This window comes from Lontra canadensis, unplaced genomic scaffold, assembly GCF_010015895.1.
Source record: "Lontra canadensis isolate GAN:19392208 unplaced genomic scaffold, GSC_riverotter_1.0 scaffold19, whole genome shotgun sequence".
In the NCBI taxonomy this organism is placed as follows: domain Eukaryota; kingdom Metazoa; phylum Chordata; class Mammalia; order Carnivora; family Mustelidae; genus Lontra; species Lontra canadensis.
This window is the reverse complement of record NW_022631013.1, coordinates 10,791,423-10,862,183: the sequence shown is the minus strand read 5'-3', so window position 1 is coordinate 10,862,183 and position 70,761 is coordinate 10,791,423. Positions and strand designations below refer to the sequence as shown.

The 70,761-nt window shown below is 43.8% G+C and overlaps 2 protein-coding genes and 2 pseudogenes across 4 annotated transcripts; 1 reads left to right on the top strand and 3 right to left on the bottom strand.

Moving 5' to 3' along the window:
* Positions 1–879: 879 nt before the first annotated feature.
* Positions 880–10,111, bottom strand: DNAJB5 (DnaJ heat shock protein family (Hsp40) member B5). 2 transcript variants are annotated; one of them, XM_032860451.1, is made up of 5 exons: positions 9,991–10,111; positions 8,999–9,143; positions 6,411–6,655; positions 2,432–3,033; positions 880–2,300 (listed from the first exon to the last, which is right to left on the bottom strand). In XM_032860451.1, exons 2-5 carry the CDS (start codon positions 9,064–9,066, stop codon positions 2,067–2,069), a joined length of 1,149 nt encoding a protein of 382 aa, XP_032716342.1. In that variant the 5' UTR covers positions 9,067–9,143; positions 9,991–10,111; the 3' UTR covers positions 880–2,066. The 2 variants fall into 2 exon arrangements, with proteins under 2 accessions (XP_032716342.1, XP_032716343.1); XM_032860452.1 differs by lacking the exon at positions 9,991–10,111 and having other exon boundaries at positions 8,999–9,193.
* Positions 10,112–15,042: 4,931 nt separating this feature from the next.
* LOC116869593 lies at positions 15,043–15,140 on the top strand (annotated as a pseudogene).
* Positions 15,141–21,315: 6,175 nt separating this feature from the next.
* Positions 21,316–45,901, bottom strand: PHF24 (PHD finger protein 24). 2 transcript variants are annotated; one of them, XM_032860454.1, is made up of 8 exons: positions 45,677–45,901; positions 30,374–30,755; positions 29,526–29,711; positions 23,456–23,534; positions 22,919–23,124; positions 22,413–22,573; positions 22,019–22,114; positions 21,316–21,698 (listed from the first exon to the last, which is right to left on the bottom strand). In XM_032860454.1, exons 2-8 carry the CDS (start codon positions 30,749–30,751, stop codon positions 21,602–21,604), a joined length of 1,203 nt encoding a protein of 400 aa, XP_032716345.1. In that variant the 5' UTR covers positions 30,752–30,755; positions 45,677–45,901; the 3' UTR covers positions 21,316–21,601. The 2 variants fall into 2 exon arrangements, with proteins under 2 accessions (XP_032716345.1, XP_032716344.1); XM_032860453.1 differs by lacking the exon at positions 45,677–45,901 and adding an exon at positions 45,011–45,189.
* A 15,408-nt stretch (positions 45,902–61,309) lies between these two features.
* On the bottom strand, positions 61,310–62,313 carry LOC116869563 (annotated as a pseudogene).
* Between the last annotated feature and the right edge of the window lie 8,448 nt (positions 62,314–70,761).

Here is a 70,761-nt window from a genome sequence, read left to right as displayed (position 1 = left end):
TAAAGCTTAGTTTGTGTTAGCCTCTGCATGGAGCCTGGGCCCTGGTGAAGGCAGAGGTGTCTTCATGGCACTGTGAAGCTTAGGAGGGCATGGTTCTTGTAGGCTTGATCTTGAAGAAGAATCCGGGGCTCAGGCATGGAAGAAAGTCAGCATCAGGAGGAAGTCCAGGCCCAGGCCTATCCTGCAGGTGGCCATTCCTACGACTATGGGTCCCCTCCTTACCCAGATCCAAGGAGACTGACAAGTGCATTGGACAGGCCATATGCAGCCCCTGAGGATCAGAGTTGTCTCAGCAGGGATAAGTAGTTCAGAAACAAGGACAAACATCCCCAGAAAATTGTAAGATTTAAGGATCAGCAACAGTGTTCATGCCTTCTAGGGAGCCTGCATCCCCAGCCAGGCCCTGCCAGCATGGGCCAGAGACAGCAGCCAGCTACCTCTAGTCGCTTTTTCCACTGCCCCAGGCTCTGTCTATGGGGATGATTCTCTTCTAGTTGCCAGAAAGTCCTCCTTTATCCCCTTGTAGGAGGAACATTTTTCTCAAAGAAAATGCCAGTCCATGTAGAGAAAATATATTAGTTCTCATGCTAGCACATCCTTCAAAGAGGATAGTCTGTATTTCTCATAACCAAGGATATTTATTCTTTCTAAATAGATTTGTTTCTTCTAATAGTTGAGTGGTGTCTTCTGTTTTTGCTGTGTTTGGGGTATAGGTTTTAGAAATCCCAGGAGCCTAGGCTTAGAGGAAGGAAGGGGTCCACTTCAGCTTATATTGTGGGACTTCCAGGATTTATTTGCAGTGACCAGGGCCCTGGAGGGAAGTTGAGTGGTACTTCACATCTGCCCCCATCCCAGGTTCATTGTTCCTGCTCAGATGCCTTATTTTTAAAATACTTTATTTTTTTTCATAATACTGTCATTACAAAAAAATACAAAAAAACTACTATAAAAACATTCAGGGGCTTGTCAAAGTGAGAAAACCTAAAGACCCCACCCCAGGACCTGGCTGAAGCCATCTTCCCCTAGCTTCTTCACTATTTGACCTTTATACAACTGTGGGAGTGGGGTGGGTAACAGACATCAAAGGGCTGGAAATTCTCCCACGCAGCCTCCATGAACGGTAAGAAATAAGTAGCTTCACATATCACAAAAGTGGGATTTGGAAGTTTGGGGGTGGCTAGGCCCTGAGTTCAGAGGTGTGGGGAGAAACCTGTGACCCTGAATCTCTTGGTGGGGAATAGCTGCCACCTGACCCCAAAGCCCTTTCCCTTCCTGATGAAGGCTGGGGGATGGACCTTGCCCCCTACCTCTTAGCCTTAATACAGCAGGCCCTCTTCCCCTCCCCCCACCTTGCACACTCCTGAGAGCAGCAAGGAGGACAGAACTTTCAGCTCTGTGGGATCTGGGCAGGGAAGCTCTCAGGGAGGCTGCCAAGGGCCCTCCTGTTCACCTTCCTGCCCCAAATGAAAAGTGTCTCGTGCTCAGTGGCCCAGTTCATGGGTTATGGACCTTCTCTTCTTATCTCGACTCCGGAGAGGCACAGATAGCTCTAGGTGAGTGCTTTGTGTGAGTGAATATGTATGCATTAACCTTAGACACTGTGGACTTAGGGGTGGGATGGGGGTGGGGAAGGCAGTGCCCTTTCTATCTTCTTTATTCCCCAGTAGGAGGAAGCTGAAGAGAAGGGAGAGGAGAGGTATTAGCAAAGCTGAGAGGGGAAAGAGGACATGCTATTTACAGGCATGGACAGGAATCTCTGTATCTTCAAGTAGCACTCAGGTCACTCTCCAGCCACTGGCGTGGTTACTGGATTCAAAACAAGTGACATGAAAATTGACCCCTGGCCTGGGCTAGCTCTCCCCACCTCCCACCCACTTCCCCAAGGCAGCCCAGTTCTGAAAAGGGTCAGGGACAGGAACATTTTCCTGAAATCCAGTGGCTTTTTTTTTTTTTTCCATTTTAGAAAAAGTTGCCCGTGTCCGGTGGACACCAAGCTGGGTGCACACTGGGTGGGGTGACTGTAGGGGGTATTGCTGTGGTAGACTCTGGGCTGGCTGGGGCAGAGCCTAAGAACAGGGTAGGTGCTGCTTAAGGATCTGTCGTGTCTGTGGTGTTAATCTGTCTGGGAAGCGAACTTTGAACTCGACAATGAGGTCTCCTCGCTGGGTGGGCACTTTGGGGAAGGGAAGGCCCTCCCCACGGAGTCTCTTCACGGTGCCTGGCTTGATGACATCATTGCAGGGTAATGGGATCACCCGGCCATCGATAGTGGGAATGTTCACAGTGCAGCCACACAGCGCCTGGGGAAAATGAGGCAGAGTGAGGAAAAGGTGGCACAGAGTGGGAAGGGAGGAAAAGATTGAAGTGAGGAAAGAATGTGCCCATTTTCCCTCCCCTCCCCAACACACACACAACCTGACCCAAGCCCTACCTCCTTGAGGCTAATCAGGGCACTGTAGAGCACGTTGGTGCCATCTCGGCGGAAGTGTGCATGGGGCTTGTCTTTGAGCACAAAGACAATGTCAGCAGGGATGTTGTCAGGTGTGGCATCACCCTCTTTGGGAAAGGTGATCTTGGTGCCTTCCTTCCAGCCACGCTTGATGACAATGTGTAGGATCTTGTCCTCGGTGCGCACAGTTCGCCCATCAGGGTTGAGGCGCCGCCTTGTGATCTTCATGCGCTTGGTGGAGCCATGGTAGATCTCTTCCAGGGACACCCGCAGCTCATGCACCACAGGTGGGTCTTGCACCTTGCGCCGAGGGTACAGTGGTTCTGGGGCTCGCCTTGGACCCCTACTCAGCCCATTGAAGCCAAAGCGGCCAAAGGCACCAAATGGATCCTCATCTTCATCCACATCCATGTCCTCTGGGTCAAAGCCACCAAATGGTCTAGTGGACCGGCTGCTGGCAAAGAAGATATCGAAGGGGTTGGAGCCACCAAAGAAGGAGGCAAAGGTGGCATGGGGATCCCCATGAAAGGTGTAGTGAAAGGAGCCACTGGAGCCACCTGATGAACCACCGCCGGTCTTCAGGCCTGGAGGGAGGAGAAGTTAGGCATAGTGTGGCTGGTCCTGGCTCCACCCCAATCTCCGCCCCCTGCCCTCTAGCTCCTAGTTCATGGGCCTAGAGAAAGAAGCCCCCTTCAACTCGCATAGAGAGGACTGGCATAACAGAGTAAGAAAAGTCTCTGATAAGATTAATTTCTATTCTTAATTATATGTTTAATAATAAAGCACATCATGAGGTTCAAAGAAGCTGAGTTACCTAACAGGTAGAAAAGCCAAGGCTAGAAGACTTGGGAGGATAGGACTTCCAGTCATGTAATCTCTTCCATGTCCCCATGACCCAAAGATATCTCACGAAGCCTTGAGTGGCTGGCCTGGGATCACATTACAGTCATACCTGACTCCCAAATCTTTGTTTATCTCCTAAGACACACAGAGTGAGAGGCAACTGGACAGGATTTAACTGTATAGGAAGCTAGTAAGTGACCTGTCCCAAATAATGTGGGGATACCATCCAGGAGGAAGCCCACGCTCATTTTGCTTCTAGTGTTGTTCTTCTTCTTCCTGACTCCTACCCAAATGGGAAATCAGGAGGGCCCCAAAAAGCAGGAAAGCTCATTAGCTTGGAGATGAGGAGCTACTTCTTTTTCTTTGTCTCTTTTTAAAAAATATTTTATTTATATCAGAGAGAGAGAAAGAGAGAGCAAGAGAGAGACAGCGTGCCTATGAGCTGGGGGTAGGGGGGGTGGGAGGGGCAGAGGGAGAGGGACAAGCAGCTTCCCTGCTGAATAGGGACCCCTATGGTGGAGTGGGGGGGGAACTGGACACAGGGCCTGCACACAAAGGGGCTGGATGAGGGGGCAGGACTGGGGGGCTTGATTCCAGGACCCCTGAGATCATGACCGGACCCAAAGTCAGATGCTTAACTGACTGACCCACCCAGGTGCCCCAAGGAGCTGTTTCTCTAGAAAAAGTTTTCAGATGTTTTGCTTCCACACTCAAAGCTCATGGTATTGTACAACTCCAGGGGTGCTGTTCACACACTGGACAGACACAGAATACAAATGGGAATAGTGCTTCTTGGACTTCTACAACACCAAGCCCCACACCCTATACCTGATGTCAGAGCAGCCAAAATGCACGAATGTGCTGGCACGTTGTGGGTAGTGGCCCTAGCTGCTCTCTCACAGTCAGGTCCTGCCTAAGGAACTCAGATTGCTGGAGGCAGCCTTCACGGGGGGATGGTAGTGGTGGTGATGGGGTGGGGTGTGGGGAGGAGTGAGGGAGGGGGTTAACACTGCAAAAGGATCTACAATGTATAGACTCAGGTGGGGCACAGGCTAGGGGAAGGGACTCTTCTCTTTGAGGCTTTTTATCTCAAATTTCAATTGGCAGTGGAAGTCTAAGCCTAAAATAATTAGCCTCTTATTTCCTGGGACCACAAGGACAGACTTAGGTTTCATTAGAGAGGCCAAGTGGCAGGCAGTTCAGAGATTTGTGGCAGCTGTCTCTTCATCCCTCCCCTGAGACTCGGGGTCTGTTCTTTGCTTATACTGAGGGTCTGATTATCAGGTAAGTTCAAGAAGCTTGCCAGAGCCCAGTTACAGAGAGAGGTTGGACTGGTAACAGCAGGAGGGGAAACTTCTCTGTAGGGATCCCTGTTGCAGTGGCAGTGACCACCCCCTTTTCCAAGCTGGGAACAACTTGTCCCCAGCCAGGGTTGTGCAGAGTGTCTCTGTGCACACTTCTGCTGGCTGGCTCTTGGGGCAGGGGCAGGGCCAACAAATATAACCCACATTTTCAAGGCTGGTTCTCCTTCCCTGGGCCCTGGGTTTCTCCTTAAGGTTGTGCTGCATTCTTTGGAGACCACCTGGGCTGTAGATCGACAGCAGAACGCAGTGTCTGGGCCTAGGGGCTGAGCTTTGCCCTTCACTCAGGCTTGGTCATGCAGGCAGGGTGAAGTTTCTGGGTAGCTCTTCTGCTAACAAAGGTGAGGCCAAGTGGAGAAAAGAGTGCAATTCCTAGGGGCGCCTGGGTGGCTCAGAGGGTTAAGCCTCTGCCTACAGCTCAGGTAATGGTCCCAGGGTCCTGGGATCAAGCCCCGCATCGGGCTCTCTGCTCAGTAAGGAGCCTGCTTCTCCTTCTCTCTGCCTGCTACTCTGCCTATTTGTGATCTATCTCTCTGTCAAATAAATAAATAAAATCTTAAAAAAAAAAAAAAAAGAGTGCAATTCCTAGACAGGTCACACGGTGGCATGGTGTGTACACTGCTTCCCTCTTCCCCCTCCACCCCCTCCACCCCAGAGAGAAAAATGTCTTAGCTGAGAGAACACTGGGGATTCCAGCAGATGTCTGTGAATCTGGGAGCTAGCAAGTCTAGTAGGTGAGCGGGTTAAAACTGAAGGAACTAGTGGCATGGAGAATGAGGATGGGGTTGGGAGAACTGGGGTGCAGAGAGGCTAGCATGGGACACAAAGCGAGGAGGAGAAGAAAAGAACACTTTTGAGCACACTCTGTAGCAGGTACAGTACATATCATTAGCCCATCTAGTTTTGAAGCTGGAGTGGGGAGAGTGAAGAGGAGAAAGTGGAAGGAAGGTAGATGCTATTGGGCAGGAAGGACAGTTCCTCTTGGGAAGGAGAGTCTTCAGCTGTGGCAACGTCTCTTAATATAGCCTAACAGGTGCCTGTGGCTGGCGGGTGGCAGGCGGCCCTGAGGGGCAGGCCCAGAATTAGCAGCTACCTCATGCCTGTGGGATGTACTGGGAGGGGCCGCCCTCTCAGAGGCTTTATTTGGGCCTTTCCTGCCACCCTGTGCAAGGCCATCAGCTACTTCAGGGAGGGTGGCAAGATGCCAGCAGCAGTTCCCCTTCCATCCTTGGATCCCTGCCACTTCCTCAGGGAGGCAAAGCTCCCCCTCCATTATGCTGGCTTGAAGTGGGCAAGGAAGGGGAAGATCATCTCTCCATATCAGAGCTCCAGTGGTTAATTCCCAGGCTGCTTAAGGGCCAAACTTTGATGCTGATGAATGTAAATGCTCTGTCCTCAGACCGCCAAACCACACACACTCCTTCTCCCTAACATTCCCTATCAGCCAATGAAGTGGCTGGGACTTCAGACTGGACTAATAAGGCCGGGAGGGAAAAATGGGAGGGGGAAGGCCTCTGCTCCTGACTCCAGAAGTCTCTAAGGCCTGAATTTGAGGAGAGAGAGGAGCAGAGAGAAGTGGGGAGAACTATGGTAAGCCAAGGCGGGGTAGTGGGTGGTCTCTCCTCCAGGTGTCAGTGCTGAGTACACTTGCCTCCCTCACCCCCTCCTCAGCTTCCAGTTGCCTATGAGAACTGGGTCACCCAGCACCCCAGACAAGGACAGGGGTCCAGTATCAGACTGGAGCACTGCCCTCTTACCTTCCTCCCCATACTGGTCATACAGGCCCCGTTTCTTGGGGTCACTCAGCACATCATAGGCCTCTGCAATCTCCTTAAACTTCTCCTCAGCATTGGGTTCTTTGTTCTTGTCTGGGTGGTACTTCAAGGCCATCTTCCGGTAGGCTTTCTTGATCTCATCCTCGTTGGCTCCCGATGGGATCCCAAGAATCTTGTAATAATCCTTTCCCATCACAGCCACTGGACCGGCACTTGTCTCCTTGTTTCTGAAAGAAACCCAGGGGCAGTCCTTGAAGCCCCTCTTCCCTCCTGACCTAGCCCTGTTCCTGATGATCCTATAATCTCTAAGTGACTCACTGTGTGACTTTCAGCAGGTCATGCCTGTTCTGTAGGCCTCTGTCTCCCCATCAGTGAAATGAAAGGTTTGGACTAGATGATCTCTTCCAGCTCTGACATTCTAGGATTCTGTGATTCTTTCGTCAGCTCCTGGATTTTCCCGGCAAGAAGCTGGAGGCTGTGGCCTACTAGGGGCTAGGCTAAGGCCCAAGTCCTTGGGCCAGACTGAGGACCCCTGAGAGGTCCTGCTGCATGAGGTGGCACCATGGACTGACAGGCCCACACACAGAAGCTGGCAAAGATCAGTGTGCTGGGTGAGGTCACCTGAGCGTTGTGGTCTTTTACACCACTCCTCAGGCATGGTGCCCGGGCTAAGGGCAGCTGGGGCAGTGGCCCAGGACTAGGGACAGGCCCGATCTTTAGCCAGCTGTCCTGGCCAGCCAAGCTGAGTCAGGGTGTGGGTGCCTGGAGTCCTCTCCACTAGTGAAGACCCCAAGTCTCCTTGTCCCTGCTCCCCAGATGATGCTAAGCCTCACGTGTGATTCAGATCAGAGGATGACTCATAGCCTTTGGAAACTGGTGTTTCTAACTCCCTTATTAGCAGGGGGATGACACTGTCCTTCTTCCAACCAGGGCAACAGTTCCCTTTACTCATTTCCCAGTGTCTACACACAAAATGTATGTGAAGACATGTCTTTGCCATCTAAGCACTAGTGTTAGTGAACAAAAGCATCCTGGGCATAGGGCCTTTCTTAACCTTAGTTGTCAGAACAGTTAGGCACTAATCACTATTTCCTTAATACCCTCCCTTCCCTACCAGTCCCTCCTTCTCATCTGCCCAGTGGTTCAGGATCTGGCCCAGGGCCAAGTTCACACTCCTCTGATAGTTCCTTCTAAGCTGGATCCAGGGGCATTTGTTTTGTGAGGGAGAAACATAGGGCCCTTATTCTTTGCCCTAATCCCCCTTCATCACTGACTACATGGTGGATAGGAAGGGAAGGGGACTATTCTGTAGCTGGGGAGATGGCCAGAAGACATTCTCTAGGCCTTCAGCGGCTTGGCCAACCCCTACCAAAGCCCAGAAAATCAGTCTTTCTAGCAATGTCCTGGGCTGGCAGCCATAGCTGAGGCCTGGTTTTCTGCCTCTGACTGCTTCAGTGAGGTATACAGGGTTTCCTGGCAGGAGTGAGGGGTGTAATGGGTAAGGGTAGGCCTTAAGGCCCCAGGAAGGCAGGGACAATGGCCCTAGCTCCTGCCCCCACAGGGCCTGTTGCAGGTGGCTGAGTTGACTCATGGTTCTGGGAGTCACCTCACTCTGACGAAGAAAAGGCTCCATAAAGGCGGGTACTCCCCCTTATCCCCCTACCAGCATGTCACGCCTGGTGGGGGAAGCTGGGGTTGGAAGAGTGAGAGAAGAGCATTTGGGGGTGGGCAGCCATTTTCGGAAGCAGCGGTAAAAGCCGTCTGAAAGGGAACTGGGGGTGGTCTGCCATCTCTGCCTCAGCCCACACCTTCTCCCCATCACCCCAGGACTGGGAAATAACCTTAGTACACCAAGAGGGTGCCCCCAGAGAGCCACAGCAGCTTCTAGGCAGAGGGCAAGTGGAACAGCTTGCCAATGCTCCCACCCTCCTCTTGCTGTCCCGGTATTACCTCCTTATCAGGCCAGCTTCCTTCCTGGCACTCACCTGATAAGCATTCTAGACCTACAATTCTCTTGTCTCCACAGACACAGGCAAGCTTTTTCAGGAATTGCCTTTTTCCTCCTCCTTTCCTCCCTCTCTCCCTCCCTCCCCATACCCACAAGCCACGTGTTGGAATGACAAAGGAACCCCATGGCATGGCACTGCCTTGGATGGAGAAGAATGAAGAGGATGTTCATGTAGAGGCAGGAGTGAAAAATGAGAAATAGCAAGAAGGCCTGTATAGGGAGGGGAATGGTTGATACAGAAGATGAATTACTGGTGAAGGGGACAAGGGATGACAAATGGAAACGACGGAGGGGGAAAATGGGTTACCAATGGGTTGAGAGAGAGATGTAGAGAGTTGAAATACTGGAGAAGATGTCTGTGGAAAAATGGATGGATGCCCAAAAGGTTTGGTATAGATGAATGACAAGGGGTGCAGCTCATTCAAATGTAAGGGTGAGGTAGGAGGGGAGTTCTTACATGTAATGGATGGGATGAGGATGATATGGTTGGCAATGAAGGGGGATATGATGTGGAGAATTTGAAGTGGTAGGGATATGAGTGCCCTTCTCCAGAGGGACTTACCGGAACTTTACAAACCCATTCAGCGTCCACGCTCGAAGTTTTAAGGGCTCCAGCTGAATTTTAAACATCAAGCTGGCTAAGAAGTCTTCTCCCCAGAAGTGTGGGAAGCTCCGGAAAGCTCCTCGGGCCTGTAGTGGGGGTGCTGCTGGGGATGGGCAGGAGAGCACTGTGCGCTTAAACATGCCCAGCCCAGCCCCTCACCTCTGATCGCTCCACAGGAGCCTGCTTGGAAAGCTGCAGCTCTGGAAGCCACCTCCTCAGGTTCTCAGAGGCACTTGCCCAGCAAGTCCTGTCCGGTGCAGCAGGAGCTAGACCTGATCCCCAGGTGTGGAGAGTGAAGGAATAGGGTCCAGCAGCCACCTGCTCTCAGGTGCAGCAATGTCTGTATGAATGGCTGTATGGCAGTGTGACAGTAAGGCTGGCAGTGGCAAGCGTGTGCTTGCTAGTGGCAGCCTGTGTACCTGTGGCAGGTGTGATTGTGAGTGCCTGAGAGGCAGTGAGTTCCTCTCGCCTCTCTCCAGGGAGGATCCGACCCCAATCCCCGAGAACCTACTCAATGAAGTCACTGACCCGGAGTCTCCTCCCTCGCAGATGGGCGGGGCGGGGCGGGGCAGAGCCGAGCTCGCCTGGGACAAAAGGCGCGGCGAGGAGAGGAGGGGAAGGGAGGGGAAGGGGCTCGGGCGGGGGAGGGTGGTCGGTGATGTCACCGGCGCTGACAGGCTGGGCTGGCTCAGAAACGCCTCCGCCGGCGGAACCCAATCCGACCCGGCCCGACCCTCCCCCCAGCTCAGACGCTGGCTACCCCCTGTTAGAGGGTCGCAGACATCGAGCACTTGCAGACCCCAGTCCCCGCACCACCACGGCAGAAGAAACGATGGGCCTTCAGTGTCCCAGCGCCCCCCCCCCCGTTTCCCCCACCCCCTACACCAGGACCCCTGGCTCCGCGACGCCCCCGCTCCCGGGACCCCTGAGTCCTGGCTCGGTGCCCTCACCAGTGAGGAGCTGCGGGCGCCACCGAGGTCCGTCAGACAGCCGCTTCCCCCTCCCCTGGCTCCGGCTCCGCCGCCTCCACTTGGGACAGGAGTCGCCTGCCCGCCGGCCGCAGACAGCGGGCCGGGGAACCCGCCCCCACGGCTCCGCCTCCGCGCCGCCCATTGCGCGGCCTGGCCGTCACTCAACCCAGCCTCCGCTGTAATTGGACAGCCTTCAACGAGTGCCTTCGTGATAGCCGCCCATTCTCCGCCCCTGTCACCCGGCCACACGCGCACACATTCCGGGCAGTGATTGGTGTCCGTCTGATTGGTGCACTCTGGGATCAGTCAACCACACCTCTTCGCTAGCTCGTCGTGTCATTGGTGAAAGGGACAGAGGGCGGCAACTCTAGGCGCCCTTTGATTTTATTGGTTGGTCTATCGGGCTCAGACCCGAGACTGGGGGCAACTATATTAGTCCAATCTCGGCTTTGAGAAGGTGGGACGTACTGGCCACCGCTCGAATCCCGGGAGAACCTTCTGGAACCAGTGTAACGTCAAAGGCAGCCTTAAAGGAAAACTGTCTACCAGTTGGCGGTGATTTCTGGGCATTCTTTCCTTTCTTGATTTAGGAGAGAACAGTGCGCTTTGCGAGGTGTAGTCTCGAGCGGGGTCAAAAGGTCACCCCTTCTTACCTGTCTTCCATCGAGGCTCTGAACTGACCTCGACCAGACCTGATTCAGCTTTACCTTATCTTGACCCAGAATTGACCTGAGGTGACCTAACAAAACAGACCCCGATAGACATGCAGAATTTAAGCACCCTTCCGCTTCCTCCTTTGTAATTTACACTGGTAGTTGTTTCCAGGTTTAGCGCCTCCTCATTCCCTTTGTGAGTCCCCTATTCATCCTCTGTATAATCCTCTCATCCCAGCTCCCTTGTGAGCAGCCCCTCCTCAGCAACCCCCACAATTCTCATTAACGTTCTCTCTATAATTTTTCATCCTACTTCCCCTTTGAGTTCCCAAATGTTAGCCCACCCTTTCTTTCCCCTCTTCTTGGCTGGATATTATCTTCTGCCTCCCCCCGCCCCCCTCTGCATCTTCCGTTTCATCCTATTCTTAATTCTTTATCTACTTGTATGATCTGTTCTATCCTAACTCTCCCCTTTAACCCTTCATCTCAGCTCCACATGATTTCTTTAACGCACTCAGAATCTCCCATCTCAATCCCAACCCCCTCTCTCTCCCCCATTAAATCTCAGCCCTAGTGTCCCCGGTGTTCAGAGCAGGCAGGGCTGCGGAGGCGGTAGCCAGCGGAAGCCGACGCTTGAACAGACACGGTGCCTGGCGCCCACGTCACTGTCTCCCAGGACCATCTGTGCTACAGGGAGCGGGGGTGGGGAGGGGGTTATCCGGGGGTGAGGAAGGGGAAGGAGTTCTTGGGAGGTTTGAGGACAAAGGAAGGGCCAGGGCAGAAGCTCTTACCTCCCTTTCTTTGCCATTTCCCAGAAATAGTTTGGACACTCATGAGTTCGTGCAATCTGGATAGAGGTGGAAACGGAGGCTTGAAGAACATCAGTACCTGGGCCACAGAGCAGAGCAGGAGAGAGATCTAGGGGGTTCCAAGGTCAGGTCTGCATATTCTCCATTATCTGCTTTATTTCCAGTACTCACCATGGTGATCCCAGATGTAAAGGGGTGTAAGCTGTGACATAAGGAAAGGAACTGGGGTAGAGGATAGAGAAAAGGTGGAATGAGGGAAATGAGAGGAGGGAGGGTAGATGGTGTGAGGGGGATGGGAAGAGGAGGGGAGAAGAGATAGGGTGGAAGGTAAGGAGGGGCCCTGAGAAGGGAAGGAGAAGTGGGAAACAAAGACTAGAAGGGAGGGGAGATGGGATGATGAAGGAATGGAATAGGTGTGACATGGAGATGGGCAAGGTAGGATGAGGGGGCTCAGGACAGATACTGGCTACTTCAATCTGGGGGATCTCACTCTGCCCCCTCCAGACTCAATGGGGGCCCGGGCTGTGGGTGGCTCTACTTCTTCCTTTTCCAGTTCTGTCTATTTTGCCTCCTCCAGCTTTGCCTGTGCCAACATGGAGGCAGAGTTTAGTCATTGGCCGTTACCTGGTCCCTGCTAATGCTATATTGTCGGCTTAGACCTTTGGGGGTGCAGGGCCTTGCCTTCAGGTGCTGGTAGCATGGATTCCATTGTCTGCTGGGTTTTTATTTTCACCCTGGGTCCTATTGCCCTGGGTATCAGGTGTGCATTAGGAACCAGGGTGCACAATGTGGCATAGGTGTAAGAATGTAGGCTCTGTTGACCTTGTGAGATTGCTTGCCACATCTGTGCCTCATTTCTTTCTTTGTATCATGGGTATAGAAAAGAGCAGTACCTCATAGGGTTGTTGTGAGGGTTAATTAAGGTTAACATATGCAATACATGTAGTTCTGAGCTTGGTATGTAGTTATTGCTCAGCAGAGTTAACTGTTACTCTGTATGTTCCAGGTATCTGGATGTGTGAGTGCATCTGTTTGATGTTCAAGTCTGATTGAGACTTATTTGTACTGTTGTATCTGTAGTGTGATTTGTAAGTGAAAGTGTATCTGTGTATATCTGTGTAATATTTTTGTGAGATAATATGCCTGTTTCTGTATTATTTGTTGTATATGTGATTTTGTGTTAATATACATGTGTGATTAAATGACCATGTAGGTCTGTGTCCATGTGATGAACCGTGTCATGCATATTGATACGCTGACTGCCAGTGCATGCATGAACCCGTGATCATGTCTGTTCTGAACACCCGCATTCTCCTCCCTTCCTATGAAGACGTCATAACCCTAGGTGTCCCTCATTTTCTCACCCTGAGGGAACCGGAACCTGGGGGCAGGGGCAGGGGTGGGTGCCAGTGAGGAGGTGTTTAGACAGGAGCACATGTTCCCTCCCAGACTGTGTATGGGAGGGGGAGCCCCCTATCTTGCACATATCCTGAAGGCTCCAGAGGAAGTGCTCCCCCCCAGCCCATTCTTAGTTCCCTGTCTTGTCGCCATGGCAGCAGTTGCCAGGGGCTCCCACGGTTGCTAAGGTCTAGGTGTGGGAGGCTGCTAGGCCCTGTTGCCAGTAGAAACAGAGAACAGGAGTTGGGGGGAAGGAAGACTACCCCCACAGCTGTGCTTTCTGTAGTGACCCGACTGGTCCTTGGACCTCTCCTGTCCCCAAACTGTACCTTTGACTTGTAAGTGGCAATAATATTGTTGTTGAGGGGGGGGGCGCCTGGGTGGCTCAGTGGTTAAAGCCTCTGCCTTCGGCTCAGGTCATGATCCCAGGGTCCTGGGATCGAGCTCCGCATCGGGCTCTCTGCTCAGTGCAGAGCCTGCTTCTCTCTCTCTCTCTCTCTCTGCCTGCCTCTCTGCCTACTTGTGTTCTCTGTCAAGTAAATAAATAAAATCTTTAAAAAAAATAAAAAAAAATATTGTTGGTGGGGGGCTTTCACAGGAAGCTGGAACTGGAATATAGGGATCGACCTTCTGAGAGGACCGTGGCTCTAGCCTGCCCTTTACCATCTTTAAAGTTGGGAGGCCCTTAGAAATTAGTGACTACTTCATTCTGTCCCCCAACCCTATACTTCTCCCCTAGCAATGTCTTTGCTTGAGTTCTCCTGTGGCTGGTACTTATTACCTGATGCTTTCACCTGGTATTGGAATGCTACATTGACCCCTGGATGCTGACTGACTTCTTCCTGAGGTCAGACTCTTAGCATCTCACCTGGATACATACTTCATGCTGACACTTGAACCCAGAATTCAGTTTCACACAGAGTACCAATTTTGACCTCACCTGAGTCACTGACCTTGGCCTTAGTCCTGGACCAGTCAGTTCCCCAAACTCAACACTAGCCTAAGCCCTTTCTAGACATGGATGAGCCTTAATCCTACTTGAGTTCAACTGCAGATTCAGTTCTGGTCCTGTTCACTGACTGGACACTGACCAGCGATCTAACTCCCTCGTTCTCAGCTGGTCTAAACCTACACTGACCCGTAGTACCTTAAGGGTTATTTCTTGCCTTGGAAGTTAGAGAATAATGCTAGAAATGACCAGCAGATGGCGTGCAACATCAGGTTCTAGAGGCAGGCTTTCCAGAGCCCATCTGGGAAGAGGGTATTAGGTGTATTGAGACCTTGGCTCTTTTCTCTCAGGTCAGGACCCAGAGCTGGAGGCACAACAGTCAGTCTATGAGGTTGAACCAAAGAAATTAAATTTCTTGGGTTTTTAAAATCTTGAATCTGCCTGCATCTCAGCTGGGCTCAGAGCTGGGCATATACCAGAAGGTGCTTCACCGTTTATAGGTATCACAAATCTCAAGAGGACTGTATACCTGGTAAGGTATCCCACCCCAAACTCAACATTTCTATCCTATACAGCTTCACTACCTTCCCTGGTATCCAGTTACCTTTTTGTCCTATTGAGCAAAAATCTGCCTCTCCTCCACCTTTGGTCTTAGCTCTGTTTTTGAGTTCACATTGACCTCATCAGTCCCATCTACATCTACATCCCTGAAGTCTGCTCCTCTCCAGGATGAGACACCTCTCAGGCCTTCATGGGTTCCTCCTCTGCCTTATTCCCTTCCAGCCCCTAAGAGTATGCTCCCTTGGCTGGGTTTCAGTTCATGGTGCCTGGGTCTGATTAGCTTTTTCCAGGAGTGCTGGTGCAGTGTACAAATGAGCCAGCCGGCCTTTCTCATCTGACTCTGAACTTCTTCCTACATAGCCTCATGTTACATCAGTTTTTTTGGTAGCTCCCTCGTACTGTTCCTCCATATCAAGTGAAGACTATAACCTCCTCTTCCTGAGCTGCTGGATCACATCTTGCCCATTTGTACAATGCTACAAGTGTACAATTGCCCAAATGTTATGATTTTGAAAGGAGTGTTATCTTTATTTTAAAAACGAAGATACTTGAAAAAAATGAAACAAACATTTTTGCAATACTTTTTGCATTTTAGAACAATCCTTGGGCCTGCAATTCTCTACATTTATGTTTACTTAAAAGGGGGATAGGAGAGACTGAAGTGCTTGCTTCAGCAGCACATATGGAACTATACAGAGAAGATTAGCATGGCTCCTGCACAGGGATGACATGCAAATTCATGAAGCGTTCTATATTTTTGGTTTTGATGAATGTTAAAATGTAATAATGTAAAGTGAGTGTATATATGAATAAATTAGTATATTACCAAAAAAGAAAAAAAAAAAAAGAGGGACTGAAGATACTCCACCGTCTCAGCTATGACTTCAGCACTGTGGACAGAGGACATTAGCGGTACCGCGACCCTACCCACCCCCCCCCCCCCCCCCACCCCCCGGCTCTGCCTGTGATTGTGGGTGGATGGAAGATGATACATGCACAGCTTTTAGATAGCGCCAGAAATCCTTGCTGCTCACTTAATGCCTTATAGTTCCTCTTACCAAACTCTCTGTCCTCACTTGACTATCAGCCCAGGAGACAGGACAAGAATTGTTTCCCAGACTTTTACAGATGAGGAAACAAGTTCAGCAAGGTCAAACTTCAACAAACACTTTGCATAGGGTGGGAGAGAGAACTCTATTCCATGTTTAGCAAATTTAGCAGCTACTTTTTCTCCTTTGAGGAATGACTTCCTCTAGAGGTAAGAGGATTGCATTTGACCCAAAGCAGGGCAGGGTGAGTGGAAGTTTGTATGTAACCGAGCTCCAGCCAGCCCTGGGAACAAATAGCAGGAGGAGGAACAATCCTAAGAGGATCTAAAGTTCATCAAGACCGCTGCACTGAGGGTAGGGAAATCTTGCTTTTCATTAGGGTCCAGAGGCCCAGTTTTTACATCTCTTTTTCTATCCTAATGCTTTGTCTTCATTGAACTTGGAGACAGAAGGGACCCTTAAGATCTCAAGCTGTCCTGAGCCTGATGGACCTCCATTTGAAAATTCCAGGGAGGAGAGATAATGGGAGCTATGTGAGTGAATGGGATGAATTGTGCAGGTTGTTAGAAATCCTGTGACAGTGGCTACAGGACTGGCTGCTTATGTGTCTGTTCCCAGGGTGGAAAGGGGATAGCTAGACTACACAGCAGCTATTTGCTTGAGGTTTGTTCTGACAGGCAGCACAATAAAGTGGTTAAGAACATGGGCACTGAAGCCAGACTACCTGGTTCCCCTGCTTCGTATGTGACTATGTAACCCTCAGAAACTCTCCGCCTCTATTCCTGACTTTTATTTGTAATACAAACCTCAGGGTTGTTTTGAAGATGATTTTATGTAAAGCACTTAGAACTGCCCAGTGCATAGTGACTGCTCAAAAGTATTAGCAATGATTTGTATTTGGGGCCCTTTTGGTTTAGAAGTACGACTATACACTGCTGATCCACACTCTAGAGATGCTTTCTTGCCTATTAGGTACTAGCTCTGCTCTTATCAGGTAAAGGAAATGAAAAGGGGATTTCACAGACCTCTAAAGGCTTCTCTTGACCTTAGTCTACCCAACTCTATCGTATATTAAAACATTGCAAAAATGGGGAGGAAATTCTCTACCAAGAAGGACCCAGAGGACCAGGAAAAAACATAGCCAGCTAGCTTCCCTACTTTGTCACCAAACAGGGATTGGGAAGAGAATTGTGCCTAAAACTGGCCCTTGGTGGTGGTGATGGTGGAATACATTACACACAGCTTAGAGGCCTTACCTCTTCCTCAGTTTCTTAGAAAATTCTGGCTTCTCTCTTCAGGGCTTTCATTTCCCTCTCTGTGTCCATGGTGGAGCCCCTGCCTCCTCCCACCCATCACTTGATTCTTGGGAAAGTCAGTACCAGGAAAACTCTAGAAAGAGCCATCACATACTGTAATCTTCCTGGAGGCCACAGCAGCTCCTTAGATTCAAGAATTGGCTAATGATAGGAAACCACTCAGAAACTCAGCAGGTGCCCCAAATAATGGGAAGCAGGAAGCCAAAATAACATCGCAATCTCTTTATTATGATTTCCACTGTGTCCAGCCTCTGGGAGCATCAGCTCCTTCAAGAGTTAAGGCTGAGCCATGGAGAGGAGCATGCAGCTGTACTGGTGGGAAGACAGGGCTTGGGGATGTTCCCCTCAGCTGAGTCAAGGTACCTTCCACAGAAAAGAATGTAGGAAGGGTATGAGGGACCAGAAGGCATTGGATCCTCCAGTTACTTAAGTGTTCTCAGAACTCCCCTCACAAGCCTATGTTTGTCTGGGAGACAGATCACAGGCCATCTCTTAAAGGAGGGTAAGCTTGAAGGCTTTTATTTCACATGGATATGGAAAGTCTTTGCTGCTTATACCTTGACATTCTCATCTGTGGTCATGCCAACCCATGCTATACAAACTGGAATGTGATTGGACTTCTTAGTCACTAGCCCAGACCAGATGTGACACACTGTCCACAATCTGGGTCATCAGGTCATGTGGCTCAGAGGGAAGGTTTTCCTTAGTGCTAGTTGGGTCTAGTAGAAATTCTGTTACTGGTTTATTTTCTTTCTAAGGTTGCCAAAAGCAGTGGCAGCAGGAAAGCAAGAGCAGGGGAAATGCCCAGTCCCACCACACTCCAGGACTGAGCTATAGGAAACAGGTATGATGCATTAATATTTTCTATTCTCCATCCAGTTCTCTGTTGTCTGAGCTGTAGCCAGGGCCCTGGAGAGAGATCCTGGGCAAATTCAAACTAAGTGGCACAGGGAAAGTAACAATTTTATTCCACTGGAAATTGAGGGAAAAGAGGGAAAAGAGGTGCTGCCTGGATGTTATTCTGACATCCAATTGTTCTGTCTTTTGGTGCCAAGTATATACCTGCCTTTATTCTGCTAGTTTGAAGGGGTCATGCTTGTAGGATCACTAGAGCCTGCTATCAGTCCTGCCTGGGTTATTCTTGGCTCTGGGGTGGTCATGGCTAGCCTGAGGCCCTAACAGACAACTTCTGCTGAGCTTCCCTTTTGTCTTTAGGGCTTCCTTGCATCACTCTTACTGAAGCCATGAGACCTGCAATGGTTGAGGTTGTGCTTCAGACAAAGAGGCGTAGGCATAATCCTGGGCTTACACCCCAGTGAGGTGCCCTCTTCCCAGGCAGTTTGATTCTGTACTTCCAATGTTAGTGATAGGAGTGGGGGAATTCCAAGATATGGCCATAAGTCCAGGGTGACCTCCCATAGGGAGCACTAGGGCTTAAAGGCATATCTGCCCTTTAGCCCCAGTCACTTGGGCTGAAGATGGGAAGAGGCAACGTGCTCATGGCTTTGGCCATTCTCAAAGAAGAAAAGCACTTGAGAGTGGGTCAGTACCTGGGAGCAAGGGAACTGCTCCATCTCTGGGATCCAAAGGAGCCACTGCCCAAAATCACAGAGCCTACCTCTGTTGAGGAAGGCTGGTCTCAGGAGAGGAAGCCACAGAGAAGACCTGAAGAGGTTATGTAGCCACAGCTAACCGCCTCCTCTTACTTTCTGTCCCTGCAGCTCCACTGTGTCATCCAGAGGCCCCTGTCTTTAAATCTGAGCATAGGGAAGAGGAGTACTGGGTGAAAAATAGGCTTAGGGCAAAGAGTCTTCAGAGGAGCAACCCTAACCTCTGTTGATAGTGGGTGGAGTGGCTGGTGTTTCTAAAAAGTGTTGATTTCAATTCTGGGCAGCCAAGAAGAAATGACTAGAACAGTTCCTCAAACCCTTAGAGTCAGACACTGATATTTTTTTCTTGGCAGAATTTCAGATAGTCACAGTGATGGAAAGGCTTCATGAAAAGGAAAGGGAATGAGCTTCACTTGGTTTATAAAAGTTTGAACATCTTCATATGTACTGCAGAGGGGCTCTATGGATTAGAACACTGCAGGGGGAGATCCTAGGCAGGGGGGTTGGGGTGGGGCTTCTCGGACTCTGGTCTTGGGGAGCAAGGGAATCTTTTCATTGGTAAAAAGGTAGATGCCTAATGGTAAAGAGGCTAGTTGCTCCTCCATGTTTTTCTGCTTCTTAGGATTCTTGTGGACTGGAGCTCTCTGCTGGGATTCCCGGGGCCCTCTGTAGCATGCCCCTACCAAGGAAATTTGCTGTCTTGGAATAGGGAGAGGAATAGTCGCAAATGGGCCTGATACTACCTTGGAAGAAATCTTGCTTTGCCAGGCCCTGAGATATAGCTGGCCTGATCTGGCCCGTGGTCTTTCACCACTCATCCATGGAAAGCTAGAAGGTGCAGCCTCAGAGAGGTAGGCATCACCTTGTCTGTGAAGGATCAGGGAACAGGAAGATCGATTTCTAGTCCCTATGCCTGATGATGAAGCAGAGAGTAAAACTGTTCAGACAAAGCCCAGAGCTTGTCTCTACTCAAAATGCCCTGTGAGATCCAGCAGCCCAAGGTCATTGGCATACAAGGTGATTTACCAGGAAAGTAAGTGAGAGCCCCTGTGCTGAATGTGCTTTCATCTTTTTCAGTGCAAAACCCCAGGTTTGGCTGCTTCAGAGGCAGTCCTTGAGCCCAAGAGTCATGTGCTTTCACTTTTTTTTTTTCATTCCGGCTAAACTGAACAATGGCCCCACTTACTGATCAGTCTTGGGAGTATGGCTAAGCAGTATTTACAAAAAGCTCTTTTTTTTTTTTTTGAAATGTTCAGGGCCATACACATGAACCCAGATTCACCATCTGTCTGCTTAATTTTAGACCTGAATAATCCAACCCCTGAAGCTTCATTATCTGTTCTATGTTAGGCAGTTTCTACAGAAGGTGCTGTTACCACAACCCTGTTATAGCTCCCCACTTTCCTCTGAGCATCTCAACACTGAGCTGTATGCTACTTCTGTTAGCACCCAATTCAGTACAAGTGCCTTGAGCAATGGAGATATGTTAGTTTTTACATGATTGAACCAAGCCCCTCTCTAGTATTTAGACTGGGAACAGAAACTGGACTCCAGGAACAGGCCTGCCCCACAACATGCAGTGACTTGAGAACTTAATGAGAACTAGGGAGCACAGCTGGGACTTAGAGGCCAGGCTTGGTGGGGAAAGACATGTAGTGAGCAGCAGGGAGAAGCAACAACTCAGGCCATATCTCAGTGAGGGGGAGAAGGATGAACCTTCTTCTGTGAGGCTTTGCTAGGACTTCCTCTGCTGAAGAGGTGAGTTTAAAAAAAAAAAAAAGAGGGGTGCCTGGGTGGGTCAGTGGGTTAAGCCTCTACCTTTGGCCTATGTCATGATCTCAGGGTCCTGGGATTGAGCCTCGTGTCAGGCTCTATGCTCAGCGGAGAGCCTGCTTCCCCCTCTCTCTTTGCCTGCCTCTCTGCCTACTTGTGATCTCTCTGTCAAATAAATAAAATCTTAAAAAAAAAAAAAAAGAAAAAAAAAGAAGGAAAGAGCTGAGATGCAAATCCTCTTCTTGAATCCAGCTTGTCAGGGTGGTTGAAAGGAGTCCTTGCTGCTCTTTCTGGGCTGTGAAGAGGCTGGCTCTTGTTCTCCATCCAATGGCATACTCTTCCAGGTCCACATCTGGGGTGAGGTGGAAAGATGGAAAATCATGAGCTTTCTCTTGTTTTCCATCCAAACCTTGTCTTCATTGGAGATCAGGCTTCAGGTATTTGGGGTAGTTGACTTGGGTGAAGCATCTAATACAGAGGGCTGTGACTTCTGCCATCATAGTTGTTCTTATTCAGGCCCTTTGGGCTCTGGGCCATGTGGTCCCATCTGTAAAACAGGGGCCAGGATGTCTCATCTTCGTTTTTGACTCTTCTGCTAAAGACTTTTGGCCTCGAAAGACCTGGCTGAGAGGTTCCTAGAATCCTGGGTTCCTGGGAGGGCTGCCTTCCCTTCTTCTAATTAGGACTCCGTAGACTAGTTGCCTTCTCTGTCACTAGGGATTAGAATTTAAATAAAGAATGGGCTGAAGTGCAGTGGTGGTTTTCAGTAATTTTCCCACCCCAACATACCCGAGGGACATAGCGCATACCTATCAGAACAGTGGCTCACCACAGAAGGGATTTTCAACAGAGGAAGAGGGAGCCTATCAGCATCTCTAGGATAGCATGTGAGTCTGATATGCCCTATTATTAAGAATCACTTGTCTGGGTGATGGACATTGGGGATGTATGCTATGGTGAGAAAATAAATTAAAAAAAAAACAACAACAATCACTTGGCCAGAGACTTGTCTATTGGAAATCAGAACTGGCCAATCGAAGAAGTGAATAGAGACCCCTCTCATCTATACCAGGAGCTTCACAAAAGGAACTTTGGTCCTTTTCAACCAAGAAGAACCAGATCTCTGAAGGCAAGGACAGTGAGGTGTGTGTGTGTGTGTGTGTGTGTGTGTGTGTGTGCGCGCGCGCATATGTGTGCAGTGGCAGGTCCAGTCTATGATGTGAGGGCGGGGGGTGGCTCCAGGAGTGGATACTGCCACAGCTCCCAGGGCTTTTCCCTGCAGCAATGCATATACTGCCTCTGTTGTGAGGGGAGCAGTGATTTCAGTTCCATAAAGCTTAGTGGCAAATTGAGATGCTGGCAGTGCTCCATCCCCACAAGTCTCAGTACCAGAGGATGTTGGGGGAAAGAGGGAAAGAGAGAAAGGAGAGGAGGGAGACCACTGTCCCCGAACTGAGCTTCTCTGCTCCATGCTATCCTGGGGGTTTCAGATGAATTGCTGCACTGTTGGGGCGAGCAGCCAAGATGTAGACAACATTCTCCTGCAAGAATGTAGGCCAGTCCACAAATCTGGAATGAAAGGAAAGAACAGGTTTGTGAGGTTGGCCGCAAAACCTGGATGCTCATGAGACCTGATCCCAGCAGCAGTATGGATTAAGCCGGGCAAAGCTCAGGGAAGCCCTGGCTTTTGGCTGACATCTGTATGGCTGGCTGTGCTTCCAAGTTGATAGCCCAGCCAGTTTACCCTATGGATCTGGGATCAAATGGACATTTTTAGAGCCTGGTTTCTGGGATAGGCACTTGCTGTTTTGGGGTAGCAGTGGGCAATGCTCACTTATGTGTATTGAAGGGTTAGAAGTGCAGACAGCCTGGTGAGGGAACCTACTCACCTGGACTCCTGCTCTGTGGGCAGCAGAGCCTTGTCCTGACTCTTGCTGCTGCTGCTAGCTGGGCTGCTGTCTGCTATGGGACCCACATGGCTGATGCTGTTGGGTACAAGGATATGTGGTTAGGAGTAGGAAAGTGAAAGGTCTGGCCCCTCCCAAACTCTGGGGAACCCATGGCTCTAGATTTGCATGTCCATGCTTTTCTGACATGAGCCACAGTAGAGGATGCTCTATGCCTTGAACAATAAGAGGCAATGTCCTATGTGTAATGCACAGGAGGATTCTCTCCTGTCTGTTGACAGAAGAAACAGAGAGGTACCTTTCATACCAAGGGCCATTTGGTGTGGAAAAAGGAGGAGGGCATGTGAGTGGTAGCAGGGATTGGTAGGGAACAGACCTGACACTGCAGGAAGGAGCCTCTGCAAGGCGTTTGCAGAACCAAGAGTGCTGGGCTCCACGGCACTCTGCCTCACTGATAGTACTCCCGTTGCCCCGGGCGAGAAAGGTGGCCCGGGCTCGTTCCCTCTCCTTGACTGTCAGAAGCCTTAACAGAGAGTTCTGGGGAAAAAGCAACAAGTTAAGATCTTGGAGGTGAAAATACTTTGTAAAATGTCAAACCATAGAGAATCCTACCTCCATTACCACCTCTGTAGCCTCCCTTTAAAGCCGCCCAGAGCCTTTCTGGTCATATTAACATTTGCAGTTGGGTCCAGTGCAAATCAATCTTCCTTGGGCAGTTTCCCCAGCTTAGGCACTGGATCATCTGTCACTGGGTGGAATGTGAGCCTTTCCTGCTGTGGTCCCTTCTAAGACAGTACCAAGTGCTCCTCCAACCTGCCCAGCATGCTTCCTAAGTCTCTGTCACCCAATATCCCATAGACATTCACCCCAGTTGGCTCTTACCTGGGGACGCAATTGCTGCAGAAGTAGGAGGGACTCATGGGACAAGAAGTCAGACCACTCTATGTGTCCTCGATGTTCAGGGTCCAGGGCTGCAAACTGGCGGGCTGCCTGTTCCTCTTGCTCCTCGCTTAGAGCCCTGTCACTGTCCCCCCGCTTTGCTGCTTGGTGGCGGTAGCGCAGGAAGTCCTCCAGTGTCAGGGAGCAATCTGTGGAAGGCAACCCATACTAACCAAGCCCATCCTTTCCTCAGCCTCTTTTTACTTCTAGGGTACCCTCTATTACTTCTAGGGTATACTCCAGAACCCCTATATCCATAGATTTTTGTCTTTTTCTCCCATAGCCAGGATAACTCAGGCTGTGGTGGGTGGGGAAGATGGGTGGGTATGTGGGTGCCCCTGCTGGCCAACAGCTTGGGAATAGGGACCTATTTACCCCTACTCTCCAAATTCTAGCATACTCCTTTTTATGGTTCACCCTAGAAAGTATGGAGGAAAATGTGCCAGCCTTTCTCCATCTGGCAGCACTGTCTGGCCTTACCGGGAATGACTTTACACTGCTGAAAGGTCTCTGTGAGGCTGTACATTTCCTCCTCAGTTAGCAGCAAGTTGAGATTATCCTGAAAAAAAGAAAAATCTGAGTCAGTGGCCATATAGACCAGTAAGAAAGGCCAAGGATCAATCAAGAAAGATGGAAATTGTATTTCAACTTGAAGGCACCTCTGGGATCATCTAATCCCAGCCTATAATCATAATCAAAGAGACTGAAGCTCTAGAAAGGGGAAAGGATTTGTTCAGAGTTGCCCAACTCTGTAGCAGAATCTTCTCCAGAAGCCAGGTATCTTGATTCTAGACCTGAGACTCTTTTACTAAATAGTAGTTTTAAAATTATTCTGAGATACCCTAGGGGATCCTTGGAAGTGCCTTAGGAAGCTGTTGCAAAGGAAAAGGAGACTAATAAGTGGGCAGGGTTGTGAATCCCCTGCTCCATCAACCACAACAGCTCCATCTTTATTCATTTTATGTATTTGGCCTCTATGTTAGACTATGCTCAAAGATTATTTCAGTTAAAAAAGAAGTTTAATTCTAACTCTGCTCCTAGTAGGCTGTGTTACTTTAAGAAATCCAGAGTGGTTTTGAAAGAGATGCCATTATGACGAAGTTCCTAAAACAAAATGAGTTTTTTGTGGTGCCATAGAAATTTTAATTCCAAAATAACAGTGATATGTTATTTTATTAATACTAATTTACAGTCTTATAGTCTTTAAGCTGTCAAAGATTCTTTCCAGTGGGTTATTTTTCTCTCTTAAAATACTAGCAAAGAAGAGAAACAGACATTTCATGAACATTCATTTGTGGATTTCATAACTCAACTCTTATTGAGCACCTGGTATATGCTGGGCACAGTGAGGTGTAATATTGTGAAATGTCCAGTGGGGCTGGAGTGTAGGGTGTGTGTGTATGTGTGTGGAGGGAAAATAGAGAGGAATGACAAAGATAAGGGAGAGCTAGGCAGAAGCCTGACTGTGAAGTGCCTCAAATACCCATTATTGAGCTTTTCAAATGGGCTTTTATTCTGAGGTCAAAAAGGAGTCACCAAATGTTTGTGTTTTAAGTAGGGTCCACACCCAGCGTGGAGCCCAATTCAGAGCTTGAACTCACAACCCCGAGATCACGACCTGAGCTGAGATCAAGAGTCGGACACTTAGCCGATTGAGCCATCTGGGTGGCTGATCGAATGGTTTTTAAGGGCATATGTAGTGCCATAGTCAGATCTTTGCTGCATGGAGAATGAATTGGAGGGGCAAAGTCTAGAGACATGGAGAAGAGTTAGTTAGCTGTTGCTATAGTACAGGTTAAGAAAAGATGAGTGTTTGGGGTGCCTGGGTGGCTCAGTGGGTTAAGCCTCTGCCTTCGGCTCAGGTTATGGTTTCAGGGTCCTGGGAATGAGCCCCGCATTGGGCTCTTTTCTTGGTGGGGAACCTGCTTCCTCCTCTCTCTCTGCCTGCCTCTCTGCCTACTTGTGATCTCTCTCTCTCTCTCTCTGTCAAATAAATAAATAAATAAATAAAATCTTAAAAAAAAAAAGAGAATGGTCGAGTTTCATTCTTCTACATATAGCTGTCCAGTTTTCCCAGCAACATTTATTGAAGAGACTGTCTTTTTTCCACTATATATTTTTTCCTGTTTTGTCAAAGATTATTTGACCATAGAGTTGAGGGTCCATATCTGGGTTCTCTACTCTGTTCCACTGGTCTATGTGTCTGTTTTTATGCCAGTACCATGCTGTCTTGGTGATCACAGCTTTGTAGTAAAGCTTGAAATCAGGTAATGTGATGCCCCCAGTTTTATTTTTGTTTTTCAACATTTCCTTAGCGATTAGAGGTCTCTTCTGATTCCATACGAATTTTTGGATTATTTGTTCCAGCTCTTTGAAAAATACCGGTGGAATTTTTATTGGAATGGCATTAAAAGTATAGATTGCTCTAGGCAGTATAGACATTTTAACATTGTTTATTATTCTGATCCAAGAGCATGGTATGGTCTTCCATCTTTTTGTGTCTTCTTCAATTTCTTTCATGAGTGTTCTGTAGTTCCTCGAGTACAGATCCTTTACCTATTTGGTTAGGTTTATTCCCAGGTATCTTATGGTTCTTGGTGCTATAGTAAATGGAATCGATTCTCTAATTTCCCTTTCTGTATTTTCATTGTTAGTGTATAAGAAAGCCACTGATTTCTGTACATTGACTTTGTATCCTGCCACATTGCTGAATTGTTGTATGAGTTCTAGTAGTTTGGGGGTGGAGTCTTTTGGGTTTTCCATATAAAGAATCATGTCATCTGCGAAGAGAGAGTTTGACTTCTTCATTGCCAATTTGGATACCTTTTATTTCTCTTTGTTGTCTGATTGCTGTTGCTAGGATACGGTGGAAAAAAGATAGTCTCTTCAATAAATGGTGCTGGGAAAACTGGACAGCTATATGTAGAAGAATGAAACTCTACCATTCTCTTACACTGTACACAAAGATAAACACAAAATGAATAAAAGACCTCAACATGAGACAGAAATCCATCAGAATCCTAGAGGAGAATATAGGCAGTAACCTCTTCAATATCAGCCACAACAACTTCTTTCAAGATAGGTCTCCAAAGGCAAAGCAAAAAAAAAAAAAAACAAAAATGAACTTTTGGGGCTTCATCAAAATCAAAACCTTCTGCACAGCAAAGGAAACAGTCAACAAAACAAAGAGGCAACATACAGAATGGGAGAAGATATTTGCAAATGACAGTACAGACAAAAGGTTGATATCCAGGATCTATAAAGATCTCCTCAAACTCAACACACACAAAACAGACAATCATATCAAAAAATGGGCAGAAGATATGAACAGACACTTCTCCAATGAAGACATACAAATGGCTATGAGACACATGAAAAAATGTTCATCATCACTAGCCATCAGGGAGATTCAAATTAAAACCACATTGAGATACCACCTTACACCACTTAGAATGGCCAAAATTAGCAAGACAGGAAACAACATGTGTTGGAGGGGATGTGGAGAAAGGGGAATCCTCTTGCACTGTTGGTGGGAAAGCAAGTTGGTGCAGCCACTTTGGAGAACAGTGTGGAGATTCGTCAAGAAATTAAAAATAGAGCTTCCCTATGATCCTGCAATTGCACTACTGGGTATTTACCCCAAAGATACAGATGTAGTGAAAAGAAGGGCCATCTGTACCCCAACGTTTATAGCAGCAATGGCCACGGTCGCCAAACTGTGTAAAGAACCAAGATGCCCTTCAACGGACGAATGGATAAGGAAGATGTGGTCCATATACACTATGGAGTATTATGCCTCCATCAGAAAGGATGAATACCCAACTTTTGTAGCAACATGGACGGGACTGGAAGAGATTATGCTGAGTGAAATAAGTCAAACAGAGTCATTATTATATGGTTTCACTTATTGGTGGAGCATAACAAATAGCATGGAGGACAAGGGGAGTTAGAGAGGAGAAGGGAGTTGAGGGAAATTGGAAGGGGAGGTGAACCATGAGAAACTATGGACTCTGAAAAACAATCTGAGGGTTTTGAAGGGGTGGGGGGTGAGAGGTTGGGGGAACCAGGTGGTGGGTATTGGAGAGGGCACGGATTGCATGGAGCACTGGGTGTGGTGCAAAAACAATGAATACTGTTACGCTGAAAATAAATTTTAAAAATTAAAAAAAAAGAAAAAAAAGAGAAAAGATGAGTGGCTAACCTAAGACATAAGGATGGAAAAGAGAGGAGATTTGAGAGGTATTAATAGGTAGATCAGTAGGACCTGTTGACTTACTGGATGTGAGGGATGAAGGATAGAAATGAGTTGGTATTGGCATCTGGAGGGCTGGTATTATTATTCAGAGAGGTAAGAAATTTAGAACAGGTTTCTGGAAGAAGAGGCATTTTGGGGCATGTTGAGTGTGAAGTACCTGTGAGGCATCAAGATGAATGTAACGCCAAGAGATAAGAAATTTAGGATTAGACATGCAGGTTTTGGAATCATTTGTGTTTAGATGGTAGCTGTAGCCACTGAAGTAGATGAAATAACCCAGGGAGAGAATGTGTGTAATGAGAAAACAAAAGTATTAACAACAGAGCCCCAAGGAAGACCAGTGTTTAGGACTGTGATAAGAAATGAACTAAGGGCACCCAGAATGGTCAGAGAAGAAGGTAGGAGAATCAGTAGAGAGCATTGAAAGCCAAGAAAAGAGAGTTGCACAACATAGAAGGTAAGGTTAACGGTGGTGATTCAACTATGATGGGACTTTACTGATTTTCTATTTTCTCTAGTTTCCTTATTTTACATAATAATTCTCATAAATACTTAAATCCCCTGCAAAAAGAGAAGGCAATAAGGGAGTGCTAAATACCTCATAGAGGTCAAGTAAGAAGATGCCTGAGAAAAGGTTACTAGACTTGACAGGTCACTGTCAGAATGACAGCAAAATGACAGACGCAGAAGCTGAATTACAGGTGGTTGAGGAGCCACAAGGAAATGATGGAGTCTTTTCAAGAAGCCTGGCTGTGAAGGGAAGAAACCTTTGTAAAAAGTCTGGCAAGTGGCAGTAATGATGGTAGGACTGTGACAGAAAGCCAGGAAGGAGTTAGGAAAGAGACACCTTCAGCAGGGTCCCCACATCAGCAGAACCCTGCAGGGCAGAGTTGCTATGAGTGAAAAGGCTGGTGTTTGGAGGGGTGGTGACTAGAGAAAATGGTGTGTAGAGCAGGGTCTACTGTGGCATACTTCAGCTGGGGAAAAGGTGTGTAAGGGGCTCAAAATAACTGTTCTATACTTGATTTTTTAGGCAAGCCGTAGATAAAGTGATATTTTTTAGAAAGTGGTACATCTTTGCTTTCTTTTAGGCAGTAGGAAGAAGAGGGGGATCTGCTAAGATGTTTCTTAGAAGACATCTGCAGGATAACAGACCAATAAAGCAAGACTTAAATTCTATTCAAATATGCTAAGAAATAGATACGAATTCTGGCTTTTGTCTTTTTTTTTAAGATTTTATTTATTTGACAGAGAGATCACAGGTAGGCTGAGAGGCAGGCAGAGAAGGTGGGGAAGCAGGCTCCTCGCTGAGCAGAGAGCCCAATGTGGGGCTCGATCTCAGGACCCTGAGATCATGACCTGAGCCGAAGGCAGAGGCTTAACCCACTGAGCCACTCAGGCGCCCCTGACTTTTGTCTTTTTAAAAGTTGGAAGGTGGGGTGCCTGGGTGCTTCAGGGGGTTAAGTGTCTGCCTTTGGCTCAGGTCATGATCTTAGGGTCCTGGGATCGAGCCCTGCATCCAGCACCTTGCTCAGTAAGGAGCCTGCCTCTCCCTCTCCCTCTGCTGCTCACCCTGCTTGTGGTTTCTCTCTGTCAAATAAACAAAATCTTAAAAAAGTTAGAAGGCATTTATATATAATTTGCAAAGTTCTGAATCAGCAAACATTTGTTATTTAATTTACATAATGATCACATTAGAGATGAAGAACAAATGCTCCTAAGAGTTAGGTGGTAAGCTAAGTGATGATCTTTGGACTAGGAAGTGTTACTGTGTTAGAACCTATTCCAATTGAAAGCAAGTTGGTTACGTTGGTTTTTCAGATGAGTACAATGAATGACAACTATAGACTACTAGAGAAAGCACTACTCTAAGCAGTATTACTTTTGAATAATTAGGTCTCATCCTAACCATTGATTCCTTTAGCTCAGTGTTTCTAAGCTAAGGGGACTCTGAGGGAACGAGTTTGCTCCCCTAGGACACACTGGGTAATATCTGGAGACATTTTTGGTTGTCACAAGTGAGGGTGGGTCTACTGACATCTAACGGGTTAGAGGCCAGGGATGCTGCTAAACATACTACATTGCACACATCCCCCACAACAAAAAATTACTCTGTCCAAAATGTCATAGTACTGAGGTAGAGAAAGCCTGACCAGGTTTGAGGATATCTCTATCTACAATTGGAAAAGTCTTTTAGGTCACTGCCTAGAAACCAGTGTTCTAAGAATGGGTCTCCAGAAAAGTGACAAGTTCCCTGCAGTGCTGTGGCCCACAGTCCCTGCTGTCCAGGCTTACACAGTAGTGGCAGCTCCAGCCAGTTTCTGTGTGGGCTGTCTCAGTCACCTCTGCCACGCTATCTCCTTGGATGTAGCCCATGCGGCGCAGACAGCCATCATGGAAAACCTTGGTACAGATCCTGCATGGGAAGAGGCTCTCAGCTGTCCAGACCTCACAGACATCACACATCTCATCGTTGACAACCTGGCAAAAAGAATAAATAAGGAGTGTATTCATTGCAGTGTAGGCAGCAAGGTCCTATGGCCACCAAACACAGTTACCCACATGGGGCTGAATATCCCTGGAGCAGCCCAGAAGAACAATTCCAACTAACGTCAGTGCTAAGGTGATAGAGCTTTCTCTCTGAAAGATAAGAACCAGCAAGCTCTTCCAACTGCTCAGGTCTCTGTGCCCATTTTTCTGAACAGGGATGCTACTAACATTTTTGGAAAAAATAATCCATTCTGAAAGACTGTCCCAGACATTGCAGGACACTGAGCATCCCTGGTTTTCTTGGCACTAAAAACCAGTAGCAACTCCCAGTGATGATGACCTTCTTGAATGCCCATAAATTTCCAAATGCCTCCTAGAGGGAACACTACTATCCCATAGCGAGATGGATGACAAGAGACCTGCTATGGTGTCATTCCTTATCACCCGTCTTCCAGTCTTTCACTAAGACCAACCCAGGATGTAACATTTTTATTCTTGCGGAAAAAATTCAAAGATTATTCCAGACTCAACTGCACCTTTTTGGAGTTTTTTCTTTTTGGGTCTCACTTTAACTATACCCAGGCCTCCCTGTCTTGCTCCCTGATCCTCAGAAGGTCTAAGACATGAGGACTGTGCCCTAACTGGATACTCACAAGTTCTCTGGGCTCCAAGCAGATATCAGGAGGCTTGTCATCATCCAGCTTCCGGGTGGGGCGGATGAAAGCTGGCGGTGTGAAACGATTACTCCTATCGAATTCCTCTGGCTCCACTCCACGCCCATCTCGGAGCCTCTCCCAGGCTGCTCGTTTGGCGCTGCTCTCTTCTTGCAGCACTGGGGTACTTGCCTCTGCTTCCTTCTCCTCCTGTACTTCCTGGACAGAGCCCTCTACAGTGCCACGGCGGGACCCTGGAAGCTCACCGGTGCGCCGGATGGAAGGCCTGTCCCGTAGTCCATCCTTGAAAGCAGACACAGCCAGGCTCACCTTCTGTACCTGCTCTACTGTCTGCCGCTTGGACATTAACACCCCCATGGCTCTGTGGACAAAAAGCAGAGGGGCCCAGATTCAGCCAATGGCGGATCATGTCAAGCCAAGCAATTTCAACCATTCACCTAAGTGGCAAGTGTTATTAAATAGTTTTTCCTGGGCACCTGGGTGGCTCAGTGGGTTGGGCCTCTGCCTTCTGCTCAGGTCAAGATCTCAGGGTCCTGGGATAGAGTCCCACATCAGGCTCTCTGCTCAGCAGGGAGCCTGCTTCCCTCTCTCTCTCTCTCTCTGCCTGCCTCTCTGCCTACTTGTGATCTCTCTCTGTCAAATAAATAAAAATTTTTTAAAAAAATTTAAATAGTTTTTCCCTCTTCTGGAACTCAGAGGCATGGTGGGATAGAAAAAGCACTTGTTAATGAGTCAGAAGACCCTGGTTCTATTTTTGACTGGCGCTGTGATTTTTGGTTTTCATACTTATAAAATGAGGGCTGTCTGCTCAGTGCACTTCACAGGGCTGTCATGAGGATAACATTAGAAAATGTGCTTATTAAGTACTTAGTAGACTGGAAAGTATTCTACAAATGTGAAATGGTATCTATTTATTTCTTGCTGTCCCAAAGCCATTAGGTCCAGGGGTTCCAGGCCTCTGGAGATGGTTGGAGACTTTAGAGCTTAAGTCTCTCCTCTGCCCCGTGAGATGACCTAAGCTTAAAGCAAGATTATAGGAATACATTTCAGACTTCTGATTGAAGAAAAGCTCCTCCAGTAAGTGCTGTGCTCACTGCATCCAGGGATAATCCACATCAAATTCTCACTTTTTCAGTCAGAGTGAATGCACTCCTACTTTTAGGGGATTCCTGGATTAGATAGGAAACTCTACCAACCTAACCACGTGGTTAGATCACAAAGACTCCTTTGCCCCCTCTAATTAGCTATGGTTCTTTGTGGGTCTGTTTGTCTTTTACAGAAAACCTGCCCATTATAAGTGCTTAAAGTGCTTCTCAGACTTTTAAGGCTTCACTAATGTTGCTCCCATATTTTCTCTTTTGATTTTCTGAGCTGTTTAATGAAAACTTCACAGGTTAAGAAGTAACATTGTCCCGCTCTTCTGCCATACCAGGGTACAATACCGGAAAGTGAGGGCATGACATGGCATACTGCAAAGCTGGTTTACTCTTTCTGAGCCTCGAGGGTCTTCTGAAGTAGAATTCGGCTGGGGAAAGCGTGTTCTAAGTAAAGTGAAACGGAGAGTCCTTTTTAGCCTTGTTCTCAATCCATTATAATTAAGACTTATTGAACAGTACTGTGTATCAGGTACTAACTACTCATCATAGGAAATAAAAGACAGGAGGACAGTCTCACCACTTAAGCTACTTAATATCAGAACTCAAAGAAGAGGGCATCTAGATGGCTCAGTTTGTTAAGTGTCTGCCTTTAGCTTGGGCCATGATCCCTGGGCTCTAGCCCAGTATTGGGCTCCCTGCTCAGTGGGGAGTCTGTCCCTCCCACTCCATCTGTCTCTCCCTTACCTCCCCACTGCTCGTGCTCTCTCTCTAATAAATAAAATATTTTTAAAAACCTCAAAGAGTGAGACAAAGTATCAGAAATGCCTAAACGAAGGTTAAGACCGCACTACTGGGAATCAAAGCAGACCATGAAGAATGGGTAGGAAGTTATCCTCTGTTTGTTTGGATGAAAGGGGGGCAGAGGATAGGAGGAGAAGTTAGGGCCACTTAGAAGACTACTATAATAGTCCAGGCAAGATGTAGAGGGTTTAAACTGAAATGATGGCAGCAGGAATAACGCTGACTGAGTCTTCCTGATACCATGGGAATAGAATTAGAGAAATTTGGGAATAAATTGGTAACTGACTGGATAAAGGTTAAAGGGAAAGAGGACAGTTTCATATTTATTTCCCAGCTTTACTAAGATATAATTGACATATAATACCATGTAAGTTTAAGATATACAATGTGATGTTTTGATATACTTATATATTGCAAAATGCTTACCATAATAAGGCTAGGTTGCTCATCCTTTACCTCACATAATTACCATTTTTTCATTGTTGTTATGGTAAGAACATTAAAGCTCTATTCTCATAGCATCTTTCAAGTATACAATGTAGTTTTATTAATTATGGTCACCCTGCTGTACCTGAGATCCTTGGAACTTATTCATTTTATATCTGAACATCTATACCTCTTGACCAGTGCCACCTCCCCATTTCCTCCTCTCCTCAGCCTTTGGCAATGGTAATTTTATTGTTTTTATGAGTCCGATGTTTTTAGATTCCATGTGTAAGTAAAGTTATATGGTATTTCATTCAGCCTTTCTCTGCCTTACTTACTGAGAGAGCAGTTTTAAATCAACTAACTAATGGAATTTAAGAAACAAAACAATCATAGGGGAAAAAAGAGAGAGGCAAACCAAGAAACAGACTCTTAACTATAGAGAACAAACTGATGGTTACCAGATGGGAGATAGGTGGTTGGCTGGGTGAAATAGATGATGGGGATTAGGGAGGGCACTTGTGATGAGCACCAGGTGATGTATGGAAATGTTGAATCACTACATTGTACACCTAAAACTAATATTACACTGTATATTAATTAACTGGAATTTAAATAAAAACTTTAAAAAAACCTAGCAGAATGGTATTGCCATTTACAGAAATTGGGAAATGAAACAGGATTTTGTACATGTTGAATTAAAGATGTCTGGGACATTCCAGTCTTATGTTATCCCCTGCTTAAAACTTTTAAATGGCTTTCTACAGCTTTCAGGATAAAGTCATTCAAATTACGCTTTTTTTTTTTTTTTTTATAACCATTGCTTGTGAGGCCCTGCTTGGTCTGGTCTCCTTTCTTACTCTGTGTTCTAACCATACTGGCTTTATTTCAGTCGTTGTTTGCCATGCTTCCTATATTTTTGGGACCCTTGAACGTTCCTTCCCTCCGTTAATACCTATTCATCTGTCAGAGCTCAACTCAAATATCACGTTCTCATGGAAGTCCAGATTGGAGTGTGCACATAACACTAGATCTGCTCTGGAACACTTATCTTTGTCATTACATATTCAGCAGGATAATTATCCAATCAATGTCAGTTTCCTCTATTAGATTGTTTTTACCCTGGTTAGTACCTATCTCCACTGCTTAACAATGTGTATGAAAAAGAATGACAATAAACATTTCCCAGGGTGCCTGGCTGGCTCAGTCAGAAGAATATAGGACTCTCAGTCTTGTGGTAGTGAGTTTAAGACCCACATTGAGTGCAGAGATTACTAAAAACATTAAACTTTAAAAAAATAAACATTTCCCAATTAATTAATAGTGGACCTTTTTTATTTTATTTTATTTTTGTTATTTTGTGTTTTTGAAGATTTCATTTATTTGATAGACAGAGATCACAAGTAGGCAGAGAGGCGGGGAGAGAGAGATATGGGGAAGCAGGCTCCCTGCTGAGCAGAGAGCCCGATGCAGAGCTCGATCCCAGGACCCTGGGATCATGACCTGAGCCGAATGCGGAGGTGTTAACCCACCGAGCCACCCAGGCAGCCCTTTTTTGATATTTTAAATAAAGTCTTTTTTAAAGAATTTACTTATTGATTTGAGAGAGAGAGTGAACAAGAGTGCATGAGTGGTGGGAACATAGGGAGAGGGACAAGCAGACCCTGGGATTCTAGAACCACGACCCAAGTCTAAGGCAGATATTTAACTGACTGAGCCACCCAGGTGAGCCTTAAATAAAGACTTAATACACATAATACCCTTTTTTTTAAAAAAAATTTATTTATTTGAGAGAGCATGAGTGAGAGAGAACATGAGCAGGGGGAGGGGCAGAGGAAGAAGCAGACTCCCTGCTGAGCAAGGAGCCTGACGTGGGGCTCAGGGCTCGCTCCTAGCACCCTGAGCCTAAGGCAGTCAAATGTTTAACTGACTGAGACACCCAGGTGCCCCTACACATAATATATGATGACAACTCTATCTTCATTCCAGAAATAACTGTCATGTTATCATAGTGGTGCAAATTTCCACACTGCCTGGAATTGTCCTGCCATCAATTGTTACCAAAGAAACAACCCATGTTTTTGAATTTAGAGAATGGTAAGAAAGTAAGTATCCCCTCTCCCCATTTGTAAAATTTGCTTATAAAATTAAAGTGCATGACAAAGGAATACTTAATTTGGTGTTTTTTGTTTTTAGAGATTTTAAGTAAACCCTACACCCAGTGTGGGGCTCAAACCCATACCTCGAGATCAGGAGTTGCACACTCCACTGACTGAGCTAGCCAGGTGCTCCAGAAATATTTACTTTGAATAAATGTCGTTTACAGGACTGTGCAAAGAAGACTGAGTAAAGATTTGTTGATCAGATTCAGGAAATTGTATTCACGTTAAGGTGCTCATGCCCAAGTAGACATTTTTTAAAAAATATTTTTTATTTATTTGAGAAAGAGAAAGAAGGAGAGAGCCCAAATAAGGGAGAGCATGAGCATGAGGGGCAGAGGGAGGGAGTGAGAGAGAATTTCAAGCAGACTTCCTGCTGAGTGTGGAGACCTGACCCGTAGGGGCTCTATCTCACAACCCTGAGATCATGACCTGAGCTGAAATCAAGAGCCTGACTTAACTGACTGAGCCACCAAGGTGTCCCCAGTGGACAATAATAAATTGTGATTTAAAAAATCCTTTTTTGGCAGTTCCCGGGTGGCTCAGTCAGTTAAGCAGCCAACTCTTGCACCCTAATGTTTATAGCAACAATGGCCACAATAGCTAAATATGGAAAGAGCCCAAATGTCTCTCAATAGATGAATGGATAAAGAAGATAAATAAAATGTAGAATATATATACAATGGTATATTACTCAGCCATAAGAAAGAATGAAATCTTGCCATTTGCAATGACATGGATAGAACTAGAGGGTACTATGCTAAGCGAAATAAGTTAGTCAGAGAAAGACAAATACCATGTGATTTAACTCATATGGAATTTAAGAAACAAAACAGATGAACATAGGGGAAGGGAAGGAAAAATAACATGAAAACAGAGAGGGAGGCAAACCATAAGAGACTCTTAACTACAGGAAACAAACTGAGGGTTTCTGGAGGGCAGGTAGGGGGGATGGGGTTATTGGGTGATGAGCATTAAGGAGGGCAACTAGATAAAATGAGCCCTGGGTGTTATATGCAACTGATGAATCACTAAATTCTACCTCTGAAACTAATAATACACTGTATGTTAACAAAGCTTAATTTAAATAAAAAAAAAAAAAGAAAAAGAAATTCATGTGACCTAGCCTGGCGGGAGTGGGCCTAGGGGTAGAGAGGAGAGTATGTGTATGTTAGAACTTTTGCTATGGAGCCAGATGATTCTTTACCTTTTTTTTTTTTTTTAAGATTTTATTTATTTATTTAAGAGAGAGAGAGCAAGCATAAGCGGGAGGGTAGGGAGAGGCAAAGGGAGAGGAAGAAGCTGACTGCCCTCTGAGCAGGAAATCCAGTACAGGGCTCGATCCCAGGATCCTGAGATCAAGACCTGAGCCAAAGGTAGACACTTAACCAACTGAACCACCCAGGTGCCCCAAAGGATCCAGAGGATTCTTAAAGAGGCTGGATCTATAATCTTCAGAAACTGTCCACATGACTCAAGAGTACCAGCTGTGCTCTATGGTTAGGTGGGAAAGCAAGCCCCCCACTTAGAGCAAGAGGAATAGGCATACCACACCAGGAGGGAGAATGTAAAACTGACACACAGCCCTTCACTATGGACCTTCTTCATGATCAATTATTTCCAGGTTTATCAGCAAGAAAGTATGGGTTGAAAAAAAAAGTCGTGAAATGCTTATTTGGAGACCTAGAATAACCATATGAAATTCACTTTTTCAAGAATGATCCACTGAAGGAAAAATCAATGATATGCATTTGGCTCTTACTGGCTTTTTCAGATAATGTAATGAGTTCTCAACAAAGGCCAAAGAGGAAGGTTACTCTGTAAGTGGACTGAGTCATTAATAGTGTATCAGCAAATTAACCACAGGCATCTCCCAATACATTGTAGTCCTGCTACAACCCATTATTCTCTGTAAGGATAATAAGAATCACTATTAAGCTATCTCAATTGTTAATGATGTCACTGCAGTGGTTTGGGGAGTTAATCTTTAAAGGAATTTCAATGAAGACTGAAGATGACATCCACCAGCAAAACAAACATAAAAAGAAATTAAAAACCACCTTCCATTCCTGACCACAGGATCCTGGAATTGTTACTACTTTTACCTAAGATGGTTCAGTTTTCTAGGCCATTTTGTGCTCATACGGGCAGAAAATGTAGAGCAGAACCTCAAAAAGAAACCATCAAATCCAAACAAGACCCCAAGTCATTGTGAATAGACATAGCTTTGATTTTGAGAGTAAACTGTGAGGACACAATAACAGTAGGCTTCAAAGAATGAGGTTGAAACCCTTAGTGCTTAATAGAGGATCAAACCTGTATACAAGACACCTTGATTAAATGCAGGTGTGCTGAAATACCCACGATGTGCCCAAGTGTTTGAGAAATTAACAAAATGAGCTCTAATTTCTAGAGGAACAAGTGGTAGTGATTAGTGACAGGTAAAAACAAATGCCTTGTGAGAAAAACCTGGCTTTTCCTGTGTGGAAAAAGACCTAGCAAGAAAAGTGAGTTAAAAGGAAATCAAGTTGGGGGCGCCTGGGTGGCTCAGTGGGTTAAAGCCTCTGCCTTCAGCTCAGGTCACAATCTCAGGGTCCTGGAATTGAGCCCCACATCAGGCTCTCTGCTCGGAGGGGAACCTGCTTCCTCCTCCCTCTCTCTCCCTCTCTCTCTGCCTACTTGTGATCTGTCAAATAAATAAATAAAATCTTAAAAAAAAAAGGAAATCAAGTTGTAAAGATCCCACAAATGATAGCTAATGATTACTTCTTTGGCTGGTGGGTGGAATTGGGTTTTTTGACTCCCTAAAAAGGATGAAAGAAGGATAAAAAGATGTTGTCTCAAGAATGATGTCACTGCCAGAGAATTTGTAGTATCTAAGTTAGGCTTGGAATAAACCTCAGGAGGGCAGAAGCAGGTGGTGGTGAATAACAGGGATAAGAAGGTAGAATAGGGCTGTGTAGCTATATGATCCGGAGAAAATGAAAAGATAACAAAAAACAAAATCTTTCTTTGGGTAAGAGAAGTCTGTCTAAATGTATTTGCCAGGGGGTGCCCGGATAGCTCAATGGGTTAAGCGTCTGCCTTCGGCTCAGGTCTTGATCTCAGGGTCCTGGGATCGAGCCCCACATTGGGTTCTCTGCTCAGCAGGGAGCCTGCTTCTGCCTCTCTCTGTCTGCCTCTCTGCCTACTTGTGATCTCTCTCTCTCTTTGTTACATAAATAAATAAAATCATTTAAAAAAATAAATGTATTTGCCAGGTAGTAAGACATATGTGGGCACCTTGGAATGTGTGTGTAAAAGACACACCCATTCTCTGCAGAGCACATGCTTAGAACACAGTGAGAATACTTATAAGGGCAGAGTGGTGGGAGTGAGAGGAGGAAGGGTTGCTCCACAGTAGGAGCTGGTGGAAAAATAAGGAAGGAAAAGGCAGCTAGGGACTCTTTTCCCAAGCTCTCTATAAAGATTTGTACCTGAGAGGTGCGCCTGGCTGGCTCTGTTGGTGGATCATGTGACTCTTGATCTCAGGGTTGTGAGTTCAAGCCCCATTTTGGGTGTACAGAGTACTTTAAAAAAAAGAAAAGATTTGTAACTGTGAGAAGCCTGGGGAGCAGCCCTGCTAATAGGCAGGAGTCTCCTCATTTCACATGTTAAATGTAAAGAACATTTACTGTACTTGCTTTTATCTGATTTCTTTTTAAAAATTTATTAATTTTGCATTCTGAAATTTACTGAATTCATTTATCAGTTCTAATAGTTTTTTGGTGGAATTTCAGGGTTTTCTATATATAGTAACATGTCATCTGCAAATAGTGAAAGTTTTACTTCTTTACCAAACTGGATGCCTTTTCTTTTTTTTTTTCTTTTAAAGATTTTACTCTTTATATGTCAGAGAGAGAGAGAGAGAGAGAGAGAGCGCGCGCGCGCGCGCATAAGCAAGGGGAGTGGCAGGCAGAGAGAGAAGCAGGATCCCTGCCAAGCAAGGAGCTCAATGCAGGACTTGAACCCAGGACTCCAGGATCATGACCTGAGCTGAGGCTGATGCTTAATCGACTGAGCCACCCAGGCATCCTGCCTTTTATTTCTTTCATCTGATTCTTCATATAGGACTGGCAGCTGTTTGAAAAGGCTCAAAAACATCTAAAAATGATTGCTTGGAGGTTATGAAGGCTTTCCTAGGTGGGAACAAGGCAAAGAAAACCTCTGAGTGGAGGGACAAGGGGAAAAAAACAGACTGGGTTGAGCAGGTAGAGAAGGGAATTTCAGGTTTTCAGTGATATCAAGAGGGAGAAAAATTTAGATGGTTCTCACTATCTTCCACAGAGCATGGATTCTATAAATCTTTGTTGAGTGAATGTTGCAGAGATGACTGGACAACATAAAAAGTTTGAGATCATGGTGTCAGTACCCTTTCTTTTCCTCAAAGTTGGCCAGAGAGACTGATCAAACTAAATCTTCAGAGTTCAGGTCTAGAAACTACAGAGTCACCACCTCATCTCATCCCATCCACTCTACTTCTCCAGAGGTGGACCCTGTATGGTATGGTAGTTCAGGGCTAGCAGGGATGAGAATGGGTAACCGAATAGTAGTTACAGGTGATTACTTTGACCACAGGGGAGAGCTACAGAATTTTGGAATTTAGCTAGTTTATACAAACACAGTAAGAAAAGAGATAATATAACCAAGGTCAATGGTCCCCTTCATTTATGCTGCATCCTGTGGCACTGTGTCCTGGCCCACAGGAGGGCTACTGCTCTAAGGGCATGTGTAGGAAGCTTGAAAATATATCTCCTCCCTCCTAGGTTTGGGCTGGAGAAATTTAGCATGAGTAGCATGGGCACATGAGGGTAAAAATTTCAAGGTGGCTGACAGCTGGTTCATAGAAGTATGTTCCAAAAAAGATAGAGAGCCTTGGGGAAAGGTATGTACTTAACAAAGAATGTAAGCAGCCACAAGGGTATGGAAAACCAGCAGAACCAGGGTCTAAGAAATGCAAAATGCATAGCACAGACTCTAAGCTTACTGTGGACATCAATATCAATCTGAAGATTATTTTAAAAAGTCATCAAAAAGAGTTTTGGTTTAGGAATGCAGTGTCTCATGACAGTGTTCTGGGGCCCTGTTCATAGTCAGCCATTCTGTGGTCTAACAGTATTGTACAGCTTTTAGTTTTCACATCTGCAGACCATAAAAGGGTCTACCTAGTATCTCCCTGTCTTCCTCCAGTCACCCTATTTATCTAGCACAGCAGCACTGGGTTCAGTTGGTCCAGGGAGACAGTCATCCCCAACTGCACAGGGCTCTTTTGGTATTTCCAAGTAGCAGAAGGGCTAAAGACTGAATAAAACTGTCCTCCTGAACTCTGCTCAAGAGAGTAAGTCATGACGGAGGTCCTGTTTTTAATATTTACTGAAAGCCAACAAAGCTCTAATATACATGAGAACAAAATTATGGCACGATCTTTAGGCTCTGGGGGCTTAGGGTGAGTCTTCATGAAAAGCTACAGTGCTGGCTTCCACAGAAGCAGAGCAACAGTTAAGAAATAGCACACTATCGGTGATTGGCTGGTGTGACTGCACTTAGCAAGCAGAGCTTTTCAGCAAGATGGAGAGGCACTCCCTGTTCTCTGCTCTGGGCCCCTGAAGCAGAGATTCAACCCAAAACAAATGGGGTTGAATGAATTATTACATATTAATTATCTTTGTTTATTGATTTTGCTAGTATTTGCTGAGTGCAACCTACTATGTGTCAGGCACAAATCAGGCATTTAATAACTTGGTAGAATGAACAAATGGAATCTCGCTCAGTCTGTGAGAATGCAGTGTATATGCATGTGTAGGGGGCATGAGTGTAGGATTTTTTAAAAAAGGTGTTGCTTGAGCTAAATTTTGAAATATGAGTGGGAGTTACCCGAGTGGCTAAGGGAAAAAAAAAAAAAGCATTCCAGGAAGAGGTAAAAGCACATGCCAAGGCATGGACTGCTATATGGGGACTCTAGCTTAGATGGTATGAAGCCAGCCGGTTGCTGGATAGAAATAGGCAAGGAAAACTGCCTTCACATTATGAATCAGCCCCCCAAATTGGTTTGAGACAGTATGCTTAAAATATTTGTTTAGAAGGGAATATGTATTTGAATTTTAGGAGGTTAAAAAAAAAACCCAGAGAATTGAATTTTCCAAGGCCAGTTAGTAGGATAGCCCTGATAAGTACCAGGGCTGACCGGTAGCACAATGCTTGGCCTTTGGACCCAACAAGAAACTCCTCTCCATAGCATAAGAGCTGCTAGGTGGTGACTGTAGTGAATCACTGGGCTTTCCCTCTGGGAGACCCATAAACTTAATTAAGAGATTCTAAAAAGAAAAAAAAAAATGGAGAGAGAGAAAGTGATCTAGGCATCCCACACACTGTTGTTTTAGTGAGAAGACCCCAGTAAGATGAAATATTTCTCACAAACAAATGGCAATCAGGTATGTAAAAGGGCTCTAAATACAACGTGTTAACCAAATATAAGACACTGTCATTATTATCATAAGAAGCTAAGAGTGTGGCTAGTTCACTGAAAGCACATGGGCAAAAGTAATTTTGACAGGGCAATGGCAGGGGGGCTAACAATGGAGCTGCCAGAGGAGGCACAGAAACAGCAGCTGCGTTTCATTGATGCCTGGGAAAAGGCATACTTACTCTACAAAGATTCCTATAGATACTCTGTAAAACTGTAATTTCCCCTCACTTTTCTTACTCTATAGTAAATGACTGGAGAAATGTGGACTGTGGGGACGACTGGGTGGCTCAGTGGGTTTAAGCCTCTGCCTTTGGCTCAGGTCATGATCTCAGGGTCCTGGGATTAAGCCCCGAATCAGGCTCTCTGCTCAGCGGGGAGCTTGCTTCCCCCTCTCTCTCTGACTGCCTCCTTGTGATCTCTCTCTCTCTCTGTCAAATAAATAAATAAAATCTTAAAAAAAAAAGAAGAAATGCAGACTGATTCTATGTGAACTCCTCAAGAGCAACCGTCATATTTATCTAACATAATGCCTGGCAAGTAGGTAGCACTTAGTAAGTACTATCTATGAGTCTCTGAGGGGATTGCTGGAAGGCGAGAAGGTTTGGAAAGGGATGTTATAATGGAAAAAATAATGTCTCCAGCTACAAATTGATGGTCTTGGTTTCTTGATCCAAAGCTGGTAAGCAATTCTTGTCAGAACTTGGTCATTAAGATTGAGGGGTGGAGTAGATGATAGTACTCTCATCAGAATTGAATAAATCAATCCGAGAAATGAAGATAGCAGAAATCAAGAGTACTGCTGGAGAAAAGCATGTGGGACTAGAAGATAATAGATTCCGTGACTAAAGAAAAAGGAAACTATTTGCATAAATATGATCCACTTATGTACTGGAAAAAAATAAAGGGAATGTGGGAAATGGGCTGGAGAGAGTCCTACTTTTCATGTTTGAGGAAAAGGAAGCACTGTCAAAAATATGGCAAATGTAGGAGGAAGAAAACCGTAACAATGTGATCAGAGAAGATGTAGAAATTAAAGGCTAAAAAATCCTTAAGTAAAACCCAGATATATCTGTGTACATGCAAGTGAAATTCTTTCCCCTTTCATTATCCTTTGGAGAAAGCTTTTTTTTTTTAAGTAGATTAAGGCAACTACTTGACATCCTTCACATCCATTCTGGAATGATTTGGCTTACATTGTGATCAGGGGAGAGTTAGACAGTATTCTTAGGATTTTCATAATCTTTATGTTTATCCAAACCTGGACGTCAAGGAGATGATATTCAAGGTCCAGTATGCAATCTTTCCAGGGACACGAGAGGGTGTGATACTAAGAGCGCTCAATGAAAAGACCAGCGTAGGAAAAAAAAAACCCAATGACATATTCTGAATTGGAGCAAAGATCACATTTGCAGGCTTGTTCCTTCTGATTTTCTTAAAAAGCTACATATGGATATTAAAAAACTATATATATATATGTGTATATATATCCATATATCCATATCCCTATTTATTTTGGTGTGTTAAGCTGAATAAAGGGGTTTGAACTGAAAGGGAATTATAAACAGTTATGAACAACTTTGTCATGGGGAGGTGATTAACCAATATAAACCTTTGTCAGAATTTACTCCACTGAGGAGCTGTGCATGAGGTGCCACACCCATGCTTCAGGCAGCCATTGACTTAGAGCCAGCAATTGGTAAATGAGGTTGTTTTGTTTTCTCACAACCCTGATCTTTCTTAAGTAACCCCAGGAGCCCAGGGAAGCCACTTCTGTTATAGGAGGATGTCTCTAGGTTTGGGTATGAGGAAGGATAAAAGGGGGGGGGTGTGCAGGAAAACTCAGAATGGTTCTCTAGAGAATTACATTGCTTACTTCCCTCGCCACTCAATTTTTGGGCAAGAAACCAGAATCTCTCCTTGGTCCCAAATTTGTATCTTGGAATTCAGGTGGAATGAAAGCACCACCCCAGCCAAGGAGGTGACATAAGGATGCATCACTGTATCAGGCGAAGAACCCTTTTCCCTCCCCAGACAGTGGACTTCCAATAAGCCTTCCTTGGTTGTGCACCTGTTAAGCCCTCCTCCTCATCATGCAGAAGCACTTTTTGGAAAAAGTGTCCTGCGTGTTATCTGTGGACCAGTGTCTATGGTGCAATATTCAGATGGCCACAAAGATACTGTGAATTACGCTTCCTAAAAGTGACCCTGTCTCTCCCTCTGCTCCCTGCAAGCTGGGAGGGTTCCTCTTGTTCCCCAGAGCAAGTCCTATCAAAGGCCACAGGCAGAGGCCTCTTTCAGACCCATTAAGTCCGGAGACCCCCAGAGGTATCTTTACAATGAGGTTGCCAGGAAAGGAAGCCACACCCTGAAATCTGGGGATTCAGTGGATATCAGTTCCTGCAGCAGTCTCATCCCCAATTAAACTGTCCTCGTTCACTTATTTAATCAACACATTTACTAACCATATACAAAGCCCTATGTTTGGTATCTTCATGCAACTTAACAAATATACATTCTTGCTTCTGCCTCTCCTTGATACTTTTTTTCCAAAATAAACTTCCAAAAACAGATTTCATGAGTCCAAGCTTTGTGACCTTGGACAAACTGGTAAACTTCTCTGAGTCTAAGGTGCCTAATGTTTAAAAGGGGATAATTTCATAATGCTGTTGTAAGGATTATATGAGATGTTAAATATCCCTGGCATGATACTTGGCACATGAGTGCTCAATAATCCTACATATCCTTTCTTTTTTCCTTCAAAGGACTTTCTCTTCCAGGACCTGCCAGCATCAATTATTCCACCTAATCTTCACTGCTTGCTTGTGGATAGTCAAGCCCAAGGCCCCAAGTCTCCTGTCTTTGCTTCAGAGGCCTCACTGGTCCTCCCTTCCCTTTTGCCCTTTGCTCTAATAGAAGTTCCTGCCTCCACAAAAATCCAGCTTGGAGCCAACCTGGGCTACCACGGAGAATAAAATTTCTAATGGGGTGGGGGTTGGAATGGACAAAGGCAGCAGTCCCGCAGGGCCCAGCCTCTCGACCACCTTGGAGGGACTCAATTTAGGGCACACCGAGCCCGAGAAAGGTCAAGGCCAAAGTGGGCAAATGGGGAGTTACTCCTGGCCTAGATCCATGGCAGGCTCCTCTCCTTCCAGTCAGGTTCCTTCCAGGCAGTTCTAAGGCGCAGTCTAAAGTATGCCTTTATACAGGGCTCCTCTGTGGGGTCCATCTCCACCGCGCAGGCTCCTGAGGCTCCCGAGGCTCCCCTCTGTTCTCAAATGGTCTTCCACTGAGACAACATCAGGGACCACCCTTGCCCTCCGGTAGTCAGACAGACGGTCTCTCTGCGGGGACAGTGCCTCCACACTGCGCCTCCCCATGGCAGCAAATGCAGAGAGAGCCCTGGGAGTCTCCATTCACACAGGGGTCCTCCTTGGGGGCGGCTCCCCGCACCGCCTCCGGGGCTCTCCCAAGGGGCAGAGGCAGGGACACTCGGGGTTTATCCACTTACTCAAGGACTCCCTTCGGGGCGGCTCCCACACAACACCTGAGTCCCCACAGGGTTGTCCGAGGCCCGCAGACCCGTCCCTTAGGGTGCCTGCCGGTCCCCGCCGCCCCCGCCCCCGCTTACCGGGACCGTCAGGGTGCGGGACGCGGGTCCGGGACTGGCGGACTCTACACCGCGAACCCCGCGCCGCCCATGGCCTCTCGGGAGCCGGCGTGCTGGGGCCAAGCGCCGGGAGCAGGCGGCGCGGGCGGAGCAGCAGGCTGAGGCGGCAGCGGCTGCGACGCGCGTGCCCCAAGCACACCCACCCTCCCCACCCCCCGCCCCGCGCGACTGCGGCGCGTGCGCCCGCGCGAGACGACCTCCGCGGGCGGGTGGGCCAGCGCCCCGCCCCGCCCTCTGGGCTCAGCTGGCGACCTCGCGTGGGACTGAGGCGCGGAGGAAGCGCAGGAGGGCGGCGGCCGGCTCCGACGACCGGTGGGTCCGGGGAGCAGTGGGCGGCCCCGACCAGCGCCCGGCTCTGTGGCGCCGGGTCTTCTCGGCGGTCGGGCAGCCAGCGGCAAGGTCAGTGCCGGCCCGGAGGAGGCGTCCCGAGAGGGGACTCCGCGGCGGCTCGCGGCTCGTGGCTCTCGTCGCCCGCCCGCCAAGGCGAAGCGTCCTGCCACCGCACCTGCCTGGGGAGGTGAGAATGACTCATCTAAGCGGCCTAGGCTGGAGCCCTTCCCTTTCTCACCAAACCCAGGTGCCCAGTCAAGGCCTTCGGGTCGACGACCCGCGCGTTAGGGCACTCACCTTCGCGGTACCCCACTGCGGAGTGTCCAAATGGGCCCTCACAAAGTGCTCTGCTGGCCCAGCTGCTCCTGTGCGCTCTTTTCTGAGGTTATTGGTCGTCCATCTCCAGCAGCAGGCAGTACTGTAATGTAACCCACTTTTGGCTGCAGCAGCCTCATCCCTCAGACTATCTGAACAGCCAGCGTGTGAGGAGGCCCGCAGCCCTGAGGGCTATAACATGCATTACACCAAACTGCATCCTCTGACAAGGGTAAGAAAAAGATCAAGTCATAAAGCACCTAACAACTAATTATATAGAAATAACTGAAGATATGCAAGTGAAATGCAAAAACCGTTTGTAATTTCGCTTACATTTTTAACATACCTTCATTTTCTTGTGCATTTAAATACATATCTCAAATACAATTCACATAATTTTTTGAGCCTCTAGTATTTGTTACACCGTGTATTAGGCAGGTACTAGGGGATTTAAAAAAAAAAAAAAGGAAACTCATTTTAGCCTTAACATCGTGGGACTGCCAATAGGGGATATAAGATCAATATAGTAGTACATGTTGCTGTCACTTTTTAAAAATTCAATTTAATTAGCAGATACTGTATTCGTTTCAGAGGTAGAATTTAGTGATTCATCACTTGAAGTAATGAGCACTGGTGTTGTATGCTATTACTTGTAAACAAAGTACCAGGTACTATTCTAAAAACTTTTATTTTAAAAAAATATATTAAGTTGTGAATTTTGTTTTAAAGATTTTGTTTATTTATTTGACAGATCACAAGTAGGCAGAGAGGCAGGCAGAGAGAGAGGAGGAAGCAAGCTCCCTGCTGAGTAGAGAGCCCGATGGGGGGCTCCATCCCAGGATCTTGGGATCAGAGCCTGAGCAGAAGGCAGAGGCTTTAACCCACTGAGCCACCCAGGTGCCCCGAGGTCGTGAATTTTTATACCATTCTTTTGAGGGACTGCATTTTGCTAGTGATGAAAATGAAACACAGAGAAGTTAAAAATTTGCTTAAGGTCACATAGCTAATACATGGTGGAGGTTGAGATTGAAATCCTTAAATTCTGACTTCAGACTCCCAGTTCCTATTTTACTGTACTGCCATTGAGAAAAAAAAAGGATACTAGCACTTATATATGGAATTTTAAAAATTAGTACTTATTGCTTAGGAACCACTATCCCTCCTCTCCCTCCTCCCTGCTTGTGAAAGTAACACAAAAGAACAGACAGCTTTCTATTAGCTTGGAGGCCCTTAACCTTCTTTAAAATTACATCATATCAACAGTCTCACAGATACAATTCTCTGAACTCTTTTCAGTAAGTGTTTTATTTCCAGGCTGTTTGACAGGATATATGGAAGAAAAGGCTATAATAATATCACCATAGAAATTTCTGGTGGTTAATTCTTTCCTTCATTCAAAAAAAAATGTGTATTGTGCACCTATAGTATGTCAGGCACTGTGCTGAGAACTAGAAGGGGTGCAAATAGGATTAAAAGAAACAGTACTTTCCCTCAAGGAGTTGAATCTCATAGAGGAAGCAAGCATTGACAGAGAACCATAATATAAAACAAAATGATTTGTGCTCAATAAAGGAATGAAATGCAATGGGAATTCCAAGGAGGAGAGAGACAGATTATTTCATGAAGAGAGGAGCTTGGGTTAAGGAAAACACATAATTGTTATTTAAGTTATTGTTGATATTTAAATGTTTTAAACAGTATGAGAATTTTTCAAATTCCCTTATTTCTTAAAAATTACATGCACAGTTCTCATGTTCAGAGAAGACAACTTTTTTAAAAAAAGATTTATTTCAGAGAGAGAGAGAGAGCATGAGAGGGGAGAAGGTCAGAGCGAGAAGCAGATTCCCCACAGAACTGGGAGCCCGATGTGGGACTCCATCCCCGGACTCCCGGATCATGACCTGAGCCAAAGGCAGTGGCTTAACCAACTGAGCCACCAGGTGCCCCAAAGACAACTTTTTACTGTAAGAATTGCTCTGAGTATGGAAAGGTTAGTAAATACAAACTTTTTGAAGATGGTTTACCTTATCTCTCCTAGTGAGGGGCACAGAATAGAATGATGATGCCCAAGATAAGATTTCAAGGTCAAAGAAATAGCAAAAGAAGTAAGGTGGTTTGCATTTCTCTGCTGATTAGTGATGTTAAACATATTTACATGTGTCTGTTGGCCTTCTGTCTGTCTTCTTTGGAAAAATGTCTATTCAAGTCCTCTGCCCATTGTAAATCAGATTATTATTATTATTTTTGGGGTGTTCTAGAAGTTCTTTATATGTCTTGGATATTAAGCCTTTCAGATATATCGTTTGCAAATATCTTCTCCCAGTCAGTGGTTGCCTTTTTATGTTGTTGATGGCTTCCTTTGTGCAAAAGCTTTTATTTTGGTACAGTCCCAATAGTTTATTTTTGCTTTCTCTTGCCTGGAAAGACATACCCATAAATATGTTGCTAAGACTAATGTCCAAGAGATTACTGCCTATTTTCTTTTAGGACTTTGATGGTTTCAGGTCTCACACTTAGATCTTTAATACATTTTGAGTTTATTTTTGTGTGTGGTATAAGACAGTGGTCCAGTTTCTTTGAGCTATCACCTCATACCAGTCAAACTGACTAGTGTCCAAAAGACAAGAAATAACAAATGTTGACAAGGATATAGAGAAAAGGGAACGCTCAAACTGTTGGTGGGAATGTATATTGGTACAACCACTTGGAAAATAGTAGGGAGGCTCCTGAAAAAGTTAAAAATAGAAATACCATATGATCCAGTAATTCCGCTGTTGGGTATTTTCCCAAAGAAAACAAAAACACTAATTTAAAAAGATATATATGCCCCCTGTATTTATTGCAGCATTATTTAAAATAACAAAAAATGGAGGCAATCCAAGTGCCCATTGGTAGATAAATGGATAAAGAAGATGTAGTATGTGTACACACACGCACACACACACGCGAATATTATTCAGCCACAATAAAGAATGAAATCTTGTCATTTGTGACAACATGGATGTACTTAGAGGGTATTATGTTAAGTGAAATAAGTCAGACAGAGAAAGTCAAATACATTATGATTTCACTCATATGTGGAATCTAAAAAACAAAATGAAGAAACGATAAGCAAAAACAGACTTGTAAATACAGAGAACAAACTGGTGGTTGCCAGAGGGGAGGTGGATAGGCAGATGAGTAAAACAGGTGAAAGGGATTAGGAGGTACACATTTCCAGTAATGAATAAATTATGGAGATTAAAAAGTATAGCATGGGAATATAGTCACTAATATTGTAATAACATTGTATGGTGATAGATGGCAACTATACTTATTGTGGCAAGCACTGAGTAATGTATAGAATTGTCAAATCACTATGTGGTACATCAGAAACTAATATGTCAGCAGTACTTCAATTATATATATAATTGTTATTTAAGTTATTGTTGATATTTAAGTGTTTTAAACAATATGAGAATTTATATAATTCTCATATAATTATATATTATCATATCTCATATAATTATATAATTCATATATGAGATATAATTATCATATCTCATATAATTATATAATTCATATATATATATAAAATGCAGGGTGTGAGGGAACAAGGTATATATGGGGCAGCCAGAACTCTGACAAGACTGGGTCAAAGATTGCTGGAGAGTAGTCTGTACCACACAGAATTGCTCTTGCAAGATAGAGATTGTGTTTTCAGCTATTTTTTTCCTTGTCTTTTAATTATGACAAACACATGCCACAAATCTTCTTTGATGGTCTGAGTTCAGAAATTTGATGCCATTATGCCCAGAAGTTCTTGTCATTAAGATTGACAGATATGGTCAGCATATCCATGTTAGTGTCTGGAAAGTAGAGATCATTGTATATTCAACAAATTTTTTTAAAAATATATTATTTATTTATTTGAGAGAGAGTGCGTACAAGGAGGGAGGGGGGCAGAGGGACAAACAGAATCCCTGTGGAATGCAGAACTTGACACAAGGTTCGATCCCAGGATCCTGAGATCATGACCTGAGTCAAAGTCAGATGCTTAACAGACTGAGCCACCCTGGTGCCCTTCAACAAATGTTTAATAAATAAGGAGTTTGGAAAGGCGGAGAGAGGCTATTTGATAAAGAACTCTAAATAGTTAGATGTTTTAATATGGTAGGTAATACAGAGCCCATACAAGTTTTTGAGCAGGTAGTTGCATATTAAAGAACACCCTAAGCATTTAGAAATGTTATCTTTTATTTATTTAAAAGATTTTATTTATTTATATGACAGCGAGAGAATACAAGCAGGGGAAGCAGCAGGGAGAGAGAGAAGTAGGCTCCCCACTGAGCAGGGAGCCTGATGTGGGGCTTGATCCCATCACTCTGGGATCATGACCTGAGCTGAAGGCTGAAGCCCAATTGACTGAGCCACCCAGGTGCCTCTAGAAGTGTCTTCTTTTAGATAAAGGACTGAACAGAAGTGCACATGATCTTCTGTCAGTAGTTCAAACAAAATGTTACTTTTTTTTTTTTAAGATTTATTTATTTACCTGAGAGAGCACAAGCAGGAGGGGCAGGGAAAGAGAGAGAGAATCTCAAGTAGACTCCTTGAGGAGGGCGGAGCCTAATGGGGGGTGCTCAAACTCACAGCCCTGGGATCACCACCTGAGTGGAAACCAGGAGTCAGATGCTTAACTCACTGCACCACCCAGGCACCCCAGTTCAAACAAAATTTTTAAAATATAAACGTGAGAATGAATGTATTTTCTCTTAGGCCTTAGACAAAAATCTGTTGGGATATTGAGAAAACTGTGAGGGGAAAAAGTAATCAGAATGCCACTGAATCCTATTTTGTACTTTTCATATTCTGAAGGTGACCTCCAGTGGAAGGTGCACACTTTTTGCTTACAGTACACATCTCTTGGGGCAACTACCTAGCACATAATTTCCCTTTGCTGTGTGTGGCTCTAGAGCACAAGGATAAAATCCCAGTGGCCTTCTCAGACTTAAGCAACTCACCCTCCTGGTTGCTGTGAGTTGATCCAGAGGTAGACACCCAACTTAAATTGGTGCTGTCACCGTTTCTCCGAAATTTGAAACTCAGAACCAAGCAATACACAGTAATTCTATGTTTAACTTTTTGAGGAACTGGCAAATTGTTTTCTACAGTGGCTGAACCATTTTACATTCCCACCAGAATTGTATGAAAATTCCCATTTTTCTGTACCTTCACAAACACCTGTTAAATTTTTTTTCTTGTTTTAGACATTGTAGTGGATGTAAGTGGTACCTCAGGGTGTTGTTGTTTTTTTCTTAAGATTTTATTTATTTATTTTCTAGAGAGAGAGAGCACAAGTGGCAGAGCGGCAGGCAGAGGGACAGGGAGAAGCAGGGTCTCTGCTGAGCAGGGAGCTTGATGTGGGTCTCGATCCCAGCACCCTGGGGTCATGACTTGAGTGGAAGGCAGCCACTTAACTGAGACACCCGCTCAGGGTGGTGTTCAACATGTTTTTCATGTGCTTGTTTGCCATTCATATGTCATCTTCAGAGAAATGCCTATTCAATTTATTTGCCCAATTTTTGTTTGCTTTTTGTTGTTGTTGAGTTATAAGAACTAATATTCTGGATGCTAATATTTGGATACTAATATTTTGGATACTAGATTGTTATTATATATTTGATTTGTAAATATTTCTCTCATTCTATATATTGTGAATGTACTGTATATCACTAAACTGTTCTCTTAAAATGGTTAAATTTGTGTTACATGAATTTCCTCACAATTAAACAAAACCCAAAATCAAAACAAAAGAACCAAGCGTCACAGAGCTTGGGAATTGATAGACTTGAGTTAGTGGCTGTCCTGAAGAGAAGACCCACCCACTGTTGCTGCTGTGACCCCAAGACTGTGTTGGTTGGTCCCTCTTCTTCCTGCATCTTGGTGGTTCTTTTCTTTCCATTTCTTTCCCTTATGCTTCAGCCAGTCAGTTGAGGGACATTAGGGCTGTTTCTAATTTTTGGCGATTATGAATGAAGTCACTAGAAATATTTACTTACAGGTTTTTGTGTGGTACGTTTTCATTTCACTTCTGTAAATACCAAGGTGTGTGATTGCTGGGTGGTATGGTAAGTATATGTTTGACTTTATAAGGAACTTACAAAGTGTTTTCCAGAATGGGTATATCTCTTTGCATTCTCATCAGCAATGTATGAGTACTCCAGTTGTTCTACATCCTCTCCAGTATTTGGTATCGTCAGGTTTTTGTTTTGTTTTTAGCCATTATAAGTATGTATTGGTATCTCATTGATTTTATTAGATTTTATAATGACTAATGATGCTGAACTTTTTTTCCTGTGCTTATTTGCCATCCATTTAACATTTTTAAAAAAGATTATCTTTATTTATTTGAGAGAGAGAGAAAGAGAGAGAGAGCATGTGTGAGCACAATGGGGGAGGAGGAGCAGAGAGAGAGGGAGAAGCAGACTCCCCACTGAGCAGGGAGACTGACTTGGGCCTTGACCTCAGCCAAAGGCAGATGCTTAACAGACTGAGTCAACCAAGCACTCTCCATTTAACATTTTTTTTAGAAGATTGTATTTATTTATTTGACATAAAGAGATTACAAGTAGGCAGAACAGCAGGCAGAGAGAGAGAGAAAGAAGCAGGCTCCCTGCTGAGCAGAGAGCGCCCCAAGTTTATTCTTTCTTAATGATACTAGTTTCCTATTGCTGCTGTAACAAATTTCAACAAACTTAGTGGCTTTAAAAAAACCCACAAATTTATTATCTCATAATTTTGAAGATCAGAAGTCCTAAATGAGTATATGGGACCAGAGATCAAGGTGGCAACAGGCCTGTATTCCTTCTGGAGGTTCTGGGGAAGAATCCATTCCTAGGGGTACCTGGGTGATTCAGTGGGTTAAGCCTCTGCTTTTAGCTCAGGTCATGATCTCAGTGTCCTGGGATTGAGCCCCACATCGGGCTCTCTGCTCAGCAGGGAGCCTGCTTCCCCCTCTCTCTCTGCCTGCTGCTCTGCCTACTTGTGATCTCTCCTTCTGTCAAATAAATAAGTAATATCCTTAAAGATTAAAAAAAAAAGAATCTATTCCTTGCCTTTTCCAGTTTCTAGAGGCCACCTGTATTCTCTGGCTTGTGGCCCCTTCTTCTGTCTTCCAAGCCAGCAGTGGCAGGTTAAATTTTTCTCACATCATATCACCTTGACTTTTTCCATTGTCACATTTCCTTCTCTGACTTGCCTGCCTGCCTGTTTCTCTTATAAGGACCTTTGCATTTACACTGAACCCACCTAGATAATCCAGAATAATCTCCCATTTTAAGAGTCTTAATTCAGTCACATCTGCAAAGCCCATTTGCTACGTAAGGTAACTTATTCACAGGTTCTGGAAATAAGGGCATTGGCATCTTAGGAGAACCATTATTCTGCCTACTATGCCAGTCATACCCTCATAGGAGAACACAGCCCAGCCAACATCTTGATTGCAACCTTATGAGACCATAAACAGCATCCAGCTAAACCAAGCTTGAACTCTTAACCCACAGAAAGTGTGAGTTAATAAATGTGTAATAAATGTGTTGTTTTAAGCTACTAAGTTTGGGGTTATTTGTCAAACAGCAGTAGAAAACTAATAAAAATGGGCATGTGGTGGTTCATGATGTTTCTTCATTATCCTTTTAACATCTGTAGGATCTGTAATGGTGTCCCTTCCTTTATTTCCTTTTTTAAAAAAAGATTTAATTTGTGTATCCGAGACAGAGAGAGAAAGAGAGAGAAAGATCGTGAGCAGGGGGAAGGAGTAGAAGGAGAAGCAAACTCCCCGCGAAGCAGGGAGCCTGATGCAGGACTCTGTTCCAAGACCCTGGGATCATGACCTGAGCCGAAGGCAGATACTTAACTGACTGAGCCATCCAGGTGCCCTATTTTATTTCCAATATTAGTAATATGTGTCCTTTTCCCCACTTTTGGTCTGTCTGGCTAGATGCTTGTCAATTTTATTATCATTTCAAAGAATCAGCTTTTGTTTTCATTGATTTTTCTCTATTTTTTTTTAATTTATAATTTTACTGTAAAACTGCTCTTGGGGTACCTGGGTGGCTCAGTCAGTTAAGCATCTGCCTTCAGCTGAGGTCATGATCCCAGGGTCCTAGAATTGAGTCCCATGTTGGGCTCCCTGCTGGGAGCCTGCTTCTCCCTCTGCACCTCTCCCTGGTTGTGTGCTTTCTTTATCTCTCTCCCTCAAATATATAAATAAAATCTTTTTTTTTTTTTAAAACTGCTCTTACCTTTATTATTCTCTTTCTTTTGTTTTCTTTGGGTTTAGTTTGTTCTTCTAGTTTTAGTTTAAGGTGGAAACTTAGATTTTTTTTTTTTAAGATTTTATTTATTTATTTGACAGAGAGATCACAAGTAGATGGAGAGGCAGGCAGAGAGAGAGAGAGAGAGAGGGAAGCAGGCTCCTTGCTGAGCAGAGAGCCCGATGCGGGACTCGATCCCAGGACCCTGAGATCATGACCTGAGCCGAAGGCAGCAGCTTAACCCACTGAGCCACCCAGGCGCCCGGAAACTTAGATTTTTGTTTTGAGACTTTTTTTCTTTCTTTTATGATTTTAAATTGAGATATAATTCACATACCATAAACCCACCTTTAAAAAATGCAGTTCAGTGGTCTTATAGTCACATTGTTGTGTAATGGTCACCACTGTTTAATTTCAGAACATTCTTCTTTTTTTTTTTTTTAAGATTTTATTTATTTATTTGACAGACAAAGATCACAAGTAGGCAGAGAGGCAGGCAGAGATAGAGGAGGAAGCAGGCTCCCTGCTGAGCAGAGAGCCTGATGTGGGGCTCGATCCCAGGACCCTGGGATCATGACCTGAGCTGAAGGCAGAGGCTTTAACCCACTGAGCCACCCAGGCGCCCCAGAACATTCTTCTTTATTAACACAAATATCTTCAAGTTTTGATATGTTGTATTTTCTTTTTTTTTTTAAGATTTTATTTATTTATTTGACAGGCAGATCACAAGTAGGCAAAGAGGCAGGCAGAGAGAGAGAGAGGAGGAAGTGGGCTCCCCGCTGAGCAGAGAGCTCTATGCGGGGCTCGATCCCAGGACCTTGAGATCATGACCTGAGCTGAAGGCAGAGGCCTTAACCCACTGAGCCACCCAGGTGCCCCTAATATGTTGTATTTTCATTCAATTCAAAAATATTTTCTCATTTCCCTTGAGATCTATGCTCTGGTACATGAATTATTTGTAGTGTCTTGTTTAATTCCCATCTATTTTAGGATTTTCCCAGATACTTTTCTGTCATTGATTTCCATTTTATTTCATTACGGTCCAAGAACAGACTCTGTATGATTTCCATTCCTTTAAATTCATTATAGCTTATTTTATAGTCTAGAAATATGAAATATGGCCTATCTTGGTGAATCTTTCAAGTACTCTTTCTTTGTATGTGTGTGTGAGAGAGAGTGTGTGTGTGCATATGTGCATGAGTTAGGGTGGGGCCTGGGGAGGGGCAGAGGGAAAGGGAGAGAGAGAATCCTAAGCAGGTTCCATGCCCAGCACTGAGCCTGATTCATGGCTCTGTCTCACAACCCTGAGATCATGACCTGAGCTGAAATCAGGAGTCAGAAGCCCAAAGACTGAGCCATGCAGGCACCCCTCAAGTGTTCTTTAAAAGAATTTTGTTAGCTGCAGTGCTCTATAAATGTCATCTGTGTCAAGTTTTGTTACAGTGTTCTTCAGATCTTCTATACCCTTACTGATTTTTTATTTATTTTTTTCTATTGATTACTGAGAGAATGGTGTTTAAGCTTTCAGATATACGTGATGAATTTTACTTCTAGTAATACTAGTTTTTGCTCTCTCTATTTTGAACATCTGTTATTAGGTACATATACCTTTAGGATTGTGATGCTTCCTTTGTGAATTAACCCTTTTATTATTACATAATGTGAATGTTTTTCCTGGTGATGGTCCTTGTTCTGTTTAATATTAATATAGGAACTCCAAATTTCTTTTAATTAGTTTCCAGTGGTATTTATTTTTCTATCTTTTAACTCTTTATTTATATCTTGTTATTTAAAGTGGATTTCCTATAGATAGCATATAGTTGGGTATTATTTTTATTTATTCTGACAATGTCTATTGTTTAATTGGTGTGTTTATACTATTTATATTTGACATAGTTATTGATATGTAGATTTTGGTCTTTTCCTCTCCATGTTCCTTATTCAGTCATTCAGCAATTGTTTTTAACTCCTTTATTAAGAATTAATTTACATACCTGAATCCACTTATGTGTACAATTCGTGATTTTTAGTACATTTATAGAGTTTTGTAACCATCACCACAGTTCAGTTTTAGAATAGTTTTACCATCACAGAAATACCCCTCTTACCCATGTAAAGTTACTCCTCTTTTCCTAACCGCAGTCATCCATGAATCTACTTTCTGTTTGTATAGATTTACTTTTTCTGGACATTTGGTATAAATGTAATTATACAATATATGGCCTCTTGCACCTGGATATTTAAATGTAGCATGTTTCTGAGGTTCATCTATGTTGTAACATGTATCACTGCTTTCCTTTTTATTGCCTCCTAGTAAGTCCATTGTATGGATGCCATGTTTTTTGTTTATCCATTCACCAGCAGATGGACATTTGGATTAATTCAAGAAGTTTCTGGCAATTTAGCCATTTATTTCTGGACTATCAATTATTTTTTATTGATCTATATGGCTGTCCTTACACTAGTATCATTGTCTTGATTAACAACTATAGCTTCGTGTTAGTTTTGAAATCAGAAAGTATAAATTTGTTCTTCAAAATTGTTTTTTCTATTTTGGGTCCTTTGACTTTTCACATAAAACTTAGTATCAACTTGTCAATTTCTGTAATAAAGACAGCTTGTATTTTAATAGGGATTGCATTGAATCTATGGATAAATTTGGAAAGAATTGCTGTTTAATAATATTTCATTTTCTAATCTATGAACATGGAATGTCTCTCAATTTATTTAGCTCTTTTTCTTAGCAATAGTTCATAGTTTCCTGTGTATAATTCTTGTATTTCTTTTGTCACACAGTAGAGATCACAAGTAGGCAGAGAGGCAGGCAGAGAGAGGAGGAAGCAGGCTCCCTGCTGAGCAGAGAGCCCAATGCGGGACTCGATCCCAGGACTCAGGGATCATGACCAGAGCCGAAGGCAGAGGCTTTAACCCACTGAGCCACCCAGGCACCCCTTTTGTTAAATTCTTAAGAGTTGTTTTCTTAATTTGATTTGTGGATGACTGAGTGTGATATTTAGAAATGAAATTTCTTTTTTGTGTATTGATCTCGAATCTCATGAACTTAATTCATTCAAAACTAATTTTTTGTTTGTTTTTTCATTCTTTAAGGATTTTTTTTACTCACAAGATCATGTTATCTATGAATAAAGATAGTTTTATTTCTTCCTTTCCAACATAGATGCCTCTTATTCTTTTTTCTTGCCTAGTTGTACTGGCTAGAATCTCCAACAGAATGTTACATAGCAATGGTGAGTGCAGACATCATTGCCTTGCCTTGATTTTAGGGGGAAATCACTCAGTATTTCATAATCTCCATAGGTATAATGTTAGCTATGGGTTTTTCATGTTATTAGGTTAAGGAAATTCTCTTATCTTCCTAGTTTGTTGAATTTTTTTTATATAACAGTACTTATACCTTGATGAAAAGGGCTCTATGAGGTTCTCTTTTTTCACACAGCAGTTAAATTACTTGGGTCATGTCTCTCAGTTAAAGAGAATTCTCCTTGTTCCTCAACTATTGGACTTGTAAATCTATGACAAACTTAAAATTAAGGATTTTCCAGGAAAGAAAAAAAACTTCCCATGAAGCAGACAATAAGGCAAAGCAGATAGGTTACACCAAAGACCACTGAACAAGATTCTATTAGATCGCCTTTTCTCCAGAACTCATTTTTATAACAGTTATTGTGATATTACTCTTTTACAAACTAACACAAAACTTTCATACTCATTTTCCTTTTTCTGTTAGAGATTTTCTCTACTCAAGGCTTATCACTCAATGCATACCCTTCTTTATTAATCAAAATGATTGTTGGTTATGTAGCCACTTAAATGCTTAGGAAGATTCTCAGTTAATATTAGAACCAGCTCCTCTACATGCTTGGATGACAGGAAAATGGCTTTACAAAAAAGAATGGTATCCATCCCTTGGCCACTCAACTAATACTTATAATCCATTAATCTGATACTAGAAGGAAGCTTGGAAGCCAAAGGATGTCCCATAACCACTCAGACTTCATTGCTACAATCGTCCTTATGCATAGAAAACCTTAAACGTACTGAACCTAATTTAGAGCATGTTCTAGACTCACTTTGTAATCACACAGTTTGGTTTGACTCATGATGGAGATTGGACTTCTATATATAGTAACACAGATTTTAGAATAATGACAATAGATAACTTTGATTATGCTATTAGGAAAATCACTGTATCCAACCTTAGCTTATTCTGCAAAACAAGGGAAAGCTACCTTGGGCTACTTCTTGTATATACCTCTGAAAATCATAGATAAAATTCAGATTGTTCCCCCAAACTGGCATGAGGTGGTCACTTCTAACCAACCCTCAATCGTTAGGAAAACTCTAATATAATAAATCACTGAAAATAATAAACAACCTCTCCATTCGCACTATTTAAGGTATCTTATAACAGTATACCTTTGAGTCTCAGTACGTGTTAGTTTGAGAGCTCCCAATTGCAAACTATTTTTATGCACACAAGAAACTCTAACTAATTAAAAAAAAGAAATTTTTTTCTCACAAATTGCTGTTGGAGCTTGTTGAATGGTTCTTCTGTACCTATTAAGGTGATCATATAGTTTTTGTCCTTTTTTATATTACCATGATGTATTGCATTAGGTGGTTCTTATATGTTAAATCAGACTTGTATTCCTGGGATAAATTCCATTTGATCATATTGTTTAATCCATTTTATATTTTGCTAGATTCTATTTTTCTATTCAATTTCCTGTTATTTTGTTGAGGATTTTTGTGTCTGTATTCATGAAGCATTTGGTTTATAATTTTTTTCTTTTTATGTTTTTGTCCCAACATTTGTATTTGGTAATATTAACCTAAAAGAGTAAGTTGAGAAGTGTTTTTTCATTTGCTATTTTCCAAAGAGTTTGTGAGAGATTGGTATTACACATTCTTGAAATTTTGATAGAATTCACCACTGATATTATCTGGGCCTCGGATTTTATTTGTGGAGATATTTTAAATTATTAATTCACTTTCTTTATTTTTTAAAATATTATTTATTTATTTATTTATTTGACAGACAGAGATCACAAGTAGGCAGAGAGGCAGGCAGAGGGAGAGAGAAGGGGAAGCAGGCTCCCCTCCATGCAGAGAGCCCGATGTGGGGCTTGATCCCAGGACCCTGGGATCATGACCTGAGCCGAAGGCAGAGGCTTTAACCCACTGAGCCACCCAGGCACCCCTCACTTTCTTTATTTCTATGGGTCTAGTTGGATTTTCCATTTCTTTGCAAGTCAGTTTTGGTAATTTGTATCTTTTTAGAACTTTATCTGTTTTATATAAGTTGTCCAAATTATTGGCATAAAGTGTTGATATTTATTTTATAACCCTTTAATTTCTCTAACATTTAAATCTTTAAAAAACAACAACAACAACAAAAAACAAAGAACCAGGGGCTCCTGTGTGGCTCAGTGAATTAAGCCTCTGTCTTCAGCTCAGGTCATGATCTCAGGGTCCTGGGATTGAGCCCCGGCATCAGGCTCTCTACTTAGCGGGGAGCCGGCTTCCCCCTCTCTCTCTGCCTGTCTCTCGGCTTACTTGTGAACCCTCTCTCTGTCAAATAAATAAGTAAAATCTTTTTAAAAAACACCAAAAAACCCCCAAAGAACCAACTTTTGTCTTTATTGATTTCATTGTTTTTTTTCTATTTCATTGATTTTTATTGTGTTCTTTATTTCCTTTTTTCCTGCTAGCTTAGCATTTATTTATTTATTTTATTTAAAAAAGATTTTATTTATTATTTGTCAGAGAGAGGAAGAGAGCACAAGCAGGGGAGTGGCAGGCAGAGCAGGCAGAGGGAGAAATAGGCTCCCTGCTAAACAAGGAGCCTGATGAAGGACTCAGATCCCAGGATTTTGGAATCATGACCTGAACCAAGGCAGCTGCTTAATCTGCTGAGCCCCCCAGCTGTCCCACTGCTAGCTTAGCATTTGGTTTATTCATCTTTTCCTATTTTCTTAAGATTAAAGCCTAAAGTTATTGATATGTGATTATTCTTTTCTAATAAAAGCTTTTAAAAAATTTAGCTATGTATTTTCTTTTGCTTTCTCATCTTCTTAGATTGCTGCAATAGTGCCTCTTTTTTTTAAGATTTTAATTTTTTAGTAATTTCTGCACTCAGAGTGGGGCTTGAACCTACAACCCTGAGATCAAGAATCAGTACTTTACCAACTGAGTCATCCAGTTGTCCCATGCCTCTTTTTTTAACTGTCAGTGTTGGAATTTCCTTTGTATGGTTTAGGAATCACCAATTTTATGAGTTTTGAAGGTTGCAGAGGGGCAACCAGTGTCTTGCACTGGACATCCATTATCTAGTATCAGCATCCACCATTCAGTGCCAGCGTCCAGTATCTAATACAACAACATTGGCATTTTAAGCTAAAGAATCCAGAGTTCAATGATGGCAGCAGGAGTACTTTCATTGGACGCATTCTCTGGTATGATTTTGACTGTGTTTACTCTGAGTATCATCTTTTTGTTCCTGTCTATTTTTTAATCTTGCATCATCAGTCTTTCTAGGGGTTCTCTGAGCTACACGGCACATTTTTAAAATAAACTCTCTTTCTAATTAAATCAGCCAAAGTTGTTTTCTTTCTTTTTTTTTGTAACAAAAAGTAATCAAAAGATTTATTATCTGAGTGACTGGAAAAAAGTTAATAGACCTATCCAGGATAGGAACAAGAAGCTGAAATAGTATGTTTACAGAAGCAGTCAAGAGGAAAAATAAAATTGCTGCTTTATAACTCTATAGGGTTCCTCTCTTTTAACATGTTATACTACATTTTTAGAGATCAAGTAAATTTTTAAGTAAATCTAAAGGTTTTATAATTTCACATTTATACAGCTTGATATCCTTTATTTATCTATCATTCTTAAAGCTAATGACAAACCTAGTTTTCAAATATGAAAGCTTGCTATTACTGAGATCTTCAATGTTTTCTGCATCTCCAAATCTAGGAATGTTTCACACAATTGCAGGACTTTCCTTTTTAAGGTGATTACTCTTAATGTATACATATATACTCATTTGCCTACACTTGCCATACAGTGCAATTACAGACTGTAACACCTCATAACTGATTAAGCTGGAGTCAAGCCGTCCAAATGACTTCTAAAGATTTTATTTATTTATTTGACAGAGAGATCACCAGTAGGCAGAGAGGCAGAGAGAGAAAGAAGCAGGCTCCCTACTGAGCAGAGAGTCTGATGTGGGGCTTGATCCCAGGACCCTGAGATCATGACTTGAGCTGAAGGCAGAGGCTTAACCCACTGAGCTACCCAGGTGCCCCACATGACTTCTAGTTACATCTCTTCTAAGACTCTCCAAGAGCAAATTAATGAATATATGACATTTACTGAAAAGAAAAAGAGAAAAGCAAAAAGAAAAAGAAACATCCTTCATGGTCTTTCATTCATTTCATCTTTCTCTATAATCTGGTCTCTCCTATGACCTGAATTTTCTCTTTGCTGTTCATTCTGTCCAGTACCATTGTTGCTATCATCAGCATCCATTAGTTTAGTTTTTACTTTCATCCCTGCTTCTGAATGAGGCAGAACGTCAGGCAAAGAAGCCAGGCAATTCTGAATCATCTCAATGACTCGTTCCAGATGCTTCTGAAACCACTCAGCTGTTTTAAGGCATTGACATTTCTGCACCTCCATTATGACTCTCAATGTCTCTCTTGCTTGGTGGGGTTGGTGTTCATTTATGAGATGATGCACATATACAAAAAGCAGCTTAAGATCTTCTAGTTTCTCTTCTCATTTTATACTTCCAGGGCTCCTTATCATGATATCTAAGACGTCTAAGAAATTAATAAGAATAGACATACTGAGTTTTCTCAGTTCCTTCCTGTGATCAAACTGCATAGGATGAAGCCATCTGATGCCCTGACTTTCTAAAGGGAGGATGATAAGATCATCACATTGGAACTGATTGCCAACCATTATATAACTGTCTTTTATTGGAGGTGGAGGCTTGGGAGCTAGGTCTTCCTGAATATTTTCATCTGCATATTCCTTGATGGTACTGCATTGGGGGTGGTGGAAGAGCACTCACTTGTGGTCACCCATAGCAGAAGATCAGGATCCTCGGCTAAGGGTTTATACTGGAGCCACCTTTGCCTCTGCAACTGAAATCCCCAAAGTTGTTTTCTGTTGATTCATAACATGACAGGTATATGCACCTTGCCTTACTTTGCCTGTCAGTTTTGCTTTCTAAAACACATCTTTTTAAAAAGTCAGGTCAAATATTATTTCCTCCATACCAGCTATGTTAGTACCCATCTTCTGGATTTACATAGTACCCTGTGCTTATCTCTGTCATTTCTATCATTGGTCATTTTGTACTATTATCTGCAGGATTTCTGTCTGTATTACTAGCCTGTGAGTTTCTTAAGGACAGAGACCATGTTTTATTTTCAGTGTCTGAGATGTGGTGGGTCCTCAAAGGCACAAACATAAATGTTTGGTGGGTATTACTTTTAATATCTTTAGATTCTTTATTTTCCTCAAAACTGAATTATTTGCAGTATGGGACTCATCAGTGATGTAGATCTATGAGGCCACTGAAGCTTGTGGAAGCCCTTAGTCATTCCTTAGGGCTCAGTTGCTTAGTTTCCAGCAAATGAAATTTAGCTAATTTCTAGGATACGCTGCCTGGTTCTAAGGTATTAAAAAGGCAATTTTCTCTCTTTGAGTATGTCTACCATATTTAGGAGAGTGGTTGATAAGTATGCTTGTTTTTCTGCAGTTATTTGTAATTTTTGCCAGTAGCATGTGACTTTAATAATGGGGCTGTTTTAAAGTTCAGTAAAATAAACTGTTCAGAGATGGAGAAAAGAGGGAAAAATAACACAATAGGTAGAAAAATCTGGACATGAAAAGACCTTTTTGTATGCTCCTTGAGACCTAGGATAGGTTACTCTTCTTTGTTTTCCTCACAATGGCTCGCACATAATAGATATACTAATATATGATTTTTTTTTTAAACTCTCAGTTCCTTCTTACTCTAAAATCTCTTGATTCTCTGATCGTGGGCAGTTCAGGAAATGTTTGGATTGATAGAGTATCTATATCCAGAGGAAAAAACCAAAGTGATTTTGGACCAAGACATTTGTAGATTTAGGTAGTCTTAAAGTCTTAAATGTAGACTGAGTGATGAAGTCAGAAAAAATTTTTCTAAATCTGGACTCTGGGTCTGCTCTTTGTGTGTGTGACAGCCCCTATTGTATACAGTTTTGAAATCTTTTGGTGATTGTTGGGAACACCCTTGTACAAGTTATTAATCTGGTTTAAGGGGTCCTGTGCCTTACGGAAATAGACTGCACTAATTGAAGTGTCTGGAAGCCCCTGGAAAGCCAGAGAGTAGTCTTCTAAGAGGATTTCTACTTTCAGGAAAGCATGCAGAATTGAGATGAAGTGTTAGAATTGGTGATTCACTATCTCAAGAGGAAGTTCTCTAAGAAAAGACAGGTAGATAGGGCTCCTAGGCAAGATTCTTGTTCTGTAGTACCCTTTGTGGGCAAACAGTAAACAAAGTTTTGTGAAGAAATAACTCTCTGAGATGGCACAGAATGGAGGTATAGAAAACAAAAAGTTCAATTTAAATTTTCTTTTGGTAAAGATGGGCAAATAGGAGTGGATTTACAATGAAATGATTTGCATAGGCTCCTTCCAAGGCTCTGCCTGGAAAGGGCTTAGCAATATTATATAAGTAATATTTTTTCTTAAAGATGCCCCCTCAGATGCACACAACCAAATTACATAAGCTTTAGGGCTCATAAAACCTAGATCTACCCTAGCATTCAAGTACATCAACAATTATGGCATGTTGTGATAAAGTATCATAAAGATATTTGGACAGTTCTATAGAAGGTCTGAAGAAAGGCATCCAGCATTTGAAGAGAGATCGAATTCACCAGGAGGGCAGAGATTTTTGTCTTTGTATTCATCACATAGTATCAAGTACCTAGAATATTGCCTGGCACGTATCAAGTGGTCAGTAAACATTTTATGAAAGAATAGGAGTGATTCATGGTAGACAGCTGGAGGTTATGTATGTGTGGAGGGACTAGCAGTCTAATTTAGTAAGTGCCTGTGGGTGAGTGGTGAGTGATATGGCTGGAGAATAGGTAGGCAGGAGCCAAAGCATGGAGATTTCAGTTATATCCTGCTTAGGTTTTGGACTATCCTAGGGCTATAGTGAACCCACTGAAGTCATTAAGCTTGGGAATGGTATGATCTAATTTGATTTTAGAAAGATCATTCTGAAAGCTGTGTGGAGAATAGAGCAGAAGGGATTGAGGTTTGAGTTAAACTGCTTAAGTAGACTGGTCAAGAAATTATTGAAATATTAGCTAAGACAATGGCATTTTATATCTATCTATCTATATATTATCTATCTATATATATTATATACTATCTATATCTATCTATCTATATAGCTATATATATATATAGATATAGATATAGATATTTTATTATGTTATGTTAGGTACCATATAGTACATCCTTAGTTTTTTTAAAAAGATTTTATTTATTTATTTGACAGAGATCACAAGTAGGCAGAGAGGCAGTCAGAGAGAGGAGGGGGAAGCAGGGTCCCTGCTGAGCAGAGAGCCCAATGTGGGGCTTGATCCCAGGATGCTGGGATCATGACCTGAGCCAAAGGCAGAGGCTTAACCCACTGAGCCACTCAGGTGCCCCATATCATTAGTTTTTGATGTAGTGTTCCATGATTCATTGTTTGCCCATAACACCCAGTACTCCATGCAATCCGTGCCCTCCTTAATACACATCACTGGTCATCAGGGTATTTCTTGAAGCCATGGATAAAGTTGAGATCATCCATGGAGAGGGAATAGAGAGAACATAGAAGGAGACCAAAGACAAATTCTTTTAAGGAGCCAGAAAAAGAAGAAAAGCCTTTGAAAGAGACTGAAGGGCAAAAAGAAAAACTGGGAGGGAATGTGACCAGAAGGAGCAAGGAGCCAGAGGAAGGCAGGAGAACAGAGCAGGAGGCGACCAACTCAGTAATTGTTGCTGAGTTCCAGAACAATAAGTTTTTAAATAGTTATTGGATTTGGCAATGTGGGTGTTGCTGGGGACTGGGAAAGAGCAATTTTAGCGGAGGGACTGGTGGCAAGAGCCAGTCTGGAAGTAATGGAATTCCGAGTTATGTCCTGCCAATATCTAGCAAGATGATAGATGACCACTTTATTCATTTTTTTTAAATTTTATTTTTTATAAACATATAATATATTTTTCCCCCCAGGGGTACAAGTCTGTGAATCGCCAGGTTTACACACTTCACCGCACTCACCATAGCACATACCCTCCCCAATGTCCATAATAACCCCACCCCCCTCCCCCCAGCAACCCTCAGTTTGTTTTGTGAGATTAAGAGTCACTTATGGTTTATCTCCCTCCCAATCTCATCTTGCTTCATTTACTCTTCTCCTACCCCCTTAACCCCCATGTTGCATCTCCTCTCCCTCATATCAGGGAGATCATATGATAGTTGTCTTTCTCGGATTGACTTATTTCGCTAAGCATGATACCCTCTAGTTCCATCCACGTCGTTGCAAATGGCAAGATTTCATTTCTTTTGATGGCTGCATAGTATTCCATTGTGTATATATACCACATCTTCTTTATCCATTCGTCTGTTGATGGACATCTAGGTTCTTTCCATAGTTTGGCTATTGTAGACATTGCTGCTATAAACATTCGGGTGCATGTGCCCCTTCGGATCACTACGTTTGTATCTTTAGGGTAAATACCCAGCAGTGCAATTGCTGGGTCATAGGGTAGTTCTATTTTCAACATTTTGAGGAACCTCCATGCTGTTTTCCAGAGTGGTTGCACCAGCTTGCATTCCCACCAACAGTGTAGGAGGGTTCCCCTTTCTCCGCATCCTCACCAGCATCTGTCATTTCCTGACTTGTTAATTTTAGCCATTCTGACTGGTGTGAGGTGGTATCTCATTTTGGTTTTGATTTGTATTTCCCTGATGCCGAGTGATATGGAGCACTTTTTCATGTGTCTGTTGGCCATCTGGATGTCTTTTTGCAGAAATGTCTGTTCATTAGATGACCACTTTAGAGGGAATTGGTGAACATATTACACTTAGCCCAGGTTTTCACATGCCTAATGGATTCTCATACAGAAAATGTCTTTCACTGAGGTTATAAGTGACAATGAGGACTTAGGTACTAAGTATCCTGGAGACAGAGAAAAAAAGGAAGAGTCTTTTCTTTACTATACTCTAACTATGGAAGACCTTCTTGTGTTTCTGGTTTCTCCTTTATTTGATATAAATTTCTTTAAATACCTTGGACAAAATGATTGCAAAGGGCAAGGAAAGAGTGACTGTATATTTTCCAGTCTTCTGGGGATTCTGATGAAAAGAGAATAAATCCCTCAGAAAGTAACTACAAACCTTTGTGCTCCTGATGGCTCTACACAAGAATTACCATTATATCAAATCAAATTCTACTGTCTGTGAAACTGTCAGTGTTAGACTTCAGGTGGAGTAGAAGCTCCATATTCTAGCTCTAAGTTATTAAATATTGCCAGAAATTTTATTATCTGGAAAACAGATATTCATAATTATTCCATGGTTTTTTAAAAAGATTTTATTTATTTATTTATTTATATGACAGAGATCACAAATAGGCAGAGAGAGAGAGCGGGGAAAGCAGGTTCCCCACTGAAGCAGAGAGCCCAATGCGGGACTTGATCCCAGGACCCTGGGATCATGACCTGAATCAAAAGCAGAGGCTTTAACCCACTGACCCACACAGGTGCCCCATATTCCATGGTTTTTAACAACTCCAGTGAGTAGAGAGATTATGAATATTAGTGAAAGGACATCTGTGAATTTTAAACATTTTAGCCACAGGTCATAGACACAAATTGACTTCAAGAGAGACCATATAATATGCTGGTAAAGGGCATGGGTTCTGGAGTCAAAGAGATCTGTATTCAGATCCTAAAACTGCATTTAGTAGATATCTGCCCTTGAGAGTGGTTCCTTTTTTTTAAAGTTTATTTTATTTTTTTTCAGTGTTCCAAGATTCATTGTTTATGCATCACACCCGGTGCTCCATGTTAATACGTGCCCTCCCCATACCCACCACCAGGCTGAGCCTGGTGGTTAAGTTTATTTATTTTTAAGTACTCTCCTCACCCAATGTGGGGCTCAAACTCATTATGCCAAGATCAAGAGTCACACTCTCTTCCAACTGAGTCAACCAGGTGCCCCAGAGGTGGTTTCTTAATATCTCTGAGTCACAGTCTTCTCCTCATCTGTGAAATAGTGGTTAAATAAAGTAATGTATACAAAGCTCTTAGGGTCATGCTTGGCATAAAGCATGCACTTAATAAATATCAGTTATTATGTTGCCCAAGATTATAAAATTGTTCAATGCTGGAATCCAAATTTCACAAACAATATTCTCTTATACCTATAGACATCTGGACATAATAGGGATGGTATATATTTTTATGTACTGTATATGCTTATCTATTAGTTTGGAAATATAGGCTTTCTTATTCTGGCATTGACTCCTTTTAATCTTCCTTTCATTACCTCAAACTTGTATATCAAATCAGTTCTCTCCTTAGGTATCTGAGTTCTCTTGCACTTAAAAATGACAGAAGCCCAATTCAAAGAAACGTGAACAAAGGAAAACAAATTCAAGCAAAGGTTTATGTAATTGGAATGTCAGGGGTGGAGCTGACTGTAGGTTCTTTAAAAATGTCATCTCTTAGGTCTGGTTTTTCTCTCTGCATAGCTCCTTCCATTCACATGCTGCTGCACTGTGAACGTACCACTGCATTTGCATTAAGGGTGTACTTCCCACTGACTGTTCTTAGCCAATGACTGAGTACATTAGCCTTACTAAGGCAGGCCAGTCCTGCAAGATAGAGGACTCCTTTGGCAGGTTCCTTTGGCTTAATGATCTCCCATTGGCATTGCCAAAATTTTCTTTGGACTGAATGACTATCGAAGACTCTTCCTACCCAACCTTTCTTTTTTCTTTTTTGCCTCTCCTACACAAGGGGACAGACCTGTATCATGGTCTGATAGCTCTCTCACCCTTCTCTGGTTCTCTCCACATTTTCTCTCACAGGAGTTCATCTTGCTCCCAACACAGATCTCTTGTGTATCTAATTTTATCTTGACTTCTGCTCCTTAGATGGTTCAACCAATACATGTGGCCCAAGAAAACAGGTGGTAAGATGGGATTCTGGGTATGGTTCATCTGTTTCCCAGTGGGTGATATGTGAAGTATGAATAGTCCCTGGTACAGAGGTGGGCCAGTGAAAAATTCACTGTGAAAGATTCCTGGTTAAGAGGATTGACTGTGCTGATTTTTTTGCTTTGATTCAGTTATTTAGAAGGTATAGGAGAACAATGCATACAAAGACAGTCGAGTTGGTTGGCTACTGCTAAGTGGAATGAACACTCACTTGGCAGGGGATGAGAATCAGAAGGCTATTAAATAGTTAAAGTCTAAGTATGAGAGCCTTATACATTGCAGTGGAAGAGAAGACATAGCTGAGCAGCAAACATATGATCTGATTAGAATGGCAGAGCCCCAGAAACATTTTTTAAAAAGATTTATGTATTTGTTTTAGAGAGAGAGTGCATGTGAATGGAGGGGACAAGGGAGGGACAAAGGGAGAGAGAGAATCTCAGACTCAGGCTTCCTATTGAGTGTGGAGCCCAACATGGGGCTTAATCCCACAACCCTAAGATCATGAACTGAGCCAAAACCAAGAGTAGATGCTTAACCAATGGAGCCACCCAGGTTCCCCAAGCTCCAGAGACATTTAAATTATCAGTCAAGCCCGGTCTGTTATGCTCAGGGTCCTGTCTGGGAAAACTGGGGACCTAGATTTATGGGATAGGGACATCTGAATGGATGCTTCTAAGGATTTGGCTCTAAAGACTCCCCCAAACCCTAAGAATTTGCAGAGGTAGCCTACTCTTCTATAGTAAGAGCTAGCACTTTTGCATTGATAGACATTGTATTATAATGTAAGTTCTATAGTTCCTTCTCCCATAAGGCAGCAGATGCCCCCTCAGCTGCCCTACTTCATCTCCTGGCCAGTATGTCAATAACTTAGGGTTAAATACTAGTCCAGTCTGGCTAGAGAAATGCTGGACCTGGTAAGAGAGGAAAGATGTTATACACTGAAGGAACTGCAAGAATTAGCTACCAGAAGCAAGGTGGTATACCTGGGATTATATTTTGAGGTTAGACTGTAAGACTGGATAATCAGGTATTCATAGACTTATAGACAATTTTGGGGGGGGGTCACAGGATTTAACACACTGGCAAGAACCCTAGAGGATGAGGTGGTTCTTAGAGTCTTTAAAAAAGGAATGGCCACCAACAGTGTAAGAGGGTTCCCCTTTCTCCACATCCTCTCCAACACATGTTGTTTCCTGTCTTGCTAATTTTGGCCATTCTAACTGGTATAAGGTGGTATCTCAATGTGCAATACGTGCCCTCCATAATACCCACCACCTGGCTCCCCCAACCTCCCACCCTGCACCCCTTCAAAACCCTCAGATTGTTTTTCAGAGTCCATAGTATCTCATGGTTCATCTCCCCGTCCAATTTCCCTCAACTCCCTTCTCCTCTCCATCTCCCCATGTCCTCCATGTTATTTGTTATGCTCCACAAATAAGTGAAACCATATGATAATTGACTCTCTCTGCTTGACTTATTTCACTCAGCATAATTTCTTAAGGAATCTCCACACTGTTCTCCAAAGTGGCTGCACCAACTTGCATTCCCACCAACAGTGTAGGAGCACTGGGTGTGGTGCATAAATAATGAATTCTGTTACGCTGAAAATAAATAAATAAATAAATAAAAAGGAATGGCCAATGTTGAGTGAAATAGAAGTGCTTGAGCTAAGGAAAGTGGGCAAGCAGGAATGGCTGTGTTATGTGAGGCCACAAAACATACTGGTTGAATTTGTTCTCTGGCAGGCCTCAGAAGACACACCATTCATGAGGCCATCAGGAAAGCACTGGTGAGATTAGCATCAGCATCATAGTGGTAGCTCTCCTCTGCAGGTCAGACCTGATAGTAGAAGAGGTGGTTACAGAGTGGGGCTCATTAATATCTGTAGGGATGATGACTTTCACTGTAATAGAGGCTATAATAATTATAATGACCTTCAAGATCTGAGGGTACAGCCAAGGGACCTGAGCTGCACAGAATTGTAGAGATGGTAATAGAGAATGATGTCTCTGGCAGAAAAAGAAGTACTGCCACCATGGCAAGTACATACTACTCCCCTAGTTCTCTTTTATTTTATTTTTTTAAAGATTTTTATTTATTTATTTGACAGCGAGAGATCACAAGTAGGCATAGAGGCAGGCAGAGAGAGAGAGAGAGGAGGAACAGGCTCCCTGCTGAGCAGAGAGCCCGATGCAGGACTCGATCCCAGGACCCTGAGATCATGACCTGAGCCGAAGGCAGAGGCTTAACCCACTGAGCCACCCAGGTGCCCCCTAGTTCTCTTTTAAAAGGTACCTCTGACAGTTTACTTGGGTGATTGTGTACTGGGAAAGAGAAAATGCTCAGACATTTTTGGAACTCAATCTAAGTTGTTATTGATACCTGGAGACCCAAAGCATCATTAAAGTTCTAATAAAAGGGAGGACCTACAGATACTGGGAAATAAATTAAGTCCTCGCTAAAGTCT

Coding starts and splice junctions, on each gene's coding strand:
- DNAJB5 (XM_032860452.1), bottom strand. CDS start 9,180: ATGTTTAAGCGCACAGTGCTCTCCTGCCCATCCCCAGCAGCACCCCCA. Junction 6,656..8,998: donor AATGGGTTTGTAAAGTTCCG/GTAAGTCCCTCT, acceptor GGTTTCTTTCAG/AAACAAGGAGACAAGTGCCG. Junction 3,034..6,410: donor TGACCAGTATGGGGAGGAAG/GTAAGAGGGCAG, acceptor TCCTCCCTCCAG/GCCTGAAGACCGGCGGTGGT.
- PHF24 (XM_032860454.1), bottom strand. CDS start 30,751: ATGGGGGTGTTAATGTCCAAGCGGCAGACAGTAGAGCAGGTACAGAAG. Junction 23,535..29,525: donor GCTGGAGCTGCCACTACTGT/GTAAGCCTGGAC, acceptor TCTTTTTTTCAG/GATAATCTCAACTTGCTGCT. Junction 22,115..22,412: donor GCTCCTTCCTGCAGTGTCAG/GTCTGTTCCCTA, acceptor TGTACCCAACAG/CATCAGCCATGTGGGTCCCA.